This window comes from Berghia stephanieae, chromosome 7, assembly GCF_034508935.2.
Source record: "Berghia stephanieae isolate SIO BIC M18660-M18661 chromosome 7, UCSD_Bste_1.3, whole genome shotgun sequence".
Taxonomy (NCBI): Eukaryota; Metazoa; Mollusca; class Gastropoda; order Nudibranchia; family Aeolidiidae; genus Berghia; species Berghia stephanieae.
The window spans coordinates 13,582,003-13,654,091 of record NC_088366.1 but is presented as its reverse complement, the minus strand read 5'-3'; the positions used below and the strand labels follow the sequence as shown (position 1 = coordinate 13,654,091).

General features: G+C 35.3%; 1 protein-coding gene and 1 long non-coding RNA gene across 8 annotated transcripts; both read right to left on the bottom strand.

Annotated features, from left to right (window-relative positions):
* Positions 1 to 2,022: 2,022 nt before the first annotated feature.
* On the bottom strand, positions 2,023 to 15,228 carry LOC144976729 (uncharacterized). 4 transcript variants are annotated; one of them, XR_013646156.1, is made up of 4 exons: positions 15,095 to 15,228; positions 7,684 to 7,795; positions 7,095 to 7,171; positions 2,023 to 3,300 (listed from the first exon to the last, which is right to left on the bottom strand). It is a non-coding gene; the product is annotated as an uncharacterized LOC144976729 (long non-coding RNA). The 4 variants fall into 4 exon arrangements; XR_013646159.1 differs by lacking the exon at positions 15,095 to 15,228 and adding an exon at positions 13,743 to 13,975; XR_013646157.1 differs by lacking the exon at positions 15,095 to 15,228 and adding an exon at positions 13,703 to 13,974.
* Positions 15,229 to 25,270: 10,042 nt separating this feature from the next.
* On the bottom strand, positions 25,271 to 53,975 carry LOC144976728 (lysophosphatidylcholine acyltransferase 2-like). 4 transcript variants are annotated; one of them, XM_078921100.1, is made up of 14 exons: positions 53,598 to 53,975; positions 52,316 to 52,458; positions 45,899 to 46,116; positions 36,726 to 36,899; positions 35,947 to 36,005; positions 34,384 to 34,418; positions 33,773 to 33,827; positions 33,469 to 33,551; positions 33,045 to 33,170; positions 32,326 to 32,494; positions 30,991 to 31,089; positions 30,544 to 30,685; positions 29,358 to 29,515; positions 25,271 to 28,788 (listed from the first exon to the last, which is right to left on the bottom strand). In XM_078921100.1, exons 1-14 carry the CDS (start codon positions 53,694 to 53,696, stop codon positions 28,780 to 28,782), a joined length of 1,569 nt encoding a protein of 522 aa, XP_078777226.1. In that variant the 5' UTR covers positions 53,697 to 53,975; the 3' UTR covers positions 25,271 to 28,779. The 4 variants fall into 4 exon arrangements, with proteins under 4 accessions (XP_078777226.1, XP_078777225.1, XP_078777223.1 ...); XM_078921099.1 differs by lacking the exon at positions 45,899 to 46,116 and adding an exon at positions 38,898 to 39,121 and having other exon boundaries at positions 53,598 to 53,964; XM_078921097.1 differs by lacking the exon at positions 45,899 to 46,116 and adding an exon at positions 38,898 to 39,121 and having other exon boundaries at positions 28,544 to 28,783; positions 53,598 to 53,964.
* Positions 53,976 to 72,089: the final 18,114 nt, after the last annotated feature.

The window sequence follows — 72,089 nt, the reverse complement described above, 5'->3', positions numbered from 1 at the left end:
TGATTTTCTAACATTCACATCTGGATTGTTTCCCATCAGATTGTCTTCAAATTTGGTCAGAATTTTTCTTATGATGTGTTTTGCTTCATGATGGATGGGTTTTGGGCTAAACAAAAATTTAGCAGTTTTATGAATTTTTAAATCAATTTTTTTTCCTGTCATGTCACACCAAATTTTCACTAAGAAATCGAAAAAAAATTCTGAAAAATTTATTTTCAAGACTATTGCTAAACCTATCCATCTTGTTGTAAGAAACATTTTGTGTAAATTTGAAAGAGATCTGTTCGTGTTTTTTTCTGCATCACTGTAAGAATTTTTGGGGTCTAATTTGAGCTTATATTGTCCCCCCTGGTGGTAGGGATTTGGTGGCTAATAGTATTAGCGCTGGTGTTAGGGACTCAGTAATAGCCATGTGGTAGGAACTCGGCGAGTAAAAGTGCTGGTGATAGGGATTCAACGAGTAAAAGCGCTGGTGGTAGGGACTCAGTGAGTAATAGCGCTGGTCGTAGGGACTCAGTGAGTAAAAGCGCTGGTCGTAGGGACTCGATGAGTAAAAGCTCTATGACACGCTGAGTAATAGCGCTGGTGGTAGGGACTCGGTGAGTAATAACGCTGGTCGTAGGTGCTCAGTGAGTAAAAGCTCTAGGACTCTGTAATAGCGCTGGTGGTAGGGACTCGGTGAGTAAAAGCGCTGGTGGTAGGGGCTCAGTGAGTAATAGCGCTGGTCGTAGGGACTCAGTGAGTAAAAGCTCTATGACTCAGTAGAAGCGCTGGTGGTAGGGACTCAGTGAGTAAAAGCTCTATGACTCGGTAATAGCACTGGTGGTAGGGACTCGGTGAGTAAAAGCTCTATGACTTAGTGAGTAAAAGCGCTGGTGGTAGGGACTCGGTGAGTTATAGCGCTGGTGGCAGGGACTCAGTGAGTAAAAGCTATAGCACTGGTGGTAGGGACAGTGTCAGTGAGTAAAAGCGCTGGTGGTAGGGACTCGAAGAGTAAAAGCACTGGTGGTAGGGACTCAGTGAGTAAAAGCTCTATGACTCAGTGAGTAAAAGCGCTGGTGGTAGGGACTCGAAGAGTAAAAGCGCTGGTGGTAGGGACTCGGTGAGTTATAGCGCTGGTGGTAGGGACTCGGTGAGTAAAAGCTCTATGACTCGAGTAAAAGCGCTGGTGGTAGGGACTCGGTGAGTAAAAGCGCTGGTGGTAGGGACTCGGTGAGTTATAGCGCTGGTGGTAGGGACTCGGTGAGTAATTGCACTGGTGGTAGGGACTCGGTGAGTAAAAGCTCTATGACTCAATGAGTAAAAGCGCTGGTGGTAGGGACTGTTTGTTTGTTTGTTTGTTTTTGAGGGTTTTACGGCGCTTGCAACACATTAAGGTCATATCAGCGCCAGTAAAAAGGAAGAAATGGGATAGTAAAAAGTTATAGAATTCAATTAAAGCACCCAAGAAAAGGTAAGACAAAGGGGAATTTGTTCAAATGGGAAACAGATGTAGATTCCAAGAGCACACTGTCAAAGTACTAGTTTGAGATCACCTAAAAGTCTCATCCAGACACAAGCACAGGCCCCGACTAAGAGGAATACACTCAAATGTTAACAAATCAAATATAATATGTAAATAAAACATAATACAGTACATAACAGAGAGATGATTTACAATGAAAAAAATATCATCTCCCAAAACTAACTATACATTCGACTGCTTCCCTCTCAACCGGGGGATCCGGCCAGGACCAGGACAAAACCAAGTAATGAACACAGTATGAACCCCCCCTGCCCACTAAGGGAGGTCAGGAACCCCGCCCAGGTGGAGGGACTGGGTGAGTAATAGCGCTGGTGGTAGGGACTCAGTAAAAGCGCTGGTGGTAGGGACTCAGTGAGTAAAAGCGCAGGTAGGGATTCAGTGGTGTCACTGATTTTATGACATTAGAATATAAAGAAATTTACAACTACAATCGGACTAATGATTTTACAAAAGGTCCCCACAAAAGTATATCTTTAAATTATTAAACAAGTCTGTTGATTAAATTAAATTATAATTTTATTTTTAAAGATCAAGAAAATGTCAAAATGCATGAACACTACTTCACTCTATACCGATCACGACCCAACAAGTATTGAGAACAACCATGCTTCTCAAATTTTTTTTACATACAGGACTTTGCACTATCCTTTTGAATCTGGATAGAGACTTGACCGACTTAATTGTTAACGGGCACCTTTTTACTATCAAACTCTTTTATTGAGATGTGATATTACAACTTATGTCCCTTTTTATTTCGTCACTGACCGACCACCTTTGAAATTTTGATATTCTACAACACAGTGTTTGGTCTCCTGTGTTATATTTGTTTTATTCTGTACCGACCTGTATAACACAGTTTCGGCCTGAAATTTCCTGTGTAGAGTCACATTTGAAAAATTTCGCAGTCTAACTGTCTCTGTTGTGTCAAGGGCATCTTTATGGTCGCATGTCTCTGTTATCTGGAGTCCCTGTCTGGTCAGTCTGTGTGTCCATAACTTCTGTGGTCTCTGTCTGGGCAGAGTGTGTATTTATAATGTCTGTGGTCTCTGGTCAGTACGTGCATTTACAATGTCTGGTGTCTCTGAAAAGTCAGAAAGAGGGTTAGAATGGGGATTTGTCTGTATTAAGTCAGTCATGTCAACAATGTCAAAGTCTTTATCTTTAGAGACAAGAGTCAAAAACTGTTCCAACTGGGAGATTCTTTGCAGAAACTGATGTTCTACCATAACTTGAAACAAGCTATTGATCCTGTTTGTCACTGAAGATACAATTCGATACAGTCCTTCCTGTGTATTTGTCACACGTCATACTGGTACAATGTCAATTTCAGGTTGGTCATGGATTTCCAGTCTTTCGCCCGCCATGACCCTCATCATCTATGCACATAATATTCACAAGTGGATACAAATATCGATTTACTTTGTATGTTGCATCCATAACAAACACATCACAAAAAACACTCACATCACGCCTCATTCTTCCCGTTACTTAAAACAAATACTCAAAACCACCATCCTCATTCACACTGAACTTTGTTACACCTCCTTCCTCCTCTATCTCTCTCAGTAATTCCTGTACCGTTTCACCGTCCGTCCTATCAATATCAGTCTTGAACAATCTCCGCTGCAAATCTTCGACATCTTTAGCAATACATTTTATCCTTGGCTTGATTGAATGTATTGCCTAAGTTGGGTTGTGGACACCTTTGTTTTAGCCATAGCCTTCACTGTCTCATTCACGAGGGGCAGGCGATTCTCCGGATAAAGTGAGGATGGCTAAATGTAAAAAGAAAAAAGATTAAAAGTACAAAATTGTATGCAATAGCATTCAATTCAGACCTGCCAGCTAACAAAACAAAAAAAAAAAGCATTTTATTTTTTATTGACAATTTAAAGACAAAAATCTGCATATAAACCCATAATGCACGAGTTGTGTTTGTCACTCTAAAATACTTGAATGAACTAAAATGCAACAGGCGCTCATCAAATTCAAGGGTTAAATGAATGACTGCAGAATTCCCAAAAAACGTCGCTTCATTGTCTTTGTAACATTTTCATGGCATACAAAAACGCAATAGAGTGGTCACCATTTATAATTAGTCCTCAGAAATCAAGCACTTATAACTGCATCGTACCCATAGTCAAAGTCAAATTTTATTTTGAAAAGTCTATGGACAACCATCAAATCTTAAAATTCCTTATCTGGAACAAAAAAAAAACCAAAGACAAAAAAAAAAAAAGACCCCAAAAAATACCACCACCTAGATCTGCTTATATTGTCTTACAGGACTTAATAGCGCTTACAACACTATAAAAAGGATGATGATATGGTGACTGATTCAATAAATAGGGAACAGTAGATTTCACGAGCACCTCAAAGATGTACCAATTTTAACATTACCTCAAAGTCTCACTGAGACACAAGCAAAGGATCCTGCTAAAACATTTACATAATGCAATAATATTCAAAACCTATAACTATAACAGTACATAACAGAGAGATGATTTACAGTATAAAAAATCATCTCAAGAAGAAAGGTACTGTATTTGACTGTCTGCCTCCCAACTAAAGACCCCCGCAAGGACCAGGAAAAAAATGAGCAATCTTAATCCATAACAAAGACAGGGAGCAACATGGAAAGGGAAAACAAATATAAGGGATAGAAAAATGTGAACTCTCTGCCCAGAACCCTTCCAAGAAATTTTTTTTTTAATAAAAAAAAATACAAATTCTGGAACAGTCAATTTTGTCACAAGCTGGTCATCATCTCTCCATCTCAGTGCGCCACCTTGAATGTATCGTAATAAAATATGAGTTGGAATGGCTGTTGTCCTTTAAACATTTGGTCCTGGTGTCAACAGTGCATTTACCTAACTAATCTATTTAGTTTTCGGGTCAGTTCCCCAGTTCATGTTTGCCAGCTTTCCAAGGAGGGCATTACGCGTGGACACTTTTGCCTTGGTCTTCCTCACGTGTTCTCTGAAGGACAGAGTCCGATCAAGCGTCACTCCGAGGTACACTGGGTGGTAGTTGTACTCTAATGTCTGGCCATTCCACTTGATGTTAAGTTTTTTTGTGGGCTTGGTGGTTGTTGAGGTGAAATGCACACACTTGTGTTTTCCCTGGGTTGGCGTTCAGCGAGTTTTTAGTGTAGTACTTTGTAAGGGTGTCTAGGGCATTTGTCAGTCTGCTCTCGATTGGTTGGAAGGACACATCCTGTGTTGCAAGGCATAGGTCATCAGCATATATGAATCGGCGGATATTTGGGAACTCAGGCTGATCATTTGTATATATGTTGAAAAGTGTTGGAGCCAGCACTGATCCTTGGGGAAGACCATTCTTCTGGGTGCGCCACCTGCTCTTCCGGCCATCCATTTCAACAAAGAAGCGCCTGTTTTCGAGAAGTGACTGGATAATATTTACAATGTTCTTATTCTTTATCATTTTAGCCACTTTGAGGAGTAGGATCTTGTGATTCACTGTGTCATAGGCTGCAGTGAGGTCGACGAAGACTGTGCCAGTGACCTGTTTTGTCTCAAACCCATCTTCTATGAATTGTGTAAGGTTTAGAAGTTGACCACATGTTGACCGTCCTGGTCGGAATCCAGCCTGGTCTGGAGACAGTTGTTCGTCTAGACTGGGTGACATGCGGGACATAACCATTCGCTCAAATAGCTTGTATGCGATGCACAGGAGGGAGATCGGGCGATAGCTTTTCTTGGATTTTGGATCTTTCCCCGGTTTCAGTAGGGCGACTACTCTTGCTTTCCTCCATGCACTTGGCAGCCTGTTTGTCCTTGCGCATACATTGAAGAGGTCCAATAGCCAGGATAGGGTTCTCGGGCCAAAGTGTTGAATCATCTCAGTTGTGATTCCATCCAGTCCAGATGCTTTTCCTGCCTTCAGATGGGACAAGGCCTCTAGTAGCTCCTCCAGGGTAAAAGAGTCAAGATGATCTTCACTATCCTTGAGGGCTTTGTCCATTTCACGTTTCAGGGCTTTTAGTTGGCCTCGTGCTTTCTTGGCTGGTTTCCCATTCAGTAGAAGCTGATGTGCTACTTGGTCAGGTGTTACTGCAGCCACTCTTGTCTGGGTATTTTTGTCATTATTCAGTTTTGAAATTGTAGTCCAGGCCTTTTTGCTGTTTAGGGTCATATTGGTGGAGGTTATTAATTCCTTCCATCTTTCTGATCTTTCATCGGCTATCATTGATGTGAGTTCTTCACCCAGTTCTAGGGTTTCTTCACTGAAAGGATCCACCTTGTATGATTCAATGTATCTTTCATATAGTTTCTTGCTTTCATCTTGGAGACATGGAATATAAACTTTTTCGGCATCCTCTGGGGATGTTTTTCTTTGCAACTTTCCATATGAGTGTTCTAAAGTCGTCGTATCTCTGTGGGTCACTTTTTATATTGGTGATCTCATTGTCTAAATCTTTAGTAAAGTTTTCCCAATTTGCTTTTCTAAAATTGAATCGTGGTATCGCATTTGATTCGAGGGCTTTAACAGCTGGTTTGATGGTGATGGTAATAGGTCTGTGTTGAGATTTCGGTATAGGCTCACCTACAGTCCTTTCAAAGTTTGAAAAGTGTTGAGAGGATATGAATGCCAGGTCCGGATTGTAACCTTTCTTCCACCGGGCACTCATAAAGGTTTTCTTGACCACAGCATTGGCCCTCAGCTACTCAACTGCGGAGTACTGCTCAGCTGTATGGGCCCGATCATGCCATGCCTCCAAGCTAGACCCCGAGCTCAACAACGCCTGCCGGATCATAACGGGCCAGCTGAGAGCAACACCATTACCACTGGTCTACCGTGCAGCAGGAATAGCCCCACCACACATCCGGAGGGAAACTCATGCCCAAATACAAAAATACAAACAGGAAATGGACCAGAGGCACCCCCTTCATGACCACAATTGCCCCAAAAGCAGGCTCAAATCAAGGAAGAGCTTCCTTACAGTAGAGAGCCTTCACCCAGACCACTCAGCATTCTTCCGCCTGGACAAATGGGTAGAATGGGACAAGACAGCAAACGATGCCCTCCAGCCCCCAACAGAAAAGCTCCCAGCAGGCACAGACCTCAAGAGAAAAGAATGGGTGGCGTTGAACAGAGCTAGAGCAAAGGTGGGAAACACCGCCACCAACCTCTTTAAATGGAAAATCTCACCGGGCACTGAATGCCCATGCGGTCACCCCAGACAGACCATGGACCACATCCTGTCTGAATGCTCGCTGGGACCTCACTGCACCAATGCTGACCTGAGGGAATGCAACCAGACTGCCCGGGACTGGCTGACTCACTGGCGCGACAAGATATGATGATGATGACTAATCTATTACTATATATTACACTCAATAGTGGGAGGGGGGAGGGACAATTAAGTACTGAAAATATAAAGTAACAAGAAAAGAAAAAATAATACATATTTATAAAAAAAATTGAGTCTAATTGCGACTAAAATAGAATTTGCGATTAATTGCTGTCAAGTGTAAAATTTTCGGCAGCGAAAAATTGCAGGGACAAAATGTCGATGGAAAATAAGTATAAAATGAATGAGTCTTACCAATTTATCACATGGGTGATTTTCATGGTGGTGATTAGCCCCTGTAACCCTCAGAAGCCAGTATTAATTTCAGAGTCCTGCATGGTAAGTAAAACTTTTTATTACAAAGTAATAAAATTATCCACAACATAGTATGATAAAATATTAATAGCGTTGTCACTTGCATAACTCAATTGTGAAGGATTTCAACATGCAGATTATAGAGCAATTGAAAATAAATCTTAATAAGACATTCAATAATAATACTAATCCAGATGAACAAATCAAGTGTTTCACTTTTTAAAACTGTTCTGGTAATAGTTGAACTATTGTCTTGCTGCATTACATCGTGCAGCCCGCCCACTGAAGACTGTAAATGAGCTGCAGATAGGCACACATTGCCTCTTCCTCTGGATGTTTTAAAATTCAGAATCAGTTTGATTGCTTTATTAAAATTGTCTTGGCAATCAAGATAGAAAAGCTGATGGTGATAATTTACTTCCGAGTTATTCTGAAATATTATAACCTAGCGCATATAATATTTTCATTTTTTTTAAATATGTAAAAGTAAAAAAACACCTCCTGCCCCCGTCCAAAAACAACCTCCTACCTCTGGTTAGGGCGAACTCTTTTGCTTGAAGTCAATTGCTTTTTGCCTGCTTGCATTCATAGACACAAAAGTCATAAATTAGCCAACTTTCCTCAGGGTGATATGATGGAAGCTGAAAAACAAGGAATAATATATAAAAGATCATAACATAAATACCTAAATATTAAGTTTAAAAATTGCAATATTTTCTCCAACTGAGACAAAGGTGTTACAGTTCAGTACGTTAGAAGAATAAGAAAGTAAGTCGAGAGTTTTCTCGAAGAACTTAAATTTGTGACGTGGTACTCAAATCAGGGACTAGGTCAAAAGCTGAATGGAATGGCACAAATGGAAAGCCAAAGGCATGTTGTTTCAATATTTAAAGTCAATAAAAATTCAAATTCTGTGCATTCTAATATTAGGCAAACAACTACAGACCACACTAAATTGAATTGTATTAAGTAAAAGGATCTTGTCACATTCAATCAAGCTGTCATTTGAGAAAAATTACTGCATTATAAATTGAAGTTCAGATCGCATGTTTGAAGCCGTATTAGGAAAATTCATGTATCTGTGTATAAGCCAAGTTTCATCAAAATCACAGTGGCAACGAGTGTCTAATATTTGCCACCAGATACACTCGTAAAATTTGAGTGTAGGCCTATTTAGCAAAATCATATATTAGGAATGGTTTATACTACATCATAAAGTAGCGCATGCCCGTCATCATCCTGCATCTTTTTTATATATATATAAATATTAAAAAAAGAATTGAGCTTTCATAAGCCGCAATATCCACCAAACATGCTCAAAGCACTTTACAAAGGATCCATGACTAGCAGCACCACGTAACAAGTAGAACGTTAGGCGATGTTTTTCTTCTGACAGACAACGCTCTTAGCGGATAGGAAATCATACACATGAGTACAGTGAGAGAATGTGAGGCCTTGACAAGGCTCGACCCCATGACCTTCCAATCCGGAAGTGAGTGCCACACAGCCGCATATATCTTGGCGGTTCTTGAGAATTTGCCAAACACCTACAAACTAATTAGTAAAAAGAGGGAGATGGGCAGAAATAGACAGACAGATACACACTCAGAGAGAGAGAGAGAGAGAGAGAGAGAGAGAGAGAGAGAGAGAGAGAGAGAGAGAGAGAGAGAGAGAGAGAGAGAGAGAGAATAATATCAGTTGCCTGTGGTGTCAGTCCGTTTAGGAGTGAGGTGGCGGAAGAAGTAGTCTAGCACTAGTACTTGGGTAGTAGTAGTAAGTAGTAAATAGGGGAGGTCTTCTGCACGTTCCTTGAGCTAAGGAAAGTATTCCTTCAACTAACCTTAAAATAAAAAAATAAAACCTTGTACATTTCCAACACTTGGACCTGCACTATGACCTATAACTAAAACTAACAGACAAAAAAAAACCCCGCTAAGACTCCTCTCCAGTACCTTTCAATATTTCAAATTGAATTATAATGGCTGCGGAAAACTAAAACAATGGTCATATAAGGAAATTTACAAATCAATCAAGTTGTTCTACAGGTTTTAAAATGAAAATATGAAGTAACAAGATATCACTCTAATATAGTGACACCTAACTAACACTAGACATCACACCAGCAGCAATGCTGAGCGGAGTAATTTTACTTTTTTCACTTGCAACCAAGTTGCCACATTGGATTTTCTTTCTTTACTTTTTTTTTTAGTGTTCTGCTAATGTGCAATCTACATTTAAAATAAAAAGTGGCATCTTTCATTTCTTCTAATTCTTAACAGACACGATTATGTCCACTTCACATCTCAACAACAGGGACAATTTTTTTCACTTCTTGAGGCAGTTTTTTCTTACTTCTTTTAAATTTCATTTTTTTAAAAGCTTCTTTATTGATTTGTTTATAAGTTCTATTGTTCTTCTTATTTTTCATTGTCAATATCATTTTCATCAGCATACTTTTACGGTACTTTTACCATGCTATTCTTACTTGATACCTCTTCTTCAGGTTGAAGGCTATGCCTGTAATACCCGTTCTGCACTATCTCTGATATATCTACGCGCACCTGCATGGTTGGGGCGGAGCTGGTAACGCTTGTAATGCCAGTGTTTGTCTAACTTGTCTTTGAACTCATTCACTGTCCTCGCTTTAATTACATCTTCTGGAAGGCTGTTCCAGTTATCTGTCACTCTGAGTCCAAAGGAGCATTTTCTTACATTTAATCTGGCCTGTCTTTTTTTTAATTTGTCGCTATGTCCTCTCGTTCTATTAAATGTGCTCTCTGGTAGTATTTGCTCTCTATCTACTCTATCTTTCTCGTTTATTATCTTATATACTTGTATCATGTCTCCTCTTTGTCTTCTGTAGTACAATGATGGTAGTTTGAGATGCCTCAGTCTATCTTCATATGGTAGATGCTTCAAATCTGAACAAAGCTTCGTTGCTCTCCTTTGTACCCTTTCAATTTTATCCATGTCACCGACATGCTGTGATATCCTCGGTGCATTACCATATTCAAGTGATGGTCGTACCAGAGCAGTGTAGAGCCGCCTAATAATATCATTATTTCTGCTGGTGAATGTCCTTTTAATAATTCCGAGAGTTCTGTTTGCTTTATTTATTGCACAGTTGACATGATGGTGGAAGGATAGTCTGTTGTCTACATGCACTCCTAAATCCTTTTCTACTTCTGTTTCTCCTAGCTGCTGGTACACTCCGTTATCGTCTCTCATTCTGTATGTGTGCTTCGGATTTTTGTAACCAAGATGCATTACGCTGCATTTGCTTGCATTAAACCTTAACAGCCACTTGTCTGACCAGTCTGATAATTTGTAGATATCATCTTGTATAGTATGTCGGTCACTTTCTGTTCTTACAGGTCCAAACAACTTTGTATCGTCAGCAAATATTCTGATCACGTTATTTACAACATCAGGTAGATCATTGATGAATACCACGAATAATACTGGACCCAGAACACTCCCCTGTGGAATGCCGCTGGTGACATCCGACCACTGTGATGTGTGCCCGTTCAGTGAGACTCTCTGTTTTCTGTCGTGCAGGAAGTTAGATATCCATTCGTTTATCTTTCCTCTGATGCCATAGCTATGTAGTTTTTGAATGAGCCTTTCATGGGGTACAGTGTCAAATGCCTTTTTAAAGTCGAGGTATACCGCATCCATCGGTTCTCCCCTATCCAAGGCGTCTGTCCATTCATCAATGCAGGTAATTAGTTGTGTTATGCATGATCTCCGAGGCACGAAGCCATGTTGCTCATCACAGAACAGATTGTTTGTGACCATATGCTCCATCACATGTTCCTTAATTATTGCCTCCATCACTTTGCACGGAACTGCTGTCAGACTCACAGGTCGATAATTGCCAGGAGTGTTTCTATCACCTTTTTTAAATATTGAGTAACCTGTCCAAGTTTCCATTGTTGTGGCAAGTTCCCGTTGTGTAACGACGTTGTGAATATGATTTGAAGCGGTGTGGCAATTTCATTCGCAATTTCCCTTAGCACTCGAGGGTGGAGTCCATCAGGTCCTGCTGATTTGCCTGGGTTAAGCTTCATAATATTTTTCAGTATGTCTTCTTTCTTTATAACTATACTGACAAGTGCCTCGCTGTAATGTCTTGTCTCCAATGCTGGCACATGGTTAGTGTCCTCATGTGTAAATACACCACAGAAGAATTTGTTCATTATTTCTGCTTTTATAATGTCCTCGTTTTGCAGGTCTCCATTACTGTCCCGCAGATCACCTACCCCACTTCTTATTGTTGTTCTCGATTGGGTGTATTTCCAAAAGGCTTTTGGGTTTTCTTGGATCTCATTTGAAATACTCTCCTCAAAATCGCTCTTAAGCTTCCTTGTGTAACTTCTCAGTGTATTTCTGGCGTCACAATACAACCTGTAATCAAGGCTATTTCTGGTCTGAAGGTATCTTTGCCATGATCTGTCTTTAGTCTTGATAAGTCTAAACCCTTCTTTGTTCATATATAGATTTCTTTTTCTCTTTCTTTTAGTGTCGTTAGCCTTGTGCACAGGTATGTATTGCTTCATCGCGGATTCTAATATATTCTGGAAAGTGTCCCAATCCTCTTGCTCACTGCATTCATTAAGTGTATGGGCCAGGTCTATGCCACCAAGATATTGTCTCATTCCTCTGTAGTCCCCTTTGTCATATTTGTACTTCACGGTTTTACTTTCAATTGCCTGTGTTTGACATGTATAATCGAATATGATGGTACAATGATCACTGCTGCCCACTGGGCCAGATACTGGGTGTTATTCACAACATTCTCCTCGGATGTTAACACTAAATCTAGTACTGATGGTTGTTGGTCCCCCCTATATCGTGTTGGTCTTTCGATATGTTGTGTTAGGAAACAGTCCATGAGGCATTCTGTAAATAAATCACTGTCTGAACCTTCAACTGTAGCTGCACATTCCTCCCAGTTTATATGGGGATAATTAAAGTCCCCAACAATTACTAGGTGCTCTGGGATCATATCTACTATGGCACGTAACATATTTTCCAGGTTTCTATTATTTTCATAGGTGCTTGACGGACTACGATATATGCATCCAAACAGAAGTTTATGATTGTTTCCAAGAGAAACGTTAGCCCAAACACATTCAGAAAAGTATTGTGTACTTGTACATTTGAATTCCGCCACGCTAAGTTTAGTGGAAAAATATATACAGATTCCTCTCCCATCCATTTCTAAATTATGAATTGGGGTGTGATAACCCTCAATACATATCTCTGCCTCTGTGAGGGTGGTTTTACTGTACTTCGGTTTTACTTCTGTCAAGGCAACAATGTCAGGTTCATGATCTTCAATAAGCTGCAGCAAATCGGGCATCTTTGTGGTTATTACGTCTACATTAGTTAATAAAATCCTCAACCCACCTCGAACAAAACTTTGGTTAATTCTAACAATATTTACAGGTGAATAACAATTTAAATTAGGTTTATGTACAATTTGTCTGTTCTCCAGTGGTTTCTGAGCTAGAGATGATCCTGTTGTTGCGGATGACCCAGTTTTCCTCTTTGCCTTCTGCTCTTGATTCTTGGTTTTTCTCTTTCCGCTCTACTAGTAGTTTCTTCCATTCCTCTCGTTCTAAAGGGGTCCTGTCCTTGTTTACATAGATTGTATTGAGGGTTTCAATCTCCCTGAGTTTCCTCCCGATCCTTAAGATTCTAGTGGCATCTTCTTCACTTGTTGTTTGTATCCTGAGAGGTCTTGCCGATGTCGATTCCTTCTTTCCTAGGCGAGTGGGATTGGTAAAGGGAACTTTAATGCCCACTTGGTCCAGTATATCACTCACTGTCCTGAGGTCATCGCTTTTCACCTGCTTTGGGTCCTCGGCAGAGCTTTCGGCCAAATTGTAGAAAATAATGTTTAGCCTTCTTTCTTGCCTATCCTGCACCTCTTTGACTGTTAGCTCTACATATTCAGAAGGATGTTTGACTACTCTCTCCTCCAAGGATTGCACCTTCTTACCTAGGTCTTCGTTTGATTCATCCACCTCCTTAAGTTTCTCTGAAACTCGTGCTTCGAGTGCGCCAAAATTTTCTTCTAGGGCGTCTTGTCTGGCCGATAAGCGCTGTAGCCCTGACATAAATCCACTGGCAAACCTATTACATTTCTTGCAGTACCAGTGTAGGCCCTGTGTTTTGTCGGCTTCTGCATCCTGTATTGCTTTGTATAGTGAGTCACTAACTCCTTCACAAGAAGTGTGGTGCCACAGCTCACACATGTCACATTTTAATGCATGATCATTCTTCCCAACATCTCTGTCACACTTTCCACAATTTGTGTCCTCTTTCCTCGAATCCTTTCTAGATTGTCTCGTGGACGTTTTGCTGCTTCTATCTGAACTCATATTGCTTGATGGCTAGTAATGTAACAGTTACAGTTAAAGTCCTGCGTTACAGTTACAGATTAGTCGGCTATCCTTATCCTTATCTTTTTTTATCACTCAACTTTCGCTCTCTTTCTCCCTGTTGTCTCTTCCTTTCCCTCTTTCTCACTCCTCTCTCACCTTTTGTCGTAACAATCAGTAGGATTCTCTTTCAATCTACCTTCTACAGCCTCTCCTCTTGTTGGGCCTCGATCCTTTTGATGTTAAGCTACCACACTTCCAGGAATTCCTATGAGGTCACTTTTTGTTTACCGTAACTATTTGGAAACAAAATGGCTACCGCAGTTCCCGCCAAAGTCGACGGAGAAAAGTCTTAAATTATTCTTAAATTGTTCACATCAGCATCCAAGTCAGGTCAAATTTCTTCGATCTGAACGTTTCAATGATGAATTCCAATGAACCAAAACATGAATTAGGCACGATTTTGTTGTAAAAATTCGAATAATGATGAACTTGGTAAAGAGACAAAAACACAAGAAACTCCCCCCCCACGCATGCGCATAACGCTCTTACAGTTACAGTACAGCAGAGCGATACCTAACGCAGACCTTTAAAGTGCTACTAAATTTGAAAAATTAAAATAAAACGTTTGACAAAAGATCCACAGTTCAAAAGCTAAAACAATTATAAAGTGAAACTACCTCGAGGCTCGAGGAACATCGGGAGTAAGGTCTCCCGCCCATACTGGGCACTGTGGGACTGGAAGTCTCGAGAGCTGCGCCGGTGGAAACCGTAATTTAGTTTCTTAAACGGCTCCGATCATTCAGAAGAGGAGTAGTACCTATCTAGTTGTAGTTATTAGTAGAAGAAGAAGGAGCATGTTCAGGTTCAAGTTCAACCCTCTTAGTAGGCACTTGCAAGAATTTTTCAAAATAGTGGCTATGGGTATTAATTTAGCGTAGAAAAATAAAGGGGAGTGAAACATTAACTAGAGTGAAAAATTATGGCTCTGTCTCAACTGGTCAAAAAGTTATGACCGTTTATGTGGTGGAAAATCTCTATTTATAGAGGAAAAAATGTGACCAAAGCACAGCATCCCAATGGATAATCATGTATAATTCAGAAACAGCTTCAGATACAACTTTGAAATTTTTACATGTGTACGTAAATCAACATCTCTGTAATACATTGCAAACAGAAAATGAATTATTTATTGAGAAAGAAAAGTATAGTTTAGAGCTGAGACAGCTGAAATCAAGGAAAAATAGATCACGACATGCAAATGAATGACCTATTGGAATTTTGGAAAAGTCAATAATAAAATATTTATTCACATGAAGATAAGACCAAATACACCACTGAATCGGCGTCGTTTAGTTGTTCACTTTGAACTTTTCAAAATGAAAATAGACCTCATAAAAGCAAAGATATGAACTGACAAATGTTTGAGGTGGTGTACTCTTCTAAGTTGATAGAGTTAGAGTGAGAATGACGAGAAATGAGTTGCCACCACAGAACTCTGTGGTTGCCACTTAATTAAGGAAAAAAAATTGTCGTATCTAGTTTACTTACCTTCTTTGTTGACTTTTTAATAAAAAGTACATTATTCTCATTTTCGAATGTTTTCAAATTGGAGAAAAGATGAGAATGTCTCGTTTACCGAGGGGGCCATTTTTTTTTGCTTCACACTTCTCAAAGAAAGACCGCGAAAAGTGGAGGCTGGTCGGCTGGTCCTTGAAAGCTCACAAATGCAACTTAAACGCATAAAGTCTGAGTAGTAGCTACAATGTAAAGAGCGTGGTTGCAACTTAAACACATAGAGTTGGGAGTACAAATAGTGAAGCGGTAGTTTTCGCTATTTGTAGTGGTAGTACAAATAACCACTTCGTTTCTTAAATTGAAATAGTCATGTGACGACTACAAAAACTATTTATCATCCTATATATATATATATATATATATATATATATATATATATATATATATATATATATATATATATATATATATATATATATAATATATATATATATACATAATACGAGTATATTAAACCCTTAAGAAATATTACTATTTCAAAGATAATCAAAAGAAACATCCAAGCCAATCAGCTGATTAGACACAGCCCCTTTACATTTTTTGATAATTTAGGACTGGAGAAAAAACGATATATATATATATATATATATATATATATATATATATATATATATATATATATTATATATATATATATATATATATATATATATATATATATATATATATATATATATATATATATATATATATATATATATATATATATATATATATTTATGGACTGCATGCAGTTGACGATAAATTCATTACTGTTTATCATTTTATTTCTGCCAGCCAGAAGTTGACAAGAGATAAATTTATTATCAGCTTATCACTCTTTTCTTTGATTATAGATAGGGCTTAATGTTATAAAGATCTGAACAAGTGTGTATGAAAAGTGCCAGACAAAGCAAGAAAGACACATCCCAGTTTACTTGTTCAGATCTTATATTATCCTACACCGGTGCCAGCTCCCTAGTATTTTGAAAAAAAAATATTATACATATCTACTAACGTTTGTGATGATGTTCAATTTCCTTTAATTTCTGCTAGCTAGGTGATAAGAGATCAATTCTAATCACATTTTAAGCTTAATGCTGTACTAACATTTGAGATGGTTACATCCATTTGTCTTTTCATTTCTGCCAGCCAGAAGGTGATTGGAAATCAGCTTTAACAATACGTTGATTTTACGTGCTTAATGTCATACACATGTTTGAGATGGTAACAGTAACAGCTGATTAATCATTAACATTTTCAGTCAAACGTTTTTTGGCATACATGTTTCTGTGGAATGGGGTTTCATCGTCTAACAATAATAGTCAAGCAATGTTGGTATATCTCAAAACAAAAAAAAAAAAAAAAACAAAAACAAAAATAGAAGACCCATCTAACTTTTTGTTTGTTTGTTTTAAAGGGTTTGACAGCGAATGCAACACATTGATGCCAGTAATAAAGAAAAATGTTTCCTTTGTTTTAAAGGGTATTACTGTGCTTGCGACACATTTAGGTCTTTTCAGCGCCTGTAAAAAGGAAGGAAATGGGATAGTCCAAAAAATTATAGAATTACAATTAAAGATAGAAAAAAAAACTGTAGGACAAAGGGGGATTGGTTCAAATAGGGAACAGATGGATATTCCGAGAGCACAAGATCAGTGTACTTAGTTTGAGAACAACTAAAGTTCACATTCAACATGGGAACCCACTAAAAGGAACACACTCTAATGTTAACAAAATCAGTTCAATATATATATATATATATATATATATATATATATATATATATATATATATATATATATATATATATATATATATATATATGTATGTATAAATCTATATATATCTATATGTATGTGAGTGTATAACAATCAGTACATAACAGAGAGATGATTTCCAAGGAAAAAAAATCATCTCCCAAAACTGAAACTAAAACGGTACATTTGGCCGTTTCTTCTCAGAATACACTGGCGAGGGCCAGGACAAAACCAAGTAATCATATTCCAAGACAACGACAAAAGGCAACCCAGAAAACAAATAAGGGGATAGAAACACAGCAAGTGACCACTGCCTACCATAGGAGGTCAAACCAACCCCCCCCCCCCCCCCCAACCAAGGAAAATTGAAATAATAATAAATAAAATAAGCGAAGTCTTTGTTACAAGAGCATTTTATTTCCCTCATCAAAAATACCATTACTACAAACTACAATTGAAAATGACATTTTTTTTCTTGAATGCATGGTGTACGACAGATAGAAGTAGTAGTCGAGGTTTGCTTAGCTCAATACATTAGTATTTACCGTTTCATTCAGTAGTAGTCATGATGATGATGGTGATGATAATGATGATAATGATAACAATTACTATTATTAAATCATAATAATAATAATAATAAATAATAAAATAATAACAATAATAATAATAATAATAATAATAATAATAATATATAATAATAATAATAATAATAATAATAGTAATAATAATAATAAATAAATAAATTAATTAATACAAAATTAAAAAAAAAGACATTTAGCCATCTTCTCTCTCCCCTCCACACCAACAACCCACCCCTCTCCCAGAATTTCTTTCCCAATGTAAAAAGCTCAAAAACTTAAATTTTAATCTATCCCGTCCTACATGTTAAATGTTGCTGTTGACCAGGGACCCCTTGTAAAGCGCTTTGAGCACAACCCCTAAATCATCAAAAAACAAAAACAAAAATCCTGTCAGGATATTTTGATTTAAGACCTTAAAAAAACCATGAGGAAAATCCTAGAGGAGAAAAATGAGTTGGCAGCTCAGCCATTGGTTTCCCAATAGAATGAATATTAAATATTAATATTAAATTCAGGAAAAACAAGGGCAGCTTCCATCAGTAATAATATGGTAGTAGGGTGGGTGTCAATCACTTAACAATTCTTGACTTGGGAATTTTAATACTGCAATGTGAACGGTTTTGTTGATAAAGCAAACAAACACACACACACACAAAAAAGCTGATTTATTGTTTTTTTTTTTTTTAGCGGTTTTACGGTGCTTGCAACACTTTGAGGTCATTTAAGCGACAGTAAAAAGGAGGACGATGAGATGGACCAAACATTTTAGATTTACAAATAAAAGCATCTGAGAAAAAGTGGGAACAACGGAGACAAATTCAAACAGAACAGAAACAGATTTTAAAAGCAAACTATCAATTTGCTTGGTTTGAGATCACAAATGTTTACAAAATATTATATTCCAACCAAAAATTAAAAAAAAAAAGGAAAAAAAAAAGCCCATAACAGTACATATCAAAGAGATCATTTAGATGAAAAAAAAACTATCATCTTCCAAAATTAAGACTTTAATTTTGACTGCCCTCCCTTCGGCCAAGGCCAGTATATTTGATTGCCCTCCCTTCGGCCAAGGCCAGTATATTTGATTGCCCTCCCTTTGGCCAAGGCCAGTATATTTAATTGCCCTCCCTTCGGCCAAGGCCAGTATATTTGATTGCCCTCCCATCGGCGAAGGCCAGGACAAAACCAAGACAAAAGACAGAAAACATCTAGGAAAAGGAAAACAGACATAGGAGGGTAGAAATCTATAACAAAAGTGACCCCCCCCCCCCTTTCCCCACCATGGGAGGTCAAAAGACCTCACCCCAGAAGAGCTGTATTAAATAACTTGAAAAAAGCATCAATAAATAACAATATAACAAGAGAGATTGACAATGAAAACAAATCTCTTACAGAGTGAATACACAATTTGACGGTCCCCCTACCAACAAAAATCCTCCGCCTAGGCCCAGACAAAACCAAATGGTCTCACTCTGGAATAAGAGCACAAAGTCAAAGGAAAGGACAAGTCATTTACAGGTAAACAAATCCCCTCCCTCCAACCCAGAAAACTCTCATTACCCCTGCTTACGGAAAATTTTACCTATTCCATTATTGTTTGTTAGTTTTTAAGTGTTTTACGGCACTTACAACACATTAAGGTCATATCAGTGCCAGTAAAAAGGAAGTAAATGGGATAGTAAAAAGTTATAGAATTACAATTAAAGCACCCAAGAAAAGGTAAGACAAAGGGGAATTGGTTCAAATAAGAAACAGGTGTAGATTCCAAGAGCACACCATCAAAGTACTTAGTTTGAGATCACTAAAAGTCTCATCCACACACAAGCACAGGTCCCAACTAATAGGAATACACTCAAATGTTTTACAAATCGTATGTAATATAAAGAAAACATAATACAATGCATAACAGAGAGATGATTTACAAGGAAAAAAATATCATCTCCCAAAACTAACTATACATTTGACTGTTTCCCTCTCAGCTAGAGTATCCGGCCAGGGCCAGGACAAAACCAAGTAATCTCATTCCAGAGAGTGAGTTGGAAGACATATAAAGGGATAGAAGACACAGTAAGTGCCTCCATGCCCACTATGGGAGGCCAGGAACCCCACCCAGCTATTCCATTATAATTGTAGCTCATACCCGAGGGTACGGAAAGATAAAGAACTGAACAAGTGTGAATGAAAAAAGGTGCCAGACAAAGGGAGAAAGAAAAATACAAGAAAAAAAACCATCCCAAAAAAATCAGTCGACCTTGACTGGGGAGGATCTGGTTCGATCCCCATTCGAGATCAACTGATATTTTGGGATGTTTTTTTTTCTTGTAATTTTCTTTCTTGCTTTGTCTGCCACCTTTCATATACACTTGTTCAGTTCTTTATCTTAACCGTGCCTGCTCCTTAATTTCTTAATTTGATACAGGGAAAGGGAGTCGACAGGATGGTTAAATGACTATAAATATTGATATCATAATTGGTGCCGAATGAAAAATTAAGTAAACAGGCTCAAAACGAAGAAAAGATGTCAGAAATCCTTTATGTCTCAGAAACTAATGAACAAGAAAAAACAGTTAGAAGCAATACACTTTTACTTATGGTATACACTGATATCATATTAAAAACAAACAATACAAATGATTTACTAGTTGAATGTAATCATTTACAAAAACAACAAATCCATCCATTTGTTTCCTGTTCAGCATGGGATTTAATCAAAGACTCTGGTAAAAACAATTAATTGCACACTAGGACCAAGACGAAAAGCTTACCGGGATGAGAGCAGCAGATGTCGGAGTAGGCCCTTCCAGTCCTGCGATAAAGTAGTCCTTCCGAGCCATTAGTGCCCATGGAGCCGGAGTTTATCCTGGTTTCTATAGCCCGAAACGCACAATAGCAATTGCATGCTACCCTATGGATAGGATGCTTTCTATTGCAAAGTATTTTCTGCCAGATCTAAGAGACCCAGCTACCCAAATCACTGCTGGGCGGGGGAGGAGGAGGTGGGTCAGAAAAAAATCTCGACTGCACCCGGGATTGACCTTGGACCCTTTGCGTGTGAAGCAGGTGCTCTACCAACTGAGCTATTGGGACCCCCCCCCCCCCCCCCACACACACACAGTTGTTTGTTTGTTTGTTTTTAAGGGTTTTACGGCGCTTGCAACACATTTAGGTTATATCAGCGCCAGTAAAAAGGAAGAAAATGGGATAGTAAAAAGTTCTAGAATTACAATTAAAGCACCCAAGAAAAAGTAAGACAAAGGGGAACTGAGAACAAATAGGGATCAGATGTAGATTCCAAGAGCATACCACCAATGTACTTAGTTTGAAATCACCTACAACTCTCATCCGGACACAAGCATAAAATCCAACAAAGAGGAACACACTCAAATGCTTACATTATACACTAAAAATAACAAATATATTAATACATAACAGAGAGATGATTTACAAGGAAAAAAAATATCATCTCCCAAAACAATAACTATGCATTTGACTGTTTCCCTCCCAGCCAAGACTCCAGCAGGGCCAGGATAAAACCAAGTAACCTCATTCCAAGACAAAGACAGAAAGCATGTTGGAAAACAGATATAAGGGGATAGAGGACACAGTATGGACCTCCCTGCCCGCTATGGGAGGTCAGGATCCCCCCACACACACACAGTGACACTTTCAGGTATTTGAGACCAGATAAAATGATGAAAAAAAGTAAGAGAAAATTCCACCTCTATATATTATATACATATATATTAAAGAGGCAGTGTATAGAAATGTAGCAGAAATCATGCATTTTGTTTTGATAAAGATTTTTCTCCTGAAATTCGGATTTTTAAAACCAAAACTAAAATATACATTTTTTTTTTTCTGTTAGTCTGAGTACATGACAACAAGGAAAAACAAAATTTAAAAAATTGCCACCTCTTGGTGAAGAATCCCAACAATGTCCCGACTATGGTTGGGGGCTAAATCAAAACATTTAATCCCAAGACAAGAATAGCAAACAATATGGAAAAGGGGGTGGGGAACAGATATTGAGGAATATAATATATCGCAAGAGTGACCCCCCCAGGACCACTTTTGAAGGTCAAAAGACCCTTCCCTTAAAATATAATATAGCGACATTATTGCAGCATGAATCTGGTGTATAATATATTGTAAATAGTGAACGGCGTATAACAAATCACTGATAAGAGGGTATGACAGAGATATACAATGATAATAAATTTTAAAAAGCATCCTGAACACACACACACACACACACACACACACATATTCATACACACAAATAACCACATAAATGAATTAATATGGCAATCAAATGATTATAAAATAAATAGCGTACACATAGAGAAATAAATATTCACATTTTAAAAAAAAAGAAAAAAAAAAAAAGAAAAAAACCCAATAAAAATTCAAACAAACAAGCTGGTAATGTCTGCCAATTGTATGAGTAAATCATTTCTTAAAGCAGGGAAAAGAGTGCCAAGACATGGACTTTTTCCCACAAACGTAAAAAACAAATATTATTTAAAAAAAAAAACCAAACAAACAAACAAACAAACGAACGAAAAACAAATCACAGTTTGAAAGTTTTATGCTGATAAAAAAAACGAAAAACAAAAAAATAATTAAAAAAAAAAATTATGTCAAGCTGACTAAATAAAACCAAAAAACGTTTTGAGAGTGATATTATGAAATGTTTGTATGGGATTAAGCTATGTTACGAATGACTTCATAGAACACAGTGAGCTCCAAAAGTGTGAAGTGATATGAATCGGTGCAGGAAAGTGCCACATCTCGTGTAAAATTACCTTCAACTTTACTTAGACATATGGTGAGTTAGTAAATTTGTTGTTTACGAACAATTAAAAAAACCCCAAACATACAAGATATTAATCCGAATGTAATATAATCTCAGGGAAAAAAGGAAAATCAATGCGCCAGAGCAATAACGAAAATAAGTTAACAATTTGATGACGTCATTTCATTTCCTTCTTCAGAAGGAAAGTCAACACTTGTTTTCATTTTATGGCCTTCAACAAAATCATTAAAATTTATGTATCTTTTGTATAGACTAGTCAACTTTATGATAACAAAGGCAAATAAATTCAAATTTTGTTTCCTTGGTTTGACAAAGTGCGAAATGAAGTTAGCTCTTCATCCTAGCAACAATACAAATTGATGGAAAAGGGTGAAATAATGTGACAATATACATGACGTCACATCAATGGAGACGTTTCAATTGACCAACTTCTCCAATCTGAATGAAATTTTCATGTTACCCTCTGTCGCATTCTTTTTTCTTTATTATCAAACAAAAGATGGACAACAATTATAAATTCTGAATCCTCCATTTCTCTAAAATAGACAACGGTTTTTAATGATACCATTAAAGCTTGTACAAGTCTGGCCAAAAAAAAAAAAAGAAATAAAAGAAATAAATATAATACAAAAATAGAAAAAAAATTTAGCAAAAGATAGGGCATTGATCAAGAAACCAAGTCAACTTTTCTAAAAATACAAACGCAGTATATCATAATGGTAATATACCAATGTTGCGGTATAATGCATAGTGGATTTGAGAACAAAATAATGAGACAATGATGATAGGTAAGATTCATGAATTCACTGACAAAGTGGTGGGCGGAAATTATTTCAAACAATGATTTCTACCTGAGTTATTGACAGACCTTATTGTTTTTATCTAGAGAGAGAGAGAGAGAGAGAGAAAGAGGGCAGAAGCATTGATGTGAATCAATCCTCAATAAAACAAGTTGCATCCCATTGACTGCGCTCTAGATAAAAACGGTAAGAATTTATGTCAGATTAGAGTAAACTCGAACTCTGCCGGTAAAAGGCTAAGCTAGATTATAAGGCTGTAGGACAGAAGGCATGTTAAACCAACATGGCATATCATTTTTAAAGTGTATAAAGTTTAAAGCAAAGCTATTTAAACGCTCAATAGGATATAAAACACGTGTAAATATATCAATATAAAATCATTATGTAGTAGTAGTAATAGTATTATGTAGCATATTCATCAGGAGTTTAATGTTTTCTTTTTTTTCTGAATCTAAATCAGTCTGTTTGGGATAATCTTTTTTGGACATTTAAATACCCTTTGTACTTTGCCTATAAATACTGTTTAATAAAAACGGGGATCTTGATGATGATGGTATATAATAATAATTATTATTATTTTCATTACCATCATTATTAATAGCATCAACTTAAGTATTGACACTAATGATGAAAACTATTATGATGATGATGAAAATAATAATATTAATAATAATAATAATAATAATAATAATAATAATAATAATAATAATAATAATAATAATAATAATAATGGCAATAAAAATATTATGAACACATTTTATCTTGCAATCGTTTTTTTTTTGTTTGTTGCTTTAGGTCTCTTCCAACACAATTGAGGTTATATGAGAGACCGCTGAAACAAAAAAACAAGCAATCTAACAAAAATAGTACAAATGTCAATCAAAATCATAACCTAAAGATATCATAAGCTAAATTATAAATAACCAAGAACAAACAGGCAGAGGATTTACAGGAAAAAAAATATCCCCTGTCAAAAATACAATCACAAACCAAAGAAGCAGGATAGGCTAGTAAAGAGAAGAAGAAACGACATCACTATCGGATCGTACACCCATGCGAACATCATAGGTATATGATTCAAGGGTGATGCTCCCATCCAACCACCCGCTTGCAATCGTCTAATAGTCTCAAGAAAATGATACTGAATTGGTTTTAGGTATTGAAAATTGCCTTCCAGACATTAAGATTATCTCAGCTCCTGGAGTAAACAGAAAGATGTAAAAGATTAGATTACAAATCTGGAATGAAATTGCACATTGAAGCATGCGCCCATGAAAAACAAGTTAAAAAAATGGGAGAAAATGGTTTTAAATTAAGGTAGATCAAAAGCACAATCTATTTGACTAGGCTGAGGTTTAAATATGACGAAGGGGACAATAGATACAAGGTTTAGCAGAGACAGATATAGTCTATCTCCTTTGTAAACGCGTAAAGGTTGGAGACTCCTCCACCAACAAAAATGAGAATATAACAAAATCATTTCTCACATTACACACCCACACACATACCAGACCTACATACACACACAAGCAAAAGCACCAGCAATAGAGAAAAGAATAAAATACAAGCACAGAAAGTGACCTTCTGCCCACCATGAGACGTCAAAAGACCCCGCCCAAAAGTCCTTTTCTCATAAGATCCCACAATCAATCATTTTGACCAGTTAACTGCCGTATTCCACAAAGATGCGAATTTAAACATTTGGCCAGAAAACTTGTCCTTCAAATATCGATTGATTTAAATGACCCTCACCTTGGCAAAAACTCTCAAACCTGGGACTTAAGGAAGACTTAACAAGGTCCCAGGTTTGAGAGTTCTTGCTAAGATGAGGGTCATTTAAATCCAATTGATACTTGAGGAACGAGTTTTATGGCCAAATTTGTTAACTGACTAGGTGAGAATCTTTGAAGAAAATGAAAACACTTAACCCCAAAATTACAATTTTCTAAAAAAATGATGATTTCACTGTAAATATATTTTTCTCTCTCACTCACTCTCTCTCAGTTAAATCTATCATCATCATCATTATAAGTACAAGCTGTTGAGATCAATTGAATCAACAATGCAGACACACACACACACACACACACACACACACACACACACACACATATATATACACACAGCATCGTTTGCCACTTTGTGCGTACTGCTGCTTTCTTCCTCTCCTTTTTCTTGTTTTTCACTTTACTCGTAATTATAATTTCATACCGTCATTATACGACATCAAATTACAAACAAAAAGCGATTTTGTTGTTTTACCTCATTAATACACATATTCAGGAGATTCCTTGTCTCCCAACCTCATTAATATGTCAATTTTAGATGTGGCTAGATGATTTGATCTAGTATTTAGTTTAGGGTAAACCAGATTTTTTAAAATTTAAATTTACCTCAAGAGGTTTGAATTACAAATTACATTGTTTACATTTTTTAAAGTGGTTTATCAAACTACATCTATTCTTCTTAACCATGCATAGAAAAGTTAATCTAAATTTCCAAAACTATACAATTTCAAACTGATAATAAGCTGCTAAAAGCTATGGACAGTGAAAAGTAATGAACAAAAATTAAAATAACAGCTTTGAAAAAGAACAAAAATAACACAAAACATTTTAGTCTCAAAATATTTCTTCAGCAAATAACAAAAACCCAATAATACATCCTTAAAATCCAGACAGATGGCCAAAAACTACAAGTGCGAAATATTTGTCTGCCATCTGTTTGGAATTTAAATGATGTACTACTGTTTTTATTGTTTTTGTCATTTGGCTGAAGACGGGGTTCGGCCCGAAACTTTCCTTGTTTGCTAATTTGTCCTTAATCAAAGCTGTTAAATATTACATTTTTTCAACACTTTTACTTCACATTTCATAACCTGATGATTCATCCAGGACACAAGACCCGGTTGGGGTCACAGGCCAACCATAACGTATGAAAGTATTTCAGATCCATTTTAGAGAGGAGGCAGTGGGGGTGGGGGTGAAATGACATAAAGTTGAAAACTGGGTGACAGGACATGAACCTGAAATGGATGAAAGCCATACTGGGCCTAACCTGACACCCCTTCGAACACTGAGCATACACGTCGCAATTTTCTCATTATTTGATAATAATAAAATGTTAATATGGAATATAAATCTTGATGAGATCCGTTCTTCTAAGTCTTAAAAACCTCGATAAAAATGATAATTACCAAAGATACAAACCCCCCCCCCCCCAAAAAAAAAACATTATGAAGGGCCCCTTAGCTGTGCTATTGCCATGATGATTTGATTTCCTTTATTAGATAATAAAAATGTGACTCATCAACTGAAAACAGTATTATGTTGGAATGAATCAAGTGATGAAAATTTGGTTTGAAGTCAAAATGATGACACACATACGTGCCTATGTGAAAATTTCAAATTCAGTAACCAACCAGTAATAAATGGTCAGATTTCAATGATTAATACTAAACCAAACAAAAATGCTACATACACCCTTTTAAAGCCGAGAGGGCATCAAGGTTTAATTGTGGCATGTGGGTGACCTTTTTGCTGTTGTTGACGACCACCATTACGAGTTAACAATCAACTTCGCTATCCAAGAAATAGAACTGAGTGATCACCTATATAACTTAAAGGGGCAATTTTTTTGTTCTCTTAACACTGCAGTAGCTTCAGAAAAATAAAAATAAATTTCTTAAACACTACGACCAAATTGCTGTAAAATCCAAATCTGTAATATTTCTTCCATTTCCATAAGCCGTTAATTGTCATCAAATTTCTGTAACAATTACGGACGATTTGTAAAAGAAGGCAGGTATGCAAAACATATGAAATGAATATTTATTTTTGAAGTTAAAGCTCTCAAAGTACCTACACTTTCCATATTGAAGGCATTTATTTCGACTCCAATTTAATAAATTAAGGTTAAATCACTCAATCCTAACACCGACTATCTAGGTCACTTTAACCCAGACCTGCGAACTTGAAAATTTAAATATTCGTAATTCTTTACAGATAAAAATTGTATTCGCTAAAATTAACTTTAAAAAACAACAATATTCCCCTCAAAAGGAATAAAAACATCTTCATAATCCTTAAATGTAGTCTGGTATCAACGGTCATTTTCAATACGATTTAATGACTTAAGAGATGCTCATGACGTTCTGAAATTGGAGCCAAATCTTCAAATTTTTCATAATAGTAGGCAGGTCTCATTTATATTTCTCTAAGTCAAAACTGGTACATATTATTATATCTACTATTTGTAATCTTTGTATGGAAGTGGTCATTTGAAGAAAACTATGAACATACAAATTTTATTTTGGATTGAGCAAATGAGTCTATTTCTTATACAAATTTGAAATGTACCAAAAATCTAGCTAGGAGATTGAGGTTAAAGGTTGAGTGAGTCAAAATTCAAGTTTTGAGGTCATGTTCACCCTGACATAATACTGCCTTGAGGCGACGGGTCACACATGTATTGTGTTGTCATTTCATTACATGATACAAAAGAAATGTGTGTAAGAATCCTCCCTCCCCCGTTAGAAGAGTGGTTTTCAAAAACTCTGTATTTCTATTCTTCAACATTCTCAGATCATGAGGATACTTAGATCCCTTAAATATCTCCTTGAGACTAGTCTTTTCTCATGCTTGGATGTCAAGTTAAGGTATTTTTGTATATTTCTTAGTTACTTTAAAAAGATTTCAAAGTTTTAGTTTACTCTAAATTTTTGAACAAATGACCTTATTTCATGGCACCGATAATTGATCTTATGAGAAATGACTTAAAACTATGCAAATGATAGCCAAAATAAAAACTGTACAAAACGTTATCATCAAATACGGCAACTGAGCCTCAAAAGAAACTTTATTGTCAAATAGGGTAACTGTGCCTTCCAATCAAATAAAGTAACTTTGCCTTACAATCAAATGGTGACCTTACTTTATTATCAGATTGTGAAACTTTGTCAAATTGTCAAAAATAAGGTAACTTTGTCTCACCCTCAATAAGATTCAGTAGTCTGATATCATGTCTGCCCAGCAACCAGCAGCTTGGTTCTAAACAAAGAAAATCGGTACTTTTTATTCTTCATGCTGGCTAGAACTTTTTCATATGTCATGTGATCAGAATGTACCAAATTCAAAACATGATCAGATTTATAATGTTTTTCTCCTCTGGATACACTTTTATGCTCGTCGGAGAAGTATTTCATAAGGGCATCCGCCATTGTTGTGACAGTTTAGAACCAGTTACTAAGTTACTATGCGTCATTATGAGGAAAGTGACGTCATGACTGTTGAATCCTATTACGGTAAACTTAGCCTCTGTGGATTAGGAGAATTTTCAGCTCATCCTTATTGCACTTATTTTCATTGTGAAAAGATTTGGTACTCTATTTGGTGTAACTCATACAGTTAGCAAATAGTAAAAAAAAAGTATAAAATGACATAGATACATAATGAGTTTAGGAAACCACTCTTCAACTTGGATTTGTTAGGCATTCTTCAGGAAAGGGAGAAGGGGGAGAGAGAGGGAGTGTACATAAACGATATGATCTATTTATGACAAAATTGATTTAAATATGGGGAATAAAACTGTTGCTCAGCTGCCGGTGTGATGATTATTGTCAAGCTGTAAGTTCAAATCTATATAGATAATGGCAGGACATTGATGGCATCAAAACAGTCAAAGCTGTTTTCAAAATGTAGTCTTTGTAGCCTGGCTTGGGTCCTTATCTCCTCTGGTGGAAGAAAAAAAAAAGCAAACTAAGTGGAACTGTGTCAAAATGTCTCAACATTTATTCAAAAATGAATATAACAACTTTAAAAAAGAGAACAAAATACTAAACACGAACCATTTCAGGCTCAAAACCCTTCTTCAGTCAACAACAACAACAACAAAAACCCCCCAATAAAAACATAAATACAATAGGAAAAAAACCAGACTAGACTGGCATCAGTATTGTGGCTAATTGAATTTATGAGTTGTCAGATTTGTGAGCATTGGTCACTTCCATTAGTCCAAGAGCCTTCAGAAACATGATTTTCAGGTGAATTGCAGTGATGAAAAAATAAAAATAAAGGGAAAGTATTGAAGAAAATTGTATTCCCCTATGAAATAAAAATAAATACATAATCCACACCTTAAAAAAAGTAATAAATAAAAACAAATATAACAGCTTCAAAAAAGAAGATACCAAACAATCCGTATTTGGTATTTTGTTACTTTTTGAAGCTGTTTCATTTCTGATTATTACCTTTTTACAATTCACAACTTCTATTATCAGCTCAGTATCAGTGTAATCATTACCTTTGTGATGGATGGCAAACCACAGGCCAAGTCGTCATCATTAACATGACCATTTGTACTGGATTCTTCTGCGTTTTCGCGGTTAGCTTTCAAGTCTCTGTAAGTTTTAAAGATGGACGCTAACTCTGGTTTCTTTTGAGCGTACGTTTTAAATTCATCTGGAATGGAAACAAGTAGAGAATGAACAGTGATTTATTCCACAATGGCAAAATTCACTGTTTCCACAACATAGTACTCGATTGTGATGGTAGGTCACAGAAATAATATAAAAATATAGACATACACTTTTTTTCCTAAACTCTGGAAATTATTGTACGATAAGAAGTTTTGCTACGAGGTCCCAAAAGCTCATCAAGTAGATCACCTGCTTTGCAAGCAAATGGACCGAGATCAACTCTGGATAAAATTCGAGATTTTATTATGATTCCCCCTTCCTTTGTCCACCCCGGCAGTGACTCGTGTTCTATTCAAAGGGTAGAATGCAAATGCTGTTGTCCATTTTATGCTATAGATACTGGGACACACTCCCGCTCCAAGGGCCTGAGCCTCATGGCTCTGAAGGACTTTTGAAAATAAGTTTTTCAATAAGCTTTGCTAGAAATATGAAAAGGTGTGAATGAAAAAATACAGGACAAACCAGAGAGAAATATACGAGAAAAAAAATAATCCCAAAAATCACCCTGCCTTGACAGTAAAGCTTTGAAAATTTGTCTCCTGACAAAGGCTCTCATCAACTGAATTGTACTGTTTCAGTTTATGTATCTAGGCCAAGGCCAAAGGCTATATCACTGTTTGATTCCTATTGCTTTGACACACATCTAGACCATCTTTACTTTCATCATTTTCTTGTATCATAAGTCATAAGAGCTCATACCAAATTCATACAGGATAAAAGAAAAAATAAATTATGCCCTTCCGCCATGGCATCATAAGATATTGTCGCCTAGGCATTCCATGAAGGAATAATATAGATAATTCATCAAACAAGATGTCCGATGTCAACAGGAATTACCCATGTTGTACAAAGTGAGTAAATTGGGGGTTAATAATCTTGCCCAAGGCAAAAACCCCACAAAAGTGCCTGAAGCAGGGCTCGAACCTGGGACCTGGCGGATCACAGTGCTATGCCTTAACCACTTCGCCTCCCATATACAGGATAGGTTATGTCCAATCATATTTTCCCTACCCAAGGTTATTTCCCCTGTACAATGAGTGTCAAGCTCGCTGAATATAATTTCAACGTGTTCCTGCTGTATGTTGAAAGCACCACTCAACAGTTTGTTCAAGTCATCCTGGGTGACGTAACCCTTCTTGTCTGAGTCAAATAACTGGAGATAAATGAGAAAAGGAGACAAGGGAATAATACATGAGTACATGGATCAATAAATAAAAAACTGAAGGAATGAAAGAATGGAAGAGTGAATAAATGAATTAATAAATAAATACACCTAGTTATCTGCTTACTTATTATCATGTCTGTTCAACACGTCTGTACAAAAAATTTCCTTTGAATGAATAAAGTATTATTATTATTATGTGTGGATGAATGACTGACTGACTCAATATATAAATGAACAATAAAATTTTAATTATTTGCTTATACGAACTAGCATCTGTTAATTCAGTCACTTACCTGAAAGGCTAATTCTATAGAGCTATCGTCATTGGCTGGAGAGGACACTAATGAAAGGCCAATGATGTACTCACGAAAATCTATAGTGCCAGAACCATCCTGAAAAAGAAATGTTCCATAAAAATGACTTATGTATAAAAAGGGATAACTTCCACTACACAAAAGGTAAATAAAAATGACATACTAAACGATAAGTGAAACCTCCCTCTTTTACAATCAATTTATTTTGATGTAAATCAAAGATGGCATTAATATCTCCACATCTATCACAGTTCACAGATTTTATGTTTAAACAAACAAAAAAAAAAAAACAATAACAAAGAAAAAACAAAAATAAAAATAAATAAACAAAACTAAACGAATATACAAAATAAGAAAAGACTCAAAAAGATAAGCAGAGGTTATTTAACTAACAAAATTCAACAATGTTCCTAAAAAAAACTCAATCTGCCAATGACTTTGAAACAGACTCATGCAAAATATCACCCTCAAACAATGTAGGGTGGATGACAAAAATTGCAAAACCATAACCCCAGTAGCATGTCCTTGGGTAAGGCACTTACACATCACTCATCTCATGCCACTTGGGTGTGAATGAGTATCTGGATATATATGCAGGGATGGATGTTGTTACTTTGTACAAATTGAATGCATAACATTCACGAGAATTGGAAAGGACAATTTGATTTCCTAGTGAGGGGAAAAGAAATAGAGTAAATGAAACACATTGGCATTGTGCATCTGTGGAAATGCACTTTATAAATACTCAAGATTTATATTTAGGGATGCCAAATGATTTGAAGAAGAGGAAGACAAAGGAAAATTTGGGTGGACAATATCAAGGAATGGACAGGAACGAAGATGGAAGAACTCTTGGAGAAGGCCAACAATAGAGGAGAATGGTGGAAAGTGGTGAGAGCTGCATCTCATGTATCCCCCCGACGATCATCAGATCATGGGATTAATGAATGAATGAAATGAATGAAATAATTTAAAAAATAAAAAAAAAATTAAAAATTAAAAATGAGTGGAAGCATCACACCTCACCTAAAACAAACAAAAACATCTCCCTTAACGCTCACCTGTCCTTTGCAAATGTATGGGGCCTTTGTTTGATCAATTCTAATATTATTTCTGTCTTCAGAAGGTAAAGCTGCTGAGGTATATGTGAACTGAGATGTGAAAAAACCCCGGAAAAAAAGCCAGAGAAGACGGACATTTGCCACCCCTGTGATGTTGTTTATTTAGAGATAAAAACAACACTTGTCTTAACAAATCTTTAAAGAAAATATAATTTTTTTTAAAAACAACAAAAAGTGCAATGTAATGACTTACCCTGTCGTACAAATCAAAAACTTGTTGCAGCGCCTCAGATGGAGGCAAATGTAAATAATTGCAAAAATCCTCATAGGTTATCACAGCCACTTTCTTCTTCTTACTTCCTTCCGTTTGCTTCATTTCCTTGAACTTGACGAGAAGCTCTTGAACTTGATCATATTTAATCCTAGGATAAACAAAAGAGGCGTTCTATTCACATTGCCACATATTTTTTTAAAGGAAAAGAGAAGTCACAAGTGATATTAAGCTGCTAGAAGCTGTGGACTGAAAAAAGTAATGAACAAAAATGAACAAAATAAAAAAAAGAACAAAATACCAAATACGGAATGCTTTGGGCTCGAGACCCTTCTTCAGCGAATAACGTAAACAGTAAAAAAGTTATGCAGGACGTGCCTAATTCTTTTCCGGCATCTGTCTAGAATTTAAGCGATGTATGTATTTAATGCTTTTGTGATTGGCTGAAGAAGGGTTTTGTACCCAAAAGTTCCATGTTTGGTGTTTTGTTCTTTTCCCAACCTGTATATTCATTTTGGTTCATTATTTTTAAAAATAAGATAACAGAAAATTGTACTTTTAAAGTTGTTTTTTTTTTCAAATATCACTGCTGGTTAAATACTTAACATTAAATTTACTGTCTAACGTTACACTTTACTCTTGTATCCTACCTATCTATCCCTTTCTCTCTCTTCTCTGTCTTAGAATTCTTAAAAACCTACCCCAGCTTAGAGTGGAGTTTTTCAAATTCTATGAGTCCTGCCTCTGCTGGTAAACGTAGTTTCTCGGCCTTTGACATCAAGCGACAGTCATCATAGGTGTGATCTGTCACCGGGCAGTTTAGAGCTCTGGAATAAAATCATTGGGATAATTTTTAAAAAAATCACTTTACAAATCTTACCTGACAAGGCTAAGTATGAATGAGAACCTTGTATTTAAAGACAAAGGGCAAAGGTTAATCAGGTGAAGCGTCAGAAGACAATCATGGAATAAAAAATCGTACGCGTGCGCCTTGAATGGCCAGCCAGGATATGCATGAACTGAATGGCTGGCAATCCAAAGTGGTGCCTGAATGACTTCTTTATTATGATTAACTTGTCTGTCTATATTGACACTAAAATTTCACGTAAACAATACCATACTTACTCAGCCATCACAGCTCGCACATTATCTGCAAACAATCTGGCATCTTTCTTCTCATCTTCACTGGGTGTGTACACTGGCAGATACTGGAAAACGATTCGAGAAATAATTAATAGTTAGGAAATGACAAATTGGGAAACAGGCATAGATGTGAAATGGAGATCTCAAAAAGTGTGTATGAAACAGTGCCAGACGAAAGCAGAACAAAAATACAATTCCATTGTTTAACTAATTTGTGTTGCCTACTGATTCATTTCTACACATTTTTTTTCTTCTAAAGTTTACACACTTCCACCACCGTGTTTACCTCTATTTCCATTCTTGTGTAAAACTGGCACAGTGTGAGCCACAATTGGGTCAGCCTGATCAATGAAATGTACAGAAAATAAAAAAAAAACATAATAAAACAACATGCATAGACAGACGGGGACAAGAAAAAAATTAAATCAAATATTGTAACTAAATTGTTGATAAGCAAAACAGAGAAAGTGAATAAAAAAAAACAAAACAGAGCAGTAAGTGACATAAAAATAAACATTAAATTATGTAAAATTTTTTTTTTTTATGTCATGAATAGTTTGCAGAAGATTCAAAATACGAATAATAAATTATATGTGCAGGTATGAGTGCTAGAACAAAAACAGACAATTCATCGAGTGATTTGTACAAAATGAAATAAAAGTTTGGGCCCATAATATAGTTTGCTTGGGGAATGGATGAAAATGAGTGAAAAAGATAATGCATTATTATTTAATGTGCTTGTCACCAATCCTGTCCCTCAGTTGTGTCCGACAGAGTGAACACTATTATAAGGACAACTTAAACAGTATTTTTCAAGACTTGCTGATTTCTTTGAGTGAACAAAAATCACACATCACACCCATACTTAAAGACATAAAAAAAATGTTAACAACTTACGCTCCGGGCCCTTCCCATGTCCAAGTCACTGTATCCTGTTAAAATTTAAAATTAAAAAAAAAGTATGATTACCTACTGCGTCAGGATGAAATAAAACAGACAACCCTTTTATCCCAATCATTCCAGCCTATTTGGGAAAGCTGTGTTAGACTGCATACTTATTGGAGATTTTTTAAATGGCTCATAAAGACGTATTTATATGTGGAGTATTTGAATAATCTTGGTCTATAATGTGTATCAACTCAGAATGAACTTGTCACTGAGAAGTTTATATTTTATATTGAATCCTTAACCTGCAATATTCGACTTAAGTAGAAAAAAACAATATTGAATTCGATATCAGAATTTCGACTTAAGTCAAAATGTAAACGAAGATATTTTAGAGGCAAAATCTTCCTAAAGTGAAATCTTAATAAATCATGAATAGTTTCCCCTGATTCAAGGAGGATTCTGTATAGCTGACACTTGACAGTTGAAGCAGTTTTCATTCCTTTGGTGTTATTTTTGCGTTTTTTGTGTGTCATGGCAACATTTACATTACAAGATGGATTCTGATGATGAGAAGGGAAGTATATCGACACAATGTCGATTTTGACAAAGTATATTTCAATGAAAGCATTGAGTATGGCAGTTCAGATGAAGAAGGTTCAGTTATGGGTGATTGGCATGATGGTGGTGATGGGGCAAATAGGGGGTCCGATAAGAAGGAGGCGTGGCACTGGGGAGTTGAAACACTGAAAGATGAGTGGACAGGTAATCCTAGAGTGGTTGATTGATTTTGACCAGAATGATGTTGGACTGAGTAACACTGACATGGGTCAAAACTTAAATATAAAACTTCTATTTACAACCCAGTAAACGTGCTTTCATCACACAGCATGGTACTGCCCCTAGCTCAGTTTGCAGCGCTGCACTGCGGCTGAAACCTGAGTTATTCTAGTCTTCCCTTGGAATAGACCCAAGAGACAAATTTCCCCTATGGGATGAATAAAAGGAATTTAAAAATTTTATTAGCATACATGCAATTTCAGAACATTTTAAGAAAAATCTGAAAACTCATCTTTTCCAGAAATTTATATAATAGGCATTAAATTTTTCTTCTTGATGAGTTAATTATCCATTTCATTTTTTTATTCCATTTTGTTGAATGTCAATTTCATTTTGTGAAACTTGAATAGTTAGTGTGTGCGACTGTTGTGTTACTCTGTTTGGCTCGGTATGAGTGTGTTTATGCTTTGATAAGTATATTGTAATGCGCTTTGAGGCATCAGCATTTAGCACTATAGAAAAACACTTGATTATTGTATTGGTAGGAAAGCCTGATATCTTAAAATAATTTTCATGGGACTTTAGACAAGTTAGGTTAGACTACAACATAAAAAAGGAAAAGAAATAACAGAAATCTTAACCTGTATGTGCAGTAGAACATTATAAATATCAATAAAATGCATGTATTAGAAAATGAATTAAAAAAAAAAAGCACAATATACAAGAAGGGTGAATGCCTTTTGCGTATTATCTCATGAAACTTGAAACATGGTTGATATGTGCCTAAATTCTTACCAGTTTATTGGGGAATTTGACACAGACAGGCTGGACAGGAACTCCTGGGAAGAAGGCACCTGGACAAGGTAAAATAAAGGGGATAAGTTTGTCACCAACTGAAAGTTAACCTTTTTAAAGAAAGAGTTTAATATAGTAGTAATCCTTCAGAGTCAAAAGCCTATGGAGCCAGAATGTGGAAAGTAGCAATTGCTTGCTACCCTTTATACAGGACGATAGACTTTAACATAGTATCTTCTGTCAACTCTAACAGACCCAACTACACTATCATCATCATCATTATTATTCTTATAATTAGTATTATTATCATCATTATTATTATCATCATCAACATCATTCTTATTACTATCAATAATATCTATCATTATTATTACTAAAGACTCTCATACCATCAAAGAGATGGTAAGCTTCTGTTATTACTCGATGTATTTTGAAGTAATTATTTGGCTTGTCAGGCTATGACTATGGGTTGATGAAGGCTACAGTTCAAGTCCCATCTCTGAGCAGCGCATAGTTGAGTCCTTGGAAAATGCTCCTTGCTCACATCCTTTCACCATACTCGGGTGTAAAATGAGTACATGGCTGGTAACAAAATGTCTCTGCCAGGAAAAAAAAAATGGTAATATCTCCAAACAGACGTTGTCTCTCGTTCTACATGTTAAGTAATGCTGTTAATTATAGGGACACCTTGAGCATGTTAAGTGGATATTGAGCTAACCAAATGCTCAAGTTAAAAAAAATATTCACATTAACAACCAGGAAGACGACTAATGACTAACCTTGTTTAAAAGAGATGAGGCAGGTTCTGTTGGAGCAGGTCCCCTCAGGGAAGATGATGATCTGAGGCCATTGCCCACCTGAGTGGCTACGTGTTTGTATCTCATTGATGGTGTTGGCCCGAGAGTTTGGGTCTGCACGGTCCACCAACACTGGTTGTGAAAACATGGTCAGGGCTGTTAGAGATGGAGAGAAAGAGAGAGAGAGAGAGAGAGGAAGAATGAATAAAGGAAGTAGAGTTGATTAATAATATAAATCTATCATTTGTGGGTGCAACCCGTTTAGGATAAGATACTTGAACTAAATTATTGAATTGTGTTATTTATCTTTCTTTGTGTGTGCACAATTTAAAGTTTTGAGATAACAGAATCTGTAACCTCAATTCCCCAACCCACCACCATGACAATCTATTTTTATGACAAGGTGAAGCAAGAGTTGAAATTAAATCTAAAGTAAAAATAATCGAAATTACAAAATTTGATTACTTTTCAGTTTTTATTTTTATTGTCTTGTTTTTTTTTTTTTTCATTGTTCTTTTCTATGGGGAGGGGGGGGGGGTTAAGTGTTTTTGTTTTGTTATATTTTCTTTCTTTCTGTTTTTTTTTTTGTCAATTCCTCTCAATGACTAATTTTACTTCAATTTCAAAATATAGACCAGAAATTTAATCTAAAATGTCTGATTCATCCTGGCATATTATCATATTGAGGCAGCAGGACACGTATGAAATACACACGACTTTGAAACATAAAACGCGATTGAAAATTCATCATTTTTGTTGATCCTTTCATATCTTCTTATTCCTAATTATAAACCATCTATTTCCATTGACTGCTTTTGTTTTGATGACAGAAATCAGAAACGTTGAAATTTAAAACATCGGATGTGTGAAACAGGAAATAGGAAAAAATCATGCCATTATGTCAACAAAAAGCAATGTATATCAATCCAGACGCTGGGTGTATACTGTAAATGATGTGACGAGATCGCATCAGGATGCGTTACTGAGGCCCTGAAACTGTTTCAGTGGATAACACTGGAAAGTAGGCGGAAAGAAAAACGCCTCCAACTTCTACACAGAACAGTACATTCCAACAAAACAGCAGTAACTCTACCACAGTATTTCACAAAACAACACTGTACATCCACCAGAAATTATCATGGCAGTAAGTTCACAACCCCAACACACAAAAACAACAAATATAAAAACAGTTTCTTCCCAAGAACCATCAAGGAATGGAACACTCTCCCACCAAAAATCCTAGATATTACCAACAACAACAAATTTGGTCAACTATTAAACATTTATCTTTCTACTCAATAACACAATAATGGAGAAAGTCACCACATAATTGTATAAAATCTGCAGTGATGGGCAATCCGCCTTTTACAGATAAAGACGTTGAACTTGAAATCAGCAATAAAAACCACCTAGAAGGAGCTGACATGAATACATATCGAAGAGCAGTTCCAAGGGCAGAGGGATGTATATTGAACATATTTTGATGAAGGAACTATACAATGGACAGTGTTTATCTCTGTAGCCACTTTCCAAAGATAAATAGAAGGCAACAGCTTAGGAGAGTCAGATAGGAAAGATTGTGATGGTAAATGCCAAGCAACCCAAAAAGAATTTAAAAAAAAAAAAAAAAAAAGGAACAGAAAGACCCATTGCCCTGAAAAGATAAAGATAGAAGTTCCATTTGTAACAAAGATAAGAAGAGAAAGAAATATTGGACATATCTATTCATTGATTAGATGGTATATGAATAGTAAACTATTCAAAACAAGGAATTTGAGTGATGAAATTAGACAACATCCTTTATTTTATGAACTTTATTTTAGTTGCGTGTAGATGAGAACAAATATAAAGCAGTAACGGTAGTCAACAGATGCAATATAGGAAAAGCACTGCCATATCGAGAACAGATAACCTTATCCATTCTAAATAGGAAACTAGGAACATCTGCTACTGATGACCTCCTTCAGCAAAGAGTCTAGAACCATACTACAGTACGCTTTATGCATGACTGTCTGAAACAAACATCAAGTCAAGATGTTGTACCATTTTACATTGAGTAAATGCATCAACGGCCTAAGTAAAGAAGGCAAACTTATAATTATTATTTTGATATAAGCTATATATATATTATATCACATCACACAGTGAACGTACTTCCGACAAGACACAGTCTCGAGTTCTCCACACGGGACACGGGGCTGGGAATGTACGAGTCTGCCAGGAAAAATACGAAGGTGTCCAACAAGCTGGAGTGGTGGGCCACCACCAGGATTGGAGCCTCCTCCGCCTTAGCACGCTCGGAGCCCTTTATGACCAATCGCAGGCCACCGACGCGCCTCATTGTGCGGGCGAGAATTATCACATGTTTCATAAGGGACCTTTGGAAGAAGAATGTAAAGTGGACAGTTTATACGTTTTCAATTCTTCACAATTACAATCCGCAGTGTTGACTCAAGAGCACTATTGTCAGACCTGGAGTTGTATTTTGGATACGGCATTTAGATAAATTAACTTACTCCATCCGGATGTGAATAAGAGTCCCTGTTCAACTCAAACTGGATGGAATAAAAGTCAAAACAGAAATTTTTTAAAAATTAGTACAATTCCCATTAGGATGTCCTGCAATCATTGAAACAATCTGTCGATTGCATGGACATCTCGTTGAATTCTATCATTGTATGAAGAAGAAAGTGATTACAATATGAAACACAGGCAATGGAAAGTATGGGAATGAATAACTCAACGTGATGTGACAAAGGAGAAATCAACATATAATAAACAAACAGAACACCAATGTGAAAAATCAATCCAATTGAACAGTAAAACAAAAGCCACTGCAATACGAGATATATTGTGAAGCCAATGCCAGAGAGAGAGAGAGAGAGAGAGAGAGAGAGAGAGAGAGAGAGAGAGAGAGAGAGAGAGAGAGAGAGAGAGAGAGAGAAAGTGATATAAGCGTTAATATTAGTCGATACAAGCGTCAGCTTAAAAGCCCCGTTACCTCTGGCTTTGACACAAACCAACACATGATCAAATTAAGACTACTTTTTCCACAATTGAAACAAATGACAATAATAAACGGTAAAGTCAAACGAAGGCAAACCAGAAGACGAACTACAAAACACAAAGTCGTTGATCGTTTTCAAAGTAAATACAACAAACAAACAAAATATGCTAGAAACAACAGGTCTTTGGAAAACAAAATTGCAGTGAATCAACAAATGAACCAACTCGACAGAAATGGGAGAGGTGAGAAGATCCAATAAAAATGTATCAACATTATATAAATTATCAAAACATTTAAATATGCAAACAAAATTATTATTTAAGTTGTTTTGTTGTTGTTGTTCTTGCTATTATTATTATTATTATTATTATCATAATCGTTATTATCACCAACATTATTACTTTAGATCCTGATTAATATTACTATTACTTTTAATATTTTATTTCTTTCTGAATTATTACCGTTATACTTATTTAGATAATGCGTTCCAATGTTGTAACAAAGATTTATGACAATTTTCAAAACTCAAATACAAATTTTCGTAGGAATGACCAAAAAAAATAAATGTAAAAACCTTTTTTTTTTTTAAAAATTGGATCTTTAATTTTTAAAAATCATCTAATATTTATATACTGCTTGTTTGCTGTTCCTTCCCTCATTTATCTATGTCATCTAAATGATATAGATTATATGCCAATCGAGTCACATCGTTTTATGTCATGGCCGACACAGTCATATGGTTTATGCCTTGGCCAATCTCATCATTATGATATGCGCTCAATCTGGTTATATTATTTATGCCGTGGCTAATCCAGTCAAAAGGTTTATGCCGTGGTCAATCAAGTAAAATGATTTATGCCCAGGCTGTTCCAGTCAATGGTTTACATCATAGCCAACTCAGTCATGTGGTTATGCCATGGCCAATCTAGTCATATGCTTCACGCCAGGGCCAATTCCATAATTAATCCAGTCATAAGCTTTATGGCAGGGCCAATTCCATAAATAATCTGATCGAATGCTTTATGCCAGAGCCAATTCCAGAACTAATCCAGTCATATGATTTATGCCAAGATGAGGATTTTCAGTTTTATCAACGTCATGAGGTTGTAATAAATCGAAACTATATGAATATTCATTTAAGGCATTTACAAAGATTCCCCATGCTAGGTACTAATCAACATGCTACAGTGATTCCAACAGGTGGCCATATTAAGTTAAATTTGTTTCATTGTTGGGAAGTTATTTTTGTACTAACAACCTGGTAGTATTGGGAATTGCCTACAACCAGGTACTCTTGAGTAAAGTTCCTTTCCAAAGAAAACAATGCGAAGAAAGTATATGTTTTCTTTTTCTTTGTTGCTCATCAAAGCACTAACCATGATCAACAAAGTTTGATTCTGTTATAAGACGATACACCATAGCATCATGCCAAAATGACACAGAATCTTTTTTTTAAAAAGTAGTCCTTTAGAGCCATGGGGCCCATGGAGCCCAAGTTCATGAACTCCTGTTCCGGTAGCGTGAAGCAGATAATCGCAATTGCTAGCTACCCTTTGAATAGGATACTAGTCTATTGCAAAGTACTTTCCACCAGATCTAACAGACCCAGCTACTCATTCAGAGAGGACAGAGAGGATTGGAAAAAAATGTTGACTTCACTCGGAATAAATCTCAGTTCCCTAACGTGTGAAGCAAGGGCTCTACCAACTAAGCCATCAGGACCCCCAATGACACATAAAAGTAAGCTCTAAAACGATGGTTTAGAAAAATAAGGAAAAAAAACAAAGACATAACTGGGGGAATCAATATTTAAAGATATTTTGTGGGCATTTTGAAAAGAGTTCAATTTTCTTTTTTAAATACTGCACTGTATTTACACAGCAAAACAAAGAAAACAAGGGCTCAGGCTTGATAAGTTTCTACTAAATAACAGTGGAATCTGCACAAAGTGAACACTCTTACAAAAACTTCTGCTTAAAGTCCTCTAATTTCTGTCCTTTATCTAAGTGTGTTTCATAATGGATTATGGATAAAGTCAACTTTGCTTATTTAAGTCAAACAATCCTTCTGGTCTGGCGGTGTTTATTTTAACAGGATTCCACTGTACTTTAATCTGTCTTATGAAAACATTTGTATATATCATCATAGTGTATATTTATGCTCTAGTCTACACTTTACTAAACACAATTTGATCATAATAATTAAAGTTTTCAGACAGTTTTCATACTGGATTAAAATCTACCACAGTGCATTCAAAACAACAACAACAACAGAAACAATAAGATATTTTGGTGTTTATTTTCTAAAATAATCGTTACGAATGTGCATGATGCAAAAATGGATAAACACAGTCCTACAGAATTCTATGTACTGCTTTCCTTTTGGCTAAAATATGTGTTCGCAAAAGTTTCAAGAAGATATAATAAAAACATAAAGAAGAGATTACTTTTGATCATAAAATAATTTTGCAAAAAAAAATTACCTACAGGTTAAACACTCCATTAGTAACAAACTAGTTTAGTATGTGATGGTTAAAGGAAAATAAGGAGGTAAATACAAAACTATAGGGGGGAAAATGCCTTATTCACATCTTTTTTCCATTTGTGTAATTATATGGAAATAACTAAAAATGATGACAAAACTCAACTTTGAGCAAATGCAGTTGTTGTGATGCGAGTCTGAATGTTTTAAATTGAGAGGAATGTTGGAAAGGAATTCTTTGACCTAGGAGCGATTATCAAAATTTATATACATGTTTAAATATAAATGTATTTGAAGCAGATTCTAGATTTCATAATTACAATGTGCCCCTTTCATGATCACATTATATATAATTGTGACTGATCTTCTTTATTTGGTATTTTGTGATATTTTATTTCCAAATTCTTACAAAAGGTTTAAAGAACTTTTGACATCAAATGAAAACTTACAGGCATATCAACTATGACCACAAATCCATTATTGTATTATTTTGATTTCCCAAGAAACCTTCGTGTATTCATGATTCAAAAATCGGTCTTTCGATGTTGGTTGGTTGTGTTAATCAATCTCACTCGAAGAACAACAGATATTTTGAATCAACGCAACAGTACACACTACACTAACACAACACCTTTTGACCTAAGTTATTATTCCTGTCCAATGAAATAAAAGGTATTAATAAATATGATGAGTAAAAAGTCATCAATCCTAAAATCCATACAAATCAACAAAGAACTTAGTAAACCTTATTTCGACAATATAATATAACCGTTACAAAGAACCCAAAAAAACCCCAAAAAAACAAAAACAAACCAAAAAGGTAAGAAACTGACAATAACCGCTTCTCACTGCCACAGTGAAATTGTCAGATAAATTAGAATGGTGCAAGTTTCAAAATTTGGAAGCTCAAATATAAATAAACAGAAAAGAAATCATAAGGAGATAAAATAAGAGGGAAATTTAAGACTTGTGGAGGCAAGCAGAGGAAATAATTAACCATTCAGGGAAAGTGAATTCTTGAATATCAAATGGATATGTGAAGTCAACTCAAAACAAAGATACATTCTTCTCACCAGACAATATATTTACACGATAATATAAATAATTCATCCGCAGACTCTATCTAAAAATTCACGCCAAACACATTGATTTTCAGTAGGCTCAAATTTTGGTTCTCTGTTTATTATCTGGAACATGCACCACATGAAAAAAGTAAAAGGCATCAAGACAAATTAGAGAAAATCAATAGAAATTATTGAATATATAAATATATAAACTATGTACTACACAAAATTTGATCTGGTTTTCGAAATTTTAACGGCTCTTGCCACAGTTTTCGGTCATCAGTGGGTATCACACAAACTTGATAATAATTGGTCAAACAACAAAAAAATCAAACTCCCTGCATTCAACTCAGGAGCAAGGAGGTAAAATCAATGGAGCAGGCAACATATTATATATAGGAGAGACTGAATGCTGATGTTTACCTGTAGGAGACATTTGTGTGAAGCATGTTGTTCCAAAATTACAGCTATACTGTTGATTATATCATTGGGATCCACCTATAAAATCCTATTTAGTAAATATGTTTTTCATAAAAATATGATGTAAGCCCTTTATCTGGATTATCACATAAAAAGAGAGCAAGAATATTAATTTGAGATTCATGAACAGGTCACTATCTAGCATTTAATTTCAGATGTAAATATATTTTGTATCGGCCGTAAATGATGAAATCCAATTGGGCCAAAATAATTTATATTGTACAAAGCAATATACGGTTGTAAAGAAATATAAAGAACTCAACACCAACTTCAATTTAGATAGTATTACGCTTTAGAACACTACAGAACACCACTATCATTAAAGCCCCACAGTTATTGTTATGAATCTTATAGTAGTAGTACTGTTAGAGAGGAGGAGGAGGTGGAGGAGTTGAGGATGAGGAGAAAAAGAATCAAAATTAGAATTACTGCCTCAAGTAATAGTCTTGAGCTAGAAACATAAAAGAGTTCGATTCAGCCCACATACTGCCCCTCTGACAAGGAAAAAAAGGTGTAAATCTTTACAGTTCAAGTTATTAAGTAATGGAAATGAAACACCCCCCCCCCCCCCCCCCCCCCCCCCCCCCCCAAAACAAGCTGACATCAATTTGAAGACTTCCCATCTAGAGCACTGTAATCATATTCAATGCAGTAAATAGGTCATTTCAACTGGTTAGCAGTCTCGGCTGTGCCCTTTTCTAAAAATTCAATAATAAGTTAACGGTTTAACATTTTATTTTGTCTGTTTTTGGCCTTTTTGTTGTTGTTTGTTTTGTTTTGATTTTATTATTGGTCTGTTATTTTTCAAATACAATAACTAGACAGAAATATTGATGAACAATGAAATTAATACTTTCAAGCTAAATCGAATTGTACTTTAGTGATCAGACATAGCTTTTCATAACATGTTTGTATTCCATTTGAACCATTTGACATTTATTGATCTATTAATATCTATATATAGTATAAGACCTTTTATTATTGGTAGAAATTAGCCCATACATCATGATGAGGTAACCATCCTAATTGTTTCATGCCTGCATGTTTATCACTTATGTTGTTTGTTGCATCTGTTAATACAGTGTTATGCATTTTTATTGTGCTTTATGGCGTGGATTCCAAACTAGACAACCATAGTCAACTACTGAACTGGAGTTTTAAAATGCATTTCTTTAACTTTTCTGGATGGCTTGATGAGTTTCGTTTGAGGAAACAGGATGAAAATTGCTTTCGTATAAACATATATTTATTTCGTTACATCCATTAAAGTTTGCCATCTATAATAACTAAGTATTTAGCTAATTCGGTTTCCTTTAGAATGATGCCATGAATGATGTAGTAAGATTTTATTGGCTCGGTTTTATTTCAAATTCTCAAAACTGCCTTTATCTGGATGAAATCCCATTTTCCATTTCTTTCTCCATTGTTCCAAACTATTTGTCTGTACATCCATATATAATCATAGTCTTAGTCACATATTTGTCACTAACCTTTATGTAAATAAACAAAAGCGCTGATCCTAAGGCTGTTCCTTGAGATACTCCTGATGTAACAGATATTTCATTTGACTCTGTTCCATTTAAAATTACTGTTTGAGTCCCAATTAAAAGGAATAAATTAATGCAACATTGTGCTTGCCATCTAACTCCGCAAATTTTAAGTTTTACAAAAAGTCCTTTGTGGTTTGCTTTGTCAAAAGCTTAAGAGAAATCTAGGAAAAATGAGTCAATCAGGCCTTTAGAAGTCAAACAATTGCAAAGGTCATCAAATCATCTGTGATTCACAAACTCCTTTTTTGCATAAAACATCTATTTATTAAAACCTCATCTAAACCTCAATACTGGCCAAAGTGTACTCGATAATTGTAAACTCAGTATATTTCTTCCTCATTTACCAAATAGTTTAGAATACTCCAAAGCCCATGTTTAACTTTGGTTAAAAAATATTTCTCATTCAAATGAAAAGCCCAAAATTCCAATAATTAAAAAAAAATCAGCCCTAAACCACAACTGTACGTTTAAAAAAAAATAGTTTTCCCTCTCCAAAACCAGATAACAAAACCCTCTTCATTCAAAGTTTTCAAAGGGGAGGATTAAAAAGGTGATAAAAAAAATAATACGTACTTCCAAATAAGAAAATTTCACTGGATGACTTCTTGGCTACGACTGAGTTAAGGCCTAGACATAAAGCAGGCAGCACGTCCAGGAAAGAGGAGTGAGGGGCCAGAAGCAGAATTGGGGCCTCTTTGGGTGTGGCTTGTTTACCTCGCTGGATCACCCTATGAATGCCACCCACAAAAAATACTGCCCGGCAGAAAAATAATACAACAGGTCGGAGCAATCTATATGTGTAAGGGTGTGATAATAAGGCAAAAGAGAAAAAAAAATGGATTTAAGTTAAAGGGAATGTAGTTGGTTGTAATGCGAAAAAAAATAAAAAAATCAAGTGGAAATAGAAAGCCAGTATAGATTAATGTTGATTAGAAAGCAAAAATAAAAATGTAAATAGGTGTATTAATTACCATTATGTATACTGATGGTGATTATGTGGATGATAGTGATGGCAATGCTGACAACAAAAACAATAATAATATAATAATAATAATAATAATAATAATAATAATAATAATAATAATAATAATAATAATAATAATAACAATAATAATAATAATAATAATAATAATAATAACAATAATAATAATTAAAAAATAATGATAATAATAATAATAATAATAATAATAATAATAATAATAATAATAAAATAATAATAATAATAATAATAATAATAATAATAATAATAATAATAATAATAAACAATAAATAATAATAAAATAAAACAATAAATAATAATAATAATAATAATAATAATAATAATAATAATAATAATAATAATAATAATAATCATCATCATCATAATAATAACTCAGTTACTTCTTTTTACCAAGGCACATACTTAAGTGTATAAATGCTTCATAAAAAGCGGTAAAATACACATTCTGCAAACAGACACATGCATTATCTTTAATGTCTTAAATAACAAGTCAGATAAAAGCTTGTTCGTGGACTTAAGTATTTTTCATTTAAAATTGAAAGAGAGGAGGATCAAGGCCTTAAAACGTTTTAAATTGCTCATTACGAGTTCAGGTAGTCAAAACAACTAAGTATTTTAATCACGTCATCCAAAATTGTTGTTCATTTTGTAGTATCATAGATTATAAGAGGGTCCCAATAGCTCAGATGGTAGAGCACTCGCTTCACACATAAAGGGACACAGATCAATCCGTTTGTCCATAAAGCAGTGATTGGGTAGTTGGGTGCATTAAATCTGGTCGAACAGCCAAAGTTTATCCTGATTTCTATAGAGTAAAACGGAAAATAGCAATAATTGGTTGTTACCCTTTAGACAGGACATAGTCTATAGCAAAGTACTTTCCACCTGATCTAACAGACCCAGCTACCAAATCACTGGTGGGTGAACACTGTGATCAGAGAAAAAAAAAATCTCTATTTTTTTTTTTTTAAATTAAAAAAACCCCAAACAAAACAAACAAATTTAGAATTGAAGCTAAATCTTGGTTGAACCAACAGAAGCTGATGAGAATCTCGAATTGTTTTAAAGGTATTAAATTTTTCTAGGTTTTCTTATTTGCGAGAAATTGGGTGTATACACATTATTAATAGCAAGCTTTTTGTGTTGGCAATTATTTTAAAAATCATTTATTTTAATTCAGAAAAAAACAACACCACATGCAAAAACAAAAGCAAAATAAATAAAATAAAATGTGACCCTCCGCCTCGAACCGGTATTAAGTCGGGATTTGGAAAATGAAGAAAACCGGTTTTAAAGTGGAAATGGTCAAAATTATCAAATTTCAGTTTTTGGTTGTTTCAGAAACTACAATAATTTTTCTACATGAAAACATAATAATTCAACATAAACATTGACGATAAGTTATATAAATTTCAAGTTTAAAAATGCAACTATCAGTGACATATTCAAAACGAGAGTTGACTTTCTCTCAGAGAGCCACCCTTTCCAAAGCTTAGTAATACTGAGTCTTTTTCTCCACCAATAAGATGTAAGATATCACAGCAAAGGGCGTGTCTTTATCTATCTCAGAGAAAGCATGACTGTTTCCACAATTTCATGGTTCAACCAATAATGAACTTTAAAAACTGTAAACAAGTCTAGGTTTTTCCCTGACAACCTTACAAATGAATGATTCTGATTGGTCAATGCTCATCACATGCGCTGTGGCTGTAGGCCATAATGCTCGGGCGATGATTCATGACGTCAGCATGCGTGTGTTACATACGTGTGTGTTTGTGCATTTTGATACACACCACATGCTTTTATATCTGTGTCTAGCTGTATTGGGTAATGATTGAGGTGGGGGTCCTCCTTTGTCCCTCTTTAATAATTCATGAAATTATAGGATATGCTAAGACTTAATAGGACAACAGTTGCCTAATCTTACACTTACAGAGATTGTTGTAGGATAAACATTTAATTTTAAGTACAAAAGCAGAATAATAGATAGAGCCTTCAACAATTAATGAACTGTAACTAAAAACTGAAATGGATAGATAAACAGACAGACAGACAAACTTATTAATGGATAAATAGATATGTAGATAGATAGATAGATAGATAGATAGATAGATAGATAGATAGATAGATAGATAGATGGATGGATGGATGGGTAGATAGATAGGTGGATAGATAGATAGATAGGTAGATGAAGGGGAGAGAGAGACAAACAGAGAGAGAGAGAGAGGGAGAGAGAGAGAGAGAGAGAGAGAGAGAGAGAGAGAGAGAGAGAGAGAGAGAGAGAGAGAGAGAGAGAGAGAGAGAGAGAGAGATGTTCGTTTTGTCGTGCTTTCTTTGTATACTGAAAGAAAGGGGGGGGGGGGGGGGGGGGGGGGGGAGGTTCTTTTTAGACAATGAACAATGTGGTGGAACGCTAAGGAAAACTTGAGAGATTCAATAACATGTTTTCATGTAAGTCACTACACAATAAGCCCCACCCCTCCTCCTCAAGCTGTTATCTGACTCAAAATGGAAACAATGCAATGATTGATTTGACCAGCCCATTTCTTTAATTGCAATCTCATTGGTCAATATGTTTCCAGTTGATTGACTATGACTTACTTTGTAACAAAATGCTTTCTTTAAACTATCCTTACAATTCTTTGCTCCGCCTCCATCCCTTTCTTCATGTCTACCTCACTCTCTCCGTCTCCCCTTTGTTTCTTTCACACATACAAACACACACACACACACACACACACACACACACACACACACTTATACAGGTTTCAATCTTTATTATATTTCCCTCGCGTCCTCTTAACACAAGCAGTCTCTCTCCCCTCCCCCTCTCGCTCCTCTTTTTCTCTATATCTCTCTCTCTCTCATGTGTGTCTGTTTGTGTGTGTGTGTGTGTGTGTTGTGTGTGCGTGTGTGTGTGTGTGTGTGTATTTTACTCTCTCATTCTCTCTCTTCCTCTCTAATCCTTTTTCTTGATAATTTTTTCCCTGCCCACCCGGTTTCACGTAGTTTCAAAACTGTACTTTCAAATTTCAACCTTCTTTAACTTTTGGCATTTTGAAATCGTATTTTCTCTATTAAATAAGACAAAAAATTCACATTAATAATTCTTATTTCATTGATTCTTTATTTAAATATAAAAAATTCTTGAAAAAGTGAGCAATAGTCGGCGTTTTTTTTTTCCAGCGTTTTATTTGTTTTAAGAACATTTTACATAATAATGAATAACTACAAAAGTAATAATTGAATTGTTTCAAAAATTTATATGTACATCAGTAAATGTATAAGCTAAGCTCATGCCAAATTTCACTATTCTCGTCAAATTTTTGATGTCCGTATCTAAGGAGTTATCTTTGCCCATTAATTTAACTGTGCGTGAAAACGGTGCCTCACTTCAAAGTCGATTTTCTTAAAACTTGGTTTTCACACTCTCCCTACTTCAAACGGTCATATCTCGACAATAAATAATCAGAATTATATAAATTTGGTATCAAAATTTAAAGCATAAAATAAGCTGTGATTGGGTACCAAAAACCCAAAATTGAAAAATCCGACTTAATACCGTTTCGAGGCGGAGGGTCACAAATAATAATAATAATAATAATAATAATAATAATAATAATAACAATAACAATAATAAAAATGTTGATAAGTAAATAATAAATAAATCTTAGCATTTAATAATCAAAACATTCAATCCACAAGACAAAATAGAAGCATTTCATCAGTTTATTTTATATTTGTAAGTTTTTTAAATTGAAAAAGGCAATAACATAATTTCAGTGTCAGCCCTAAATGAAGTGACTGATGGGGACCTTTCTACAAGAATTCTTTTAGACACGATCTTTTGTTCCGAGAAATTATACGACTTTATTTTGAGTATAGGACACTTAATATTTTAGCACAGTCTATAATACAACTTAAATAAATAATTCTTTAAAAAATTAATTGATAATTAATAAATAAATTGATCAATAAATAAATAAACACATAAATAAACAAACAATTTTTAAAACAAAAGATAATTAAAATCTTTTATATCAGATAAAGAAATAAATAATTTAATTAATTAAAAAACAAAACAAAACACAAATAAAAAGGATTTTAAAAATAAACGAATAGTAACAATTCACTAAAATTTCCTTTATTCATCTCGTAAGGAAACTTCTCATCATGGTATATTTCAAGGCAAGACTGAAACAACCCAGTCACCAGATACAGAACTAAGGCGACGGTCACTGAGGTATGTGGAACTTGTTACCTCCAAGCTGGCACAATGGTATGGTCTTCTGACTCTAAACTTAATGTGATAAGATTCATTGTCAAACCTATTAAGCTGTGTGGTCTTGGACAAATCATCCAATGACCTCACCACCTTAGATCATGAGGCACTGTGCTTAAAATGACAAGAAGTACACGTTTCTTATCAACCCAGGAGACATTTCTTTTGTTGAAAGAAGAAAGTTTATGAAAAAAAAAGTATGGAGGTCAAAGTTCACACTGCTGTAGATGCCGTTCCTAATGATATAAACAATGAGGTGAAAAATTGAAAATAGAAATTAAATAAATATTGCACACTTTTGTAGCACAGTTCTATCAATTTACGATATCCAATGGCATTAACATGTCAAATGGACCAAATCTCAGCCCAACTTCAGAGTTGGGCCGTGGGGTTATGTGTGTTAATTGCCTCCCTAATGACATATCATCAAAGATCTAGTCCCTGACCATGCTCAATGTTACTTGAAGAGTTTGTCACAAGACCTGGCATGGCACTGTCTTGTTCATTAAACAGCACTCAATATCTATTTCAGATAAAGAAAACAAAACAAAAAAAAAACCAAAACAAATCAAATAATAAAAAAGCCTCATTCGCATGGGATTTGAACCTTTGACTGGCATTTAGATGAGTAAGCATAATAATGATATAAGGTGAAACAGAATACATTCACCTTAAAAAAGAAATATGTCAGAAATAACCTGTGGAGTAAATATACACCAAACTGCCTGATGCTGTGGAATGTAACAATATTGAATACGTACATGGAAGTAACAAAGTAACACGACTTAAATGAACATTAAAAACCCCCCAACAGAACAAGTAATGTCATGATATTTTTCTTTAATAAAAAACAAAATCATGAAAATACTGTAAAAAGTAATAAATAAATATGATGAATAAAACAGGGTCAAAAAAGAAACAAAAAACAACAAATATCAAACACAGAATTTGTTGGGCTTAAACCCTATTTCAGCCAATACTAAAAAACAATGAAAACATAAATACATTACTAAAAAGCCAGATCGATGGCAGAGAAATATTCGGCGCCCAAAACGTTTCGTGTTTGGTATTTTGTTCTTTTTTGAAGTTGTTATATTCACTTTCTTAAAATTACATTTTACAGTCCACAGCTTCTGGCAGCTGAGTATCACTATGAAAATACTACAAACATTTCAAACAGTATAATATTTAGACGAAATTCTAATTTTAGTGTTAATGGAACCATATTTAGAGTAAGTAAAAATCTCTGATTTCATCTCACAGTCAATACAATTAAATTCGTTTATCATTTTTCTTCTAAAACAAATTATAGAGATATTATTAAATCCACTATTATAAAAAAAATCTTTGTTTGGTAGTGGAAGTTTAATAAAACTATGTACAAACCAATCTTTCTATTGAATTGAGCAACTGGGTATATTTCCTTTTCGATTTTGAAAAACTCTAAATGGAGGAGACAGCAAGTTGGTAGAGATAAGGGTTGAGAGTTAGAAATTCTTCTGTTATTTTTTTTTATACCTCTATTTGTGAATTGCATTTGGCAATACCATGTTTGAATTTTGAAAGGAATATAACCGAAAAGAATAATAATACTCTATCAGTGCTATTTTGCTACAATAACAAAACCCTAAAATCCAATTGAAACAAGAAAAAAATATGTTTGCTTTTTCGTTGTGTAAAGAATAATTTAAAAATAAAGAATGCTTACAAGCGCCATCCTGACAGAGGTTTTTTCAAATCTTCCTTTGACCGAAATGCGATGGCAATTGCGGCAAACAGCCAAGTGAAGAGAAGCAAAATTATAATAAGCAGCAATCTTATCGGTGCAATTGTCAGTGACATCAACACAACCTGAAACAAAGTTGAAAGTTTACTGTCAGTTAATTGATAACAGATAACGAAATAGGCAGAGCATCACACTCCAATTTCATATTCAGCCTGATGCTATTTAATTTCAGGGGAAGGGGGGGGGGGGGGGGGGGAGGGAGAGGATTTTCAGACCCCTCTGTTTACCCAGAACTGGGGGGGTTGGGTGTTTTAGATTTCTGCAAAGAATAGTCTGTGAGATTTTCTGGGACTGCATGAGCTACATTTTAGTCTTGCCCACTCCAAACCTAGGGTAACAAGCAAATTTACTGTAAATTTAAGAAAAAAGTGTGAACTCCTATTCCATTGACATTGTGACCGATTAAAGGAATGATAAGCCAAAAATTAAATTCAACGTTTTAAAAGTCAAAAAAATTACATAATAGCTTTCGCACTTTAAAAATTTGTATCAATCGCCCTCCATAAAGCACCCAAAACTTATCCAAAGTCTCATATTTTTTATAAAAATTAAATTTTCTTTAACAAAATCAACTTGACATAATGCTGTTTTGAGGTGATGTGTCACATTTTTTATCATCAACCTCAATCTAGTATCATATCATGTAGACAAGCAAATTTAATTTCCATTGTCACATTGAGCTCTTGTAAAAAAATTTTTTTTTGAAAGAGCGCAATAGCCATTAAATGTGCTAAAATCAAAGCGCCCTGGAAAGGGTTGCTGGCTGACAACAACACATAATAATTTAAACACTTCACAGCCTGAAAAGTCATGAATAATAGTAATAGTAATTAACTGTGAAACTTCAATTTGAAATAATTTTTATTAGAAAGCAAGAATTGAAATTGTGAATTAATTAAGTTATCCAAAACAAGGTACCTATTTATAATTGGAGGCGACTTAAGTGAAAAGCTATAGAAATGTTTTTTTTAATCATCAAAATGATGTAAAAGAAAGGAAAACTGCTCCCTTTCTTTGTATTATGAGTTTGAGTGTAGTGTAATATATAACATATATAACACAATAACACTACACTCAAAATGATCATACAGAGAGTATATAGACGGTCTAAGTAAAGTTAAGGAGTGATTCATCATCCTGAGTCATGCAATTCACCGATGAGTATGAGCATATTCGGCATATCTACAATTGACAAAACATTAACCTGTAATTTGTCCAAGAAGGAAAGCTTAAGTTCATGGACAAATGGATTAGGAATGTCAGGAACTGCAAGTGATCCCTGCCTTGGTATACTTCTCTTCATTTTGTTGACGTTGGTGTTGATTATTGATATTTAAAAAATGACTTGAGTTAAATGTCAACAAAGTCAATGATTGGGGAATTTAAATTACGTCGATATATCTAGCCAGGCGAGGAGCCAGACTTATTGTCATTTCATCAAATCAATCGAATACTTTCGGAGATCACAAATCTTTATAAATCGTCCACTTCTTAGGTATGAATATAAGAGGAAGACTTGTTACATTTTTTTTTTGCCAACATCAATCTGGTAAAAAGTAAACAGGAAAGCCAAACAGGAAATGGGAATTACGATTGGGTGCCAGTCGAAGAAACTACTTAGTAATCGTCCTGTCAAAAAGTAACTGCTGAACCGATACTAGTACAAATAATATTATGTGCTCAAAAACAAAATAACTTGAGTTTTTATACAGTGCTCAAAGCGCCTTACAAGTGGTCTCTAGCCAACATCAACACTTAATATGTAGGACAGTACAAGTTTATATTACAATTCTTTTCGGACATAGACACAGCTAATAACAGCCAGGTAATCATTTTACACCTGAGTACAGTGAGAGAATCTGAGTAAATAACCCTTTTCCAAGGACTCAACTATGGGCCACTTAGAGCGGGACTCGAACCCATGACCTTCCTACCCAAAGACGAGTGTCATACCACTATACCACATAGCGGCCGCAAACAGCAGCTATGTGTAGGACAAGACAACGATGTTTACATTTTCCCCAAAAGCGTACGCTGTCACCTTCTCATTTCCCAACCAAATATGGTTGAGAAAATGAGTATAAAAATTCAGAGACTCAACACTGCGCTGCCCAATACAGATCTCAAACCCAGGATCTTCAAGTCACAACTCAAGTGCATAGTGGACTGCACTACAAAAGTGGTACTATGCTCGAGTATCATACAAGTAATATAACAAGTGTAACTTAATGACAAATTGCCATATTTATGGACAATAAAGGTCTATTATTATTATTATTATTATTATTATTATTATTATTATTATTATTATTATTATTATTATTATTATTATTATTATTATTTTATTATTATTATTATTATTATTATTATTATTATTATTATTATTATTATTATTATTATTATTATTATTATTATTGTTATTATTATTATTTTTATTATTATTATTATTATTATTATTATTATTATTATTATTATTATTATTATTATTATTATTATTATTATTATTATATAATTATTATTATCATTATTATTATTATTATTATTATTAGAGAGAGAGAGAGAGAGGGAGGAGAGAGAGAGAGAGAGAGAGAGAGAGAGAGAGAGAGAGAGAGAGAGAGAGAGAGAGAGAGAGAGAGAGAGAGAGAGAGAGGTATAGTGGTGGGTTGGGGGGGGGGGGAGTTGTTCAGAATATAGATAGTATGCGCTTGTCTAATAAGCTCACAACATTGCCACCCGGAAGTATAATGGACCAACATATAAAACTATGTGTAACCTTAACGTTTATAGTATCGTTAATACATTTTAGTGAGTATTACTCATACACGCGGATGACAAAAAACAATAACAAAGACATGAGTGATGTCAACTTCATACTATCTATGGAAAATGAAAGTAATCTGTGGGACGAAGGAGGAGAGGAAGGGTGTCGACGACAAAGGGATTGCCTCCATATCTTCTCTATTTTTCACATTTACCAAATGTGACATTTTGTCATATGTACTACAATTTATTTTCCTTGTCAAGGGAGATGGGGGATATATTGTTTGTCCTATATTGTCTTCTCTCGTCAGTTTTTCTTGCTTCCCCTTTCTTTCATCGTAATTGACTTATGTAGGCATCTTCAGTTTTTAGTTTCCTAAAAATCGGCTTTCATTATTTTATTCTGAAATGGACATCAGTGATAGGTTATCTGATGCAATGGAAAAATAAAATTATAAGCATAAAAGCTGGCGAATGAGAAAAAAAAGTTTCATATTCGATTTCACATTTTTGTGACTAGAGTCTAAGCAATTTGAACCCTGGCAACAACGAGCACTAATAACTTTACTGCGGTTGCAAACATTGAGAGGGGAATCATGATTTTAATATTCCCTTCTCACTTGATGACAACACAGTAAAAAGGTTCTAGCAGGTACTGTACTACCAGTAAGTATCCATTGGTACCCACACCAATCTTTCCACGAATCACTGAAATGGTTAAAAAACCGAACATTTTCTGATTCTCAAGGAACTGAATCTTATTGTAAGATTTTATGCACAAATTCTGCGTTTAATAAAAACCCCAAAACGATTACAATTTGATAAAACAAACAAAGAGTTAGCTTTTATCATATTATTAGAACGCAATATCCGAGATGTAGGTATGCTCAAAGCTTTTTACGAAGGGTACCAAGCTAATAGCAACACTTAAAAGTAGGACGAGAAGGCCATTATTATTATTATTATTATTATTATTATTATTATTATTATTATTATTATTATTATTATTATTATTATTATTATTATTATTTATTATTATTATTATTATTATTATTATTATTATTATTATTATTATTATTATTATTATTATTATTATTATTTTTATTATTATTATTATTATTATTATTATTATTATTATTATTATTATTATTATTATTAGGCTAGCACTATTCAGTATCTGATACTGAATAGTGGTTTTGCACTATTCAGTATCTGATACTGAATAGTGGTTTTGCACTATTCAGTATCCGATACTGAATAGCGGTTTTGCACTATTCAGTATCTGACACTGAATAGTGGTTTTGCACTATAATACGGTGTTTTTTTTCTCCGAAACCTGACAAAGTTATGGGAAGAGTGCAGCTGTGGGAGTGAATATGGGACTCAGAGAAGTGTACACCAGTGGGGAGTGAACCTGGGACTGGGTTTCGGCGGGTTTCGTAATAAAAAGCAATTACTTTTTTACGAAACCGACGACACCTGGCAATATCCGACAAAGTTATGGGAGGTAGGCAGCAGCGTGTGTGTGTGTGCGTGTGTGTGTAAGGGGGGGGGGGGGGGGAGGAGGGGATGAACCTGAGATTCAGGGAAGTGTACACCAGTGGGGAGTGAACCTGGGGCTCTGGGTTTTGTAAAAAAGCAATAACAAAATGGGGGAGATTACTTTTTTACGAAACCCGACAATATGCGGCAAAATTGTGGAAAGTAGGCAAAGCGTGGGGAGTGAACCTGAGACTCAGTGAAGTGTACACCAGTGGGGAGTGAACCTGAGACTATGGTTTTCGGCGGGATTCAGCTAGTTTCATAAAGAAGCAATTACTTTTTTACGAAACTCGACAAAACCTGGCAATATCCGAGAAAGTTATGGGTAGTAGGCAACAGTGGGGAGTGAACCTGAGATTCGGGGAAGTGTACACCAGTGGGGAGTGAACCTGAGACTGGGTTTCGGCGGGTTTTGAAAAAAAAAAGCAATTACTTTTTGTTTACGAAATGCGCCATCTCCCAACAAAATCGGGCAAAGTTATGGAAAGTAGGCAAATAATGGGAAGTGAACCTGAGACTAAGGGAAGTGTACACCAGTGGGGAGTGAACCTGAGACTATGGTTTTTGGCGGGTTTCAGCGAGTTTCACATAAAAGCAATTACTTTTTTACAAAACCCGACTAAACCTGGCAATATCCGACAAAGTTATTGAAGTAGGCAACAGTGGGAGTGATCCTGAGAATCAGGGAAGTGTACACTTGTGGGAATTGAACCTGGGACTCTGGATTTTGTAAAAAAGCAAAACCAAGGGGGAGGGAGAATTACTTTTTTACGAAACCCGCAAAAGCCGACAAAGTTATGGGAAGCAGGCAGCAGTGGGGAGTGAATCTGGGATTTGGACACCGATGAGGATTGAACCCGGGACTGCGAGAGGCTGATACCAGTGGACAGTGAGCTCAGAATGTACTTTTATTTCGAAACCTACCGAAATTGTCAAAATTTATGGGAAGTGGGCACCATTGGGCAATGAACCGGGACTCAGGGAAGTGCACACCGGTTGGGAGTGAACCTGGGACTGTGAAAAGAGGAAATCAGTGGAAATGAACCTGGGACTAAGGAAGATGGATACCAGTGGGAAATGAAGCCGGACTATGGAAGTTGGGTACCAGACGAGAATGAAGCAATTACTTTTTTACGAAACCCGCCAAAAAACCATAGTCTCAGGTTCACTCCCCCACTGTTACTTTCTTTCCATAACTTTGTCGGATATTGGCGGGTTTCGTAAAAAAGTAATTGTTTTTTTTTAAACGAAACCCAGTCCCAGGTTCACTCCCCAATCGTGTACACTTCCTTGAGTCCCAGGTTCACTCCCCAATCGTGTACACTTCCTTGAGTCCCAGGTTCACTCCCTTCTGCTGCCTACTTCCTATAACTTTGTCGGGTTTCGGCGTGTTTTGGCAGGTTTCGTAAAAAAGAAACATCCATAAAAATACCATCTGTATTCAGTAAATAGATGTCAATTGTAGTCTAATATTATTCAGTATCTATCTAAATTATTAATATTATTATTATCATCATTATTATTATTATTATTATTATTATTATTATTATTATATTATTATTATTATTATTATTATTATTATTATTATTATTATTATTATCATTATTGTCATGTAAATTTCAATATAATACGGCAACTAATTCTCGGAAGTACATCTCTCAATTAAAATGAATTTATAATGAATCGGGTTTGTCTTAGATGACAAAACAAACAAACAAACAACAACAACAAGGAGAACAACAACAACAGAAAAAAGCAAGATTTTAAAAAGTAATAAACAATAGAAGAGCACAATAATGAAAAACAACAACGCGATGATAACACATAAAAGATATTCGTAATAAATCGATAACTGATTAAATTACTCCAACTACTTGATTAAAAAAAATCATAACCATAATGACGATGATTACGATTACAACAACACCGATAATAATAACAGTAAGTAAGTAGAAATTAATAATAATAATAATAATAATAATAATAATAATAAAAATAATAATAATAATGATAATAATAATAATAATAATAATAATAATAATAATAATAATAATAATATAATAATAATAATAATAATAATAATAATAATAATAATAATAATAAAAGAACAATAGTATAATATCAACATTAAAGCATATTTCAAGCAAATAAAATTATTAAAACAAAAGTTTAAAAAATATAAATAGACAGAAGGAATTTTAAAAAAATATTGGGAAAAAAAAAAAAGTTACCCTTACCGGGATTTGAACTCTCGAACCTTAAGCTCAGAGTCAAACAGCTTATATCCACCTTGCCATGGTGTCACTGAACTTTAAGTGACATTTAATCATGTCTATTTAGACATTTAAAAATGTATTTGAATGCCTCTCTTATTTTTGATATTTTGAACTATGTTAACTGCACCATAGCAGAAATTAAAAAATTACGATCAAAATATTTTTACAACTTTGAATCGGACTGTCAGTTACTGCACGTGTTCAATCTGGAAGTTTTGGTCAGCAGTTTATTTCCATTCAACCGAGATTGTCGCACTTTTCACTCTCTCTTTAAAAAAGAGTTCCTTATGGATACTGAATAGTGGCAAAGCACTATTCAGTATCTGATACTGAATAACCACTTCCTTATTATTATTATCTTCCTCCTCCTCCTCCTCCTCCCTCCTTTTCCTCCTCCTCCTCCTCCTCCTTCTTCTTCTGTTATTATTATCACATTATTATTATTATTATTATTATTATTATTATTATTATTATTATTATTATTATTATTATTATTATTATTATTATTATTATTATTATTATTATTATTATTATTATTATCTTCATCCTCATTTATTGTCACCATCATCATCACCACCACCACCACCACCACCACCATCATCATCATCATCATCATCATCATCATCATCATCATCATCATCATCATCATCATCATTATCATTTTTTCTTGTTGTTGTTGTTATTATTATTATTATTATTATTATTATTATTATTATTATTATTATTATTATTATTATTATTATTATTATTATTATTATTATTATTATTATTATTATTATTATTATTATTATTATTATTATCTCCATCATCATCATCATCATCATCATCATCATCATCATCATCATCATCATCATCATCATCATCCTTCTTCTTCTTCTTCTTCTTCTTCTTCTTCTTCTTCTTCTTTTTCTTCTTCTTCTTCTTCTTCTTCTTCTTCTTCTTCTTCTTCTTCTTCTTCTTCTTCTTCTTCTTCTTCTTCTTATTATTATTATTATTATCATTATATTATTATACTTATTATTATCAATCCATCTACCCATCTGTCTATCCATGTATCCGTACATCTATTTCTCTATCTATCTATCTATCTATCTATCTATCTATCTATCTATCTATCTATCTATCTATCTATCTATCTATCTATCTATCTATCTATCTATCTATCTATCTATCTATCTATCTATCTATCTATCTATCTATCTATCTATCTATCTGTCTGTCTGTCTGTCTGTCTGTCTGTCTGTCTGTCTGTCTGTCTGTCTGTCTGTCTGTCTGTCTGTCTGTCTATCTGTCTGTCTGTCCGTCTATCTATCTATCTATCTACAACACAATTACTTTCTTGCATCCCCTCCACCTATAATATTCAAATCTTGTCGTTTTTCTTTAAAATATTTATATAGAGCCATAATGAGAGAGAGAGAGAGAGAGAGAGAGAGAGAGAGAGAGAGAGAGAGAGAGAGAGAGAGAGAGAGAGAGAGAGAGAGAGAGAGAGAGCGAGACCTTTTTGACCTTTGTTGTCATATTTTTGTCCCTTGGTTTATTCGTCCAAAATAAGAATAAACAATAAAGATGGCGCTTGCCGCTTGATTTTGAAAGAAAAGCTTTTACCTTTATATTTTGCAATTCACATTCCCTTATATTGGCAATCGATACATATTATTATCGAACAGGTGCCGTAGACAGCACTGTCGTACTCTGAAACAATTCCTATTCAAAATCATGGCCAGAAAACTCGTCCTTCAAATATCGATCAATTAAAACGACCCTCATCTTGTCAAACACTCTCAAATCTGGGACTTCGCGAAGTCCCACGTTTGATAGTTTTTGACAAGACGAGGGTAATTTTAATCGATCGATATTTGAAGGACGATATTTTTTTGGCCAACATTTTAAATAGGATGTTTTGTTGGTTTGTTGTTGTTGTCTTTTTTTGGGTTTTTTTTTTTTTGGTTTGTTTTTTTTTGTTGGCTTTTGTTTATTTCCAGAGTACTGTAGAGCATGCCCCACCATCACCGCAGCCACCATCATCATTATCATCAACATCAAATTATGCGCAAAATGTATTTGACACAGTGTAGGTAATACAGTCGAATGCATCTTAATTAAGCCATAATCACTTTAATACTTTATTTATGCAATTATTTCTAACATTTCCATAATACAATAGAACTCTGTTATATCGAATCAACTGCAAAACAACAACTAATTATCAGGACCTATTTTAAATAATGAACTGTTTTTCGCAAAGGTAAAACAGAGAAACCTCTCTATTACTTAGATTTATTAGTTTCTTTGGTCGCTACCCCCACCATTAAAAAAAGCCACCTCGTATGTTATCAGTGTTTAGAAATAGCACATGTAATTCAGCATAGATCGTTAATAATATTTTGATAAATGTGACTTAAAATTAAATATAGAATATACATTTTGAAATCTGGTATAATCAATATATACGTTTTCATGAAAAGTATGAATATAAAATGTTTACTCTAAAAAGATCGAATGTCGTGATTTTAATCAAAATCAAATAAAGAAACTAGGGAGAAGGCACCAGTGTAAGATAAAGATCTGAACAAGTGTGTATGAAAGATGCCAGACAAAGCAAGAAAGAAAAATACAAGAAAAAAAAAAACATCTAAAAAAAATCAGTCGACCTCGACTCTACCCCAATCGTACCTTTCACAGACACTTGTTCAGATCTTTATTTTAACCAAATACCCTATGATACGTTTTAAATTTAAAAAGTTATGCAACCTGTTCGGTCAGGAATCGTTTTAACATACCTCCTGCTTCAGCCTTATATAATTCAAGAATAAAAGGTGAAGTTTGATGGAATATTAATATAACACTATTTCTCTTAATTATTAAGTCGTCACAAGTATATATAACTGTTTTTGTACTATAATCAATATTATTAATCAATTTGATATTTACTACCTAACCCCGTATTTTGATAGGAACTAAGAAGAAAGAAGGTGTTAATACCACAGTGAAACAACGTTGGTATATATAAGCGTTAGACTAGATATGCTCCCAGACTAAAATAACGATATCGAAACAAAAAACTCAGGAGCGCCTGGAAGTATGCAATGTCAAGTCGGTAAACATAGCATTTCATAGTCTGGTAGAGAGAATTTAATGAAAGGTAATCACTCTACTCGTTAGATGCTGCGAAAATCCGTGCCAATTTTAAGTTATCGTTTAAACAAAATAAAAAATAAAAAAGATATCGAAATAGGACTGGGGACAAAATTGTTCCGTTACACGTTTGCCAACGAGCACAGAATTACTGGCAAATTAAAAAAATATAAAACGATTTTTTACAGATTGATATACGAGTTACTTGAAAACTTTTAAAAATTTGGGGTAATTCTTTCACCCCTTGACTCAAATGATTATTTACACAATCTGCAAGGGCATAAAGAGCGGTCCCTTGATTTTGAGAATCGCTAGGTCGCCCTGTTCCAGATTCATTTGAACGCACCTGCAGACTTTATTAACGGACCGATTTTGATCGTTGGTGGTTCAATAGATTCGTCTCGATCTAGATATGTTAATTTCCACAATACAATAGAATGATAATAAAAAAAGGAGGAGTGTCTTTTCGCAATAGCCTTTACTTCCCTGCAAATATTGCGGGTTTTCCACTAGCATTACAAAAACATATGAACGAGAGGATGTTTACCGTCTCGCCATGGTCTGTTCTTGATACGCATCGTCTGCTATTAAGACCACTCTTGAAATTTCCTGGTTCTGTATTTCAGTCTCGGGATCGTTGTTTGACTCTAAGTACACAATTAATCGAATTATACGTCAACCAAGTTATTGGTGTCCTTGGGCATTGATTCGGCGCTTGCCTCCAATCAGCCACAAGTACTAATGGCTTATTTTTTGTATGCGTTTTCAAATAGTTTCTACAATCGACATCATAATATAGCGGAGTATTTTTTATCAATTTTAATTGAACTTATTTCTTATTCTTTATCGTTTAGTGAAGGGCGGAGGTAAGAGGGGGTTTCTGTAGGTTAGGCTTTTTAGAGAGTAACATTTCAAATTACGATGGCTACCTTTGTCAAGTTTTCCAACACGAACACTCTACACATTTTTGGTATCATTCAAAGCATTCAAAGCGCCCATCAGTTGATTTGCTGCTAGAAATGATTTGGCGCAGATATTCCAAACAATTTTGTCCATTGATTGTAACATATAATATTTAATCGAAAATATGTGTTCGATTATTTTTTTATGTGGATTAGATTAAAAAAACTTTTTAAAAAATAGATTGGATTCATAAAATTTTTACTGTGCAATTATGTCAAAATATTACGAAGTCACTGGCAACATAGTTTGATTTAAAATCGAGCCAGGCATTAAAATTTATTTGGGAGAAACCAATGTTTTGATGGACGGCCTATTTATTAAGGGATGCGTTTGTCGCGGATTTTGTGTCTCTTAGTTATGTACAATACAGTGAACACTATTATGAGGATTACATACTGGTAAATATGTAATGTCATTTTAGGCTCAATGATTTCTACTCGAGAACAAGACTTACAAAATTACACATTCTATAAAAACAACAAACCTTAAGCACTGAGATACCAGTCCCGTGTGGATTTTCAGACCACTTAATTGGATTCAGTAGTCTGATGTCACGCCTTCCGGCAACGGCGGCCATCTTGGTTCTAAACAAAGAAAATCATTACTTTTTATTCTCTATGCTGGCTAGAACTTTTCCTATGTCTTGTGATCAGAATGTACAAAAGTCAAAACGTGATCAAATTAATTTTTTTTCTCCTCTGGATACGCTTTTATGCTCACCGAAATTTGTTGTTCCATTTCATATCTGTTGTTATTGTTACACCGAGATAGTTTGGTTTACTTCTTCCAGATTCTGTCCATGCAAGTGGTAATTATGTTGGTAAGTCGTGCGACGGAGAGACATTCGAATTACTGAGCACTTGCTGGCGTTGAAAAACATTGTACACTGCTCCTCCCATGTCGCCATTTTGTTGAATTCTTGTTGTGATTGAATTTGGTTTGGAGTGCCTTTTCTACTTTTGTGACAACAGTATCATCTGCAAAGAGTCTTGTTACAGAATTGAGGCCTACGGGTTTTTATTTATATATATGTTCATATATATATATATATATATATATATATATATATATATTATATATATATATATATATATATATATTATATATATATCAAGTACTCAGCCTTGTGGTACTTCAGACTCAACTGGGATACAAGGGGACTTTTCTCCATTTACTAAGACAGCTTGTTTACGTTCTTATCAAAAGTTGTTGGTCCAGGCATTTGATTTTCCTCCTACTTCATAACGTTGGAGCTTATGTACGAGGAGACTGTGACTGACTTTGTTAAATATTTTTCTGAAACCAAGAACAAGCATATCTTCTTGTCTAACGGCATCCGTGGCCTGTGTTATTTCGACTGTCAGGCCAATGAGCTGCATCTCACATGAATGATATTTGCCTTGGGATTGTTCTTTTTGCACATTTTAGAATTAATTCTGTGAACCTGTGTATATTTTCTTGTTTAGGTTCTATTCTTTTACAGGTCTTGTCTATTTCGTTTGAGAATTCCTGTCAGTTGGTTTTTCTGAAATTCCATCGAGGAGTTGGTAGGGAATTCATCGTTGGCAATTTAATGCCTGTTGTGAGGATGATGGGGCGATGTTGGCTATGGGGGAAATTGTTTGGTACTTCTCTTGTTGTTGAGGATAGTGGGAGGTTTGAGTCTTTGGATACAAATGAGAGGTCAGGTGTTGTTTCACTCTGCCATCTGGCTGACCTGAAGGTTCCCTTTCCTTTTGGGTTGTAGATTAATTTTAGGTTACATTGGTTTGCTCATTTGCTTAGTTCATTTCCTGCTTCGTCATTGGTTTTCTATCCCCATTCATTGTGGTGACTGTTAAAGTCGCCTGCCAGTATGGCTGGATGGTTGATTGGTGTTTTTGGTGGGTTAGTCCACTTGGTGTTAGGCGGTTTATAGATGTTTGATATTTCTGTATCACCAAATTTGATTGTACATCTCTGTGTACCACTTTGCTCTGTATGGCCACATAGGTCTGTTGTTTGATCTGGGGCTCTTGCATAAGTGATTATTTCATACTTTGGGTGGTTTTGTCTATTGATTAACCGCTGATATTATAGCGTGAGGGGGGGGGGGGGGGGGGGGGGTGTGAGTTGACACCCAGATGTGTTTCTTGGAGAAGTGCTATATCAATATTGTGTTCGTTAAGTAGTTTGGGAAGATATTCACATTTTGCCATTGATATTCCCTCGACGTTGAGGTGTAGGATTTTGATTTTAGCTCCTATAGTTATATAGTTCTCGTTGTCAACCTTATTTGGGGTGGGAGAGCGGACCTTTTATCTTGGGCGACGTCCGAGCCAGTTTGATAATATTTTCTTGGTTTCTTCATCATTGTTAAGGAGGTGTGGGTCCAGGAGAGGGCAGGCCCTGTCTGGACGCCGGGTTTGCAACGCAGTTTTGCAGTAGAGTTGCCAGAATATAGCTAATTGCCTACGGGTCTCCAGTTCCGAATTTTTCCTCCGGGATGTTTCCCGAAGTCTCTCCCTTGAAAGAGTATTCCGCGAGACAGCGGAGGTCAGTTGTGACCACACTATTTATTAGGGATAGCTCCCTGAGACCTGTCTGGATACCAGAGCGTATTTCACACGCCGGTGGGTCATGCATGCCCTAGAGTTTAATGGGGCCTCACCCCGAGCGCACAATCGCATTGCTGCGTCAGCTACTCCCAGCCGTGAGGCTAGTTTCCCCAGGGATGCGGGAAGAGGACCCGTATTGTGCACTTAAAGGTGTAACCTATGTCCACTCGTACAACAGCGGTGTCCCGAGAAGACTGTTGCTGATGCCGTATAGAGCAGAAAGCCGAAGCTTCTAGGCCACACCGACCACCCACCACCTAGAAAGCGCTATATACCATGCTGGTCAGAACAGAGTCAACATCTCTTGGAAGAATTTGAAAGAACACAGGATTAAAGCACAGCTGAAGAACTATTACAATCACTTGAAGAGAACGAAGAAATAAATGGATAGAAGTGATATAAGGCTTAGACATGAGCCATTCAAGCAGACACGCATGGCAAACCATTAAAAACTTGATCCCACTCCACCCCAATCAAAAAGCGCTGCACCTATCAAGGTAGGTGTTATTGCCAAAGAAATCAAGCAAAGTGGACAACACAAGCCAAATAATAAAAAAATATATCAACAAAGAATACCAGAAAATACTAACGACGCAACCCAATACTGGTATTTTCTTATCCATTCATGTGACACGTCAAGAAATAGAACAGGCCATCAAACATGTAAGAAACGGTAAGGCTGCTGGTATTGATGGAATATATCCTGATATGATAACCCATCTGGATCCAGAGGCAATTCGGTGGCTAGCAGAGACAATGAGTGATATCATAGAAAAGGGCACCTACCCAAAAATCTGGAAAACGCCAAAGTGATTGCAATACTAAAACCTGGTAAATCCGCAACAGAACTACCCATCTCCCTCCTCAGCTGCCTATATAAACTTTTAGAAAGAATTATTCTAACAAGAATCACCCCATACATCGCCCCAACCATACCTGTCGAACAAGCAGGTTTCAGGCCAAACAGAGGAACAACAGAACAAGTCCTTGCATTAACAACACACAAAGAGTCTGGATTCGAGAAGGGACTAAAACCTGGAGCAGTACTGATAGACCTTTCCGCTGCGTATGACACCGTTTGGACAACAGGACTTGTGTATAAACTAGCAAAAGTCATCCCTTGTAGGAAAATATTAAAGATACTCTCAAATATGACCAGCACTAGACACTTCCATGTACTTCTAGGGGCAAAAAAAGTAAAGTCTATAAAATAAGAAATGGTGTACCACAGGGCTCAGTCATTGCACCAAAATTATTTAATGTCTACATTAGTGACATGCCAAAAACAAGATAATAATAATAATAATAATAATAATAATAATTAATAATAATAATAATAATAATAATAATAATAATAATAATAATAATAATAATAATAATAATAATAATAATAATAATAATAATAATAATAATACTTTATTGCATCCCAAAAAGGAAATTTTTTGTACAGACGTGTTATAATTTACATAATAAGATAAAAATACAATGGAAATAGGATGTATATATGAAAAAGGAGTAGCTCCATAACCAGAGCTGCGCTTTATCATCATCATCATCTAGTCAGCTGATCCTGCGTAGGACGTTGCTTCCCGAACTTTCTTGCGAAACAGATTACGGTTTTCCGCCAGTCTACTTGCTTGAGTTGCTGTCATTCCCAGTCATTCACATATATCTTGTTCCCAGCTTCTTGTTGGTCTACCTCTTCCTCTCTTGCCGTCTACCCTTGTCTGCAGAATGTGCTTTTCTAATGATTCGTGGCGAGTCGTGTGGCCAAAATAGTTTAGTTTCAATTTCTTTACAGTTTGAAGAAGAATTGGTGATTTTCTTCCGATCCTTTTCAGGACTTCTTTGTTTGTTTGTTTTTCAGTCCATGATATTCTGAGTATTTTTCTGTAGCATGCCATTTCAAAAGCTGTGATCTTTGTGCTCTCTGCTTTGCTGATAGTACATGCTTCGCATCCATATGTTGCAGTTGGGAAAACAACACTTTTGAGGATTTTGATTTTTGTTTGAATGCACTGCCCTTTCCAGATATTATTCATCTTTTCTAGCTTTGATCTTGCCATTGCTAGTCTCCTCCTGATCTCTGGGGCCGATTTCCCGTTGTACTCAATCCTGGCTCCAAGATATTCAAAATTCTTTACTCTTTCTATTTCTTCTCCATTGATTTTTATGATGGCATCTGTTTTGCATTTGTCAGTATTCATGATTTTGGTCTTCTTTATATTCAGCTTAAGGCCTTTGGTCTCGCTATGTTCCTTTACAGATGTTATTAGATTCTCTAGTCCCCCCCCGGTGTTGTGGACAATAGTGCAGTGTCGTCTGCGTACCTCAGATCTTTTATGGGTAGACCTTGCATTTTAGGTTCGTTGTAATTACTTCTCCTGACATCGTTTTCCACATCTCGCATTATACCTTCAGTGTAAATGCTGAACAAATGGGGTGATAGAATACATCCCTGTCTTACTCCTTTTGTAACTTTGAACCATTCTGTTGTTCCGCTTTCTAGTTGTACCGCTGATTGTTGGTTCTCATAGAGCTGCGCTTTATAATATGAATAATTTCAACACTGTAAAATAGTCAAAACTGTCACTATAAATAAAAAATTGAAAAGATTGCAAAACAAATAAATTAATAATTTAATATTTACATTTTTTGAAAGTAAAACTGCGAAATGATTATATAAAATGATTATTGCTTGTTGTTATAAAGCCTAATACTGGACGGCAGAAAAGATTTTCGGTGTCTCTCTGTTTTCGTTGAAATAGAGAAAGGGCGACCACTTCTTTCTGACATAATAACTGATGGTCTTAGTGGATGATACTGGTCATTTAATATTTTAGTTATTTTATTTATACAAAATTTCTCGTATAAAAGATCTACATCGTCAACATCATTTATAGAGCGTTTAATAGATTTTTTAATATTTGAATTTATTTTGTTCCTTTCCACTGCTAAGCAATTGCCTCCCCAAACTGTTATACAAAATGACAAAACACGTTCGATTACTGCTCTATAAAATAATGTGCAGGGGGTTTTATCTATTCTAAACTGAGAGAGTTTTGATAAAAAATATGTACGTCTGCACATCTTATGCCTAATTATTTTCAACTGTTCATCCCACTTGAGCCTGTCATCAATTGTTACACCAAAGTATTTGTAGTGAGGAACTCGCTGGACGAATTGGTCCTTTAATTTTAACGGTTCTATCGGTTCCTTCACTCTCCTAAAGTCAATCACTAGCTCCTTTGTCTTGCTTATGTTAAGCTCTAGGTGGTGGGCATCACACCAAGACACAAATCTATCAATTTCTTGCCTATAAGCACTTCGTTGCCATTTGTTATGAGGCCTTGAAGAGCGGTGTCATCTGCAAACTTTATCAAAGGTACACTCAGGTTTTGACTTCTACAGTCATTCGTGTATATTGTGAATAATACAGGGGACAATACACAACCTTGAGGAGCACCAGTATTTGTAGTTATACAGGAAGATATGTTTTGTCCTAATTGAACATATTGTGCTCTCTCCGTAAGAAATTCGAGCACCCAAGCAATTATATACTTGTTTAGATTCAGACTAGTCAATTTTTGAACAACCAACTGAGGTTGCATTGTATTGAACGCTGAAGAAAAATCTGCGAAAAGCAATCTGCAATAGCTCTTAGCGTGATCTAGATGCCTGTAGATGTTGTTTGTAAACAGCAAAATGGCATCCTCTACGCCACGTCCTGGTTTGTAAGCAAATTGATGACTATCACCCAATGACATAAACTGTTTCCTAATTTTAACAAAAACAAGTTTTTCTAAAGATTTCATGACTATTGAAGTCAGTGCAACAGGTCTGAGATCGTTTATAGATTCAAGTTTTTCTTTTTTTGGAACAGGAATAATTTTTGAAGTTTTCCAAATTTCAGGGATCGAAACGCATTGGAGGGACCAGTTAAAAATATTTGTATAAATGGGGGACAGTTGATGGGCACATTCTTTTAATAATTTTCCTTTCAATCCATCCGGCCCAGCAGCCTTCCTCTCGTTTAGTTTCGAAAATACGAATCTCGTTTCTTCTTCACTGACCTCAATAGTCATTTCATCTTCCAAAGCCCTGTCTAATTTATGTTTTTCATTTTCAATATCAAATTTGTTTGCTGTGTCAAAACGTGAATAAAATTTATTTAGAGTTTCAATTTCGATATCTTCAGATATAATCGTGGGCTTTGGATTATAGTTAACAGCAGTTTTAAGCCCCGCCACGTGTCCCGTATATCCCCAGAAGAAAAGCATTTTTCAATTTTATTTTTGTACTTGTCTCTACAACTGGATATTACTCTCTTTATCTCTTTTTGTTTTGTTTTCAGATCTTTTTTATTTCTACTAGTAAAGAGAGTTTTCTTTTGGTTCAATACAAGTTTTAGATCTTTTGTTATCCAAGGCTTGTTGTTAGGATAATATTTTATTTCTTTTTTACAAGACACGAGCTGTTCACATAATTTTAAATACTCACTCACACAGTCATTCAGCTCATCCACACTATCACATGATTCGATTAAAAACATTCCAGTCAGTGCATTCAAAACAACCACGCAAATCTTCACACACACTTCCGTTCCAGATCTGTACACATTTCTTTACTGGTTTTACACGTTTAAAAACAGGGCGGTAGGTGGGGAGTAGCAAGAGCATGCAGTGGTCAGATAAACCTAATGGGGCACGGGGTAAACATTTGTAACTATTTTTAATATTACACAGGAATAAATCTAATGTTTTTTTTCCCTTGTCTCGCAGTCCACGTATTGATGAAGTCCCGGGAGAGTGAAATCTTTACATTGGTTAAAATCACCAGTGACCATCAATACGGCATCGGGCGACTTAATTTGAATGTCCTGTATTTCTTTCTTCAAAATATTTTTCGCTGTGTTGTTGTCTGATGATGGTGGAATGTAGACGTTGATGATGATGACATGAGTAAATTCCCGGGGTAGATAATAAGGTCGTGACGAAACAGTAATAAATTCAATATAATCGTCACAATACATTTTCTTTATTTGACAATTATTGGGGTGGCACCATTTGTTGTTAATATATGTGCACACCCCACCCCCAGTTCGTTTATTTACATTAGTCCGATCTCCTCGAAATAGTGAATATTGTTCAATATCAAAACATGATGATGGTATGTGAGGAGAGAGCCAAGTCTCTGTTAACGCTATTATGGAGGCTTGACGATAGTCATTATTGTAACGACACAGTGAAAACAGTTCATCAATTTTATTCTTTAATGATCTTACATTACCTGTCACTACACAGGGTAAAAATGGACGAAAAAGCCGTCTGTTGAATTTTGTTTTTATTCCTCCTTTTCTCCCCCTCTTTCTTATTTTAATAAACGATGTGTCAATAGTGGGTGGTGGGGGTGACACGGGTTGGAGGGATGGGAGAGTCTCTGGAGTATATATTATCGATAGGCTTTTGGCAGCAAAATCACAGGCTAAAACACCATTTATGCTTATAAATATACTAATAAATATAAAAATCAGGAACAATATATACTTCACATCCATTTTGAATAAAAATTAGGCGTAAATTCCGGCGATTGAATGATAAATGAATAAAAATATGTGTAGAAATAGGTAAACATTCACAACACGTCTGTTGTCGCCGGAAGCCAGCGCCATCAACTTGGCTACGCAGATGATTGGGCTTTCACTTGCCAATAAAAAAAAAACTGGAAAGAAATTGAAAACAAACTGAGCCATGACACCTCAATCCTCAAATGCTACTTTGATAATTGGTACTTAAGAATGAACACCACCAAATCAGTGGCCACAATTTTCCACCTGAACAACCAAATGGCAAATAAACCCCTCCAAGTAAAAGTCGGTAACACAATACTACCAAACGACAATAATCCCAAGTATCTTGGAGTCACTTTAGACAGACAACTAACGTACAGAAAACATTTCGAGAACTGTGCAAATAAAGTCGGAAAACGAAACTGCCTTCTCAGAAAAGTTACTGGCACATCATCGGGAGCATTCCAAACAGTATTGAGGACAACAGCGCTTGGACTCTGCTATAGTGCGGCTGAGTATTGTGCTTCAGTATGGACAAGAAGATCACATACAAACAAACTTGACACCAAATTAAGAGACACCATTCGAGTGATAGGCGGCTGTATAAAAACCACACCAACACAATGGCTCCAAGTTATCAGCACAATTGCCCCTCCACACCTAATAAAAGCACTGTTAAATCAATAAGAACTAAACAAAGCCCAATCAATATTGGCAATAAACACCCCCTGGCAAAAATAGTAAAAGACGCCCCACAAACAAATCGACTTAAATCCAGACGACCCTTCCTCAAATCCGGAATAGAAAACCTTGACATCGCCACTGCGTGGGCCAATGAATGGCAATAAAAC

What these genes read in the sequence shown, in the direction of transcription:
- LOC144976728 (XM_078921097.1), bottom strand. Translation starts at nt 53,696, where the DNA reads ATGAAGAGAAGTATACCAAGGCAGGGATCACTTGCAGTTCCTGACATT. An exon ending in TCAAATTCCCCAATAAACTG is followed by an intron (nt 34,419 to 35,946) that starts GTAAGAATTTAG and finishes AAATTTTAACAG; the next exon opens with GATACAGTGACTTGGACATG. An exon ending in ACACAAGAATGGAAATAGAG is followed by an intron (nt 33,552 to 33,772) that starts GTAAACACGGTG and finishes ATCGTTTTCCAG; the next exon opens with TATCTGCCAGTGTACACACC.